General features: G+C 41.6%; 3 protein-coding genes across 16 annotated transcripts in view; all 3 read left to right on the forward strand.

The window, feature by feature from the left end:
* The window catches only part of PHLDB2 (pleckstrin homology like domain family B member 2), a 99,375-nt gene extending 80,789 nt beyond the window's left edge, over positions 1–18,586 (forward strand). For 11 of the 12 annotated variants that reach the window (XM_023758665.1, XM_023758664.1, XM_023758666.1 and 8 more), the window contains 6 exons: positions 1,052–1,259; positions 9,172–9,262; positions 10,192–10,338; positions 12,365–12,584; positions 16,094–16,179; positions 16,786–18,586. In XM_023758665.1, the coding sequence (XP_023614433.1) occupies positions 1,052–1,259; positions 9,172–9,262; positions 10,192–10,338; positions 12,365–12,584; positions 16,094–16,179; positions 16,786–16,926 (893 nt within the window). In that variant the 3' untranslated portion in view covers positions 16,927–18,586. The remainder of the gene's footprint in view (positions 1–1,051; positions 1,260–9,171; positions 9,263–10,191; positions 10,339–12,364; positions 12,585–16,093; positions 16,180–16,785) is intronic. The other variant, XM_006094439.3, reaches the window with a different exon arrangement.
* A 3,753-nt stretch (positions 18,587–22,339) lies between these two features.
* Positions 22,340–37,509, forward strand: ABHD10 (abhydrolase domain containing 10). Of its 3 annotated transcripts, XM_014460661.2 has the most exons (6): positions 22,421–22,508; positions 23,851–23,969; positions 24,197–24,380; positions 31,337–31,448; positions 31,833–31,970; positions 36,515–37,509. In XM_014460661.2, the coding sequence occupies exons 2-6, from the start codon at positions 23,930–23,932 to the stop codon at positions 36,857–36,859; spliced, it is 819 nt and encodes a 272-aa protein (XP_014316147.1). In that variant the 5' UTR covers positions 22,421–22,508; positions 23,851–23,929; the 3' UTR covers positions 36,860–37,509. The 3 variants fall into 3 exon arrangements, with proteins under 3 accessions (XP_006094503.1, XP_023614464.1, XP_014316147.1); XM_006094441.3 differs by lacking the exon at positions 23,851–23,969 and having other exon boundaries at positions 22,340–22,508; XM_023758696.1 differs by lacking the exons at positions 23,851–23,969; positions 36,515–37,509 and adding an exon at positions 35,501–35,937 and having other exon boundaries at positions 22,340–22,508.
* A 2,975-nt stretch (positions 37,510–40,484) lies between these two features.
* Positions 40,485–60,386, forward strand: TAGLN3 (transgelin 3). The gene is made up of 6 exons (XM_014460662.2): positions 40,485–40,561; positions 46,320–46,391; positions 46,675–46,856; positions 47,989–48,163; positions 58,332–58,434; positions 59,920–60,386. The coding sequence occupies exons 1-6, from the start codon at positions 40,537–40,539 to the stop codon at positions 60,059–60,061; spliced, it is 699 nt and encodes a 232-aa protein (XP_014316148.2). The 5' UTR covers positions 40,485–40,536; the 3' UTR covers positions 60,062–60,386.
* The last annotated feature ends 11,055 nt before the right edge of the window (positions 60,387–71,441 follow it).

Below are 71,441 nucleotides of genomic sequence, written 5' to 3' on the forward strand. Positions count from 1 at the left end.
AAAGAAAAACTCGATTTATGATGCCCCAAATCAGCTACTACAGAACAAGCTGTAGCAATAATGCAAAGTAAAGCCAATGACCCCATGCACAGCTGACCAGGCACCAGGGTAAGGAGAACACCTCTTAGTAATGGTACCTTTGCTGCTATTGATGTAGCTCCTACATTGTCATGTGGTCAATATCACCAACTGACAGAGGGCTGGCGGTTCATATGGAAAAAGAAGACAGCTATATCTACAGGTCCTCGAATAATGATGTTTTGTTATAGCATTGATGAGATGCCATAGGAACTTAACTCTTGCTTATATCAATTAGCCTGTGAGAAAACTGGTTTCCGTATGATCGTTTCACCACAGTTTCAAGAATCTATCGATGATGTTAGGACTTACTGTATGTACAGTAATTAGGCGGAGTACAACCATTGGAAGGATTGCTGACTCTAAATATTTTAAATAAGTAATAGCAAATAAGGAAATTTTTAAAAAAGAATGAGAAAAATGTACAGTTTGTCTCTTAACCAGATTGAAAGTGTTAGTGATGATGAGTAAATGATAAGTGTCTCAAATCCTACACCTCAATGATTCACCTGCTCTTTTATGACCAGATCGAGTATCCCTTAAATAGGAATATCATTGAAAAGGTGACTGCCCTAAGACCCTACTGTTGCCTATCACTAGGAGTCATTTTGCCCAGACGTGAACCCAGCTATTTTGAAAGGATTCAGGGCCTTTCACTGTGTTTCTGTTTTGGTTTTCTTGTGTTTCTGTGTGTGCTGATAATATTAGTCTCACTTGTACAGAGATGTGGGAATGGCATAAGAAAGTGTCAAGTGACCCACTGACAAAAAAAAAGATCACTCACAAGACCACTTCTTTGAATTTGGTGCTTGCACTGAGCGTGATGCTTATTTCTTTGATCTTCTTGGCTTCAAAACAAAGTAGACCAAGGGCCAAGTTTCATAGGCAGATGTTTTGGGTTGCTAGTTTGAGTCTTATAAGATCTAAGACTGAAAAATGAGGCACAGTAACATATTTATGGCTCTTTCCTCAGGGTATAATCACCAACAGATGAGTGAAGGACAAAGGCAGAAATCTTCGGAGTTTTACAACCGCACCGCATCTGAATCAAATGTCTACTTGAACAGTTTCCACTACCCAGATCACGGCTACAAGGACCAGGCCTTTGACACTTTGAGCCTAGACAGCTCTGATAGCATGGAGACCAGCATCTCTGCTTGCTCACCTGACAATATTTCTAGGTAAGATTTCTTTGTAGGTAAGGTGTCTGGTTGGGAGAAGGACCTGCTGGTTTCAAAAAGTAAAGACATCCATTTGGGGCAATGCATGTATATGTACAAACCCAAATTTCTGAGACATAGAGTCTGTCATGCAGAAAGAGTTTGGGTGTCATGGTGGCCTTCAGAGTAATTTCCTTGTATCCTGTGTGACTCAGCCCGTCAGGCATCTTATAGTTCATCTTTCTTCATTATTTACATTTGCGTTCACATGTACACTGCGCTTCAAAGTCATTTTGCTTCTGTTGGTTGACTCTCAGCTGCATTAGGACTGCTTCTGATTAAATAAAGAAACAATTTCCAACAATGGAGTAAGAACTTTGAAGGATTTCTTACCCTTGTGTTTCATTAAAAGGGAGGCTTTAGCTGTTCTGCATATTGAAATTTTTGTCAGGATTTAACCATTCACATTTGTGTTTATACTTTGAGGCAAACAACGTTGTTTTCATGGAATTATGGCTAAAGGCACATCTAAGACATAGATCTAGTCATGGTACCCTTTCTCTTCAAAAGCTTTGATGATGCCCTGCTACCTTTTGAATAAAGTCAGACCCCAGAACATGGCATTCTATATTCAGCCCAACTCCCCATTCATTCTCTTCTCCTGATGCACCTCACAGAGCTTGGTATTAATTGACATGGTGATGAGTTTTCAGATCTCTGTGCCTTTAACCATCTTGGTCCTTGCCCTGGAATTGTGTAGTTTGTTCATTCATTCATTTATAGGCTCCTTCATTCCACAGACACATATGGATTGCTGTACAGTCAGCAGTGGGCTAGAGTCGGCTCATACTGGCTGGCAAGTGCCAGATGTGCACATCTCCTCCTAACTCTGCGATCAGTGATGTCATGTTGGGAGTTTGAGATTGGCCATGGTGGGAATATACATTCCACATAAATCAGCAATTGCTACACATCAGGGTTTTTGTTTTCCTCCAGAGAGCTGGAACACCAGCACACCACTGCCTGTAGTCAGCTCACGCTTTCATTTGTTTTATTCACTCAGCCTGTACCTACTGAGCACTGATCTTGTCTGGCCTTACAAAATATCTATTCCATCATCATTGCCCCACTCCCATCTGACCAGGAGAAATTCTCCTCATCCTTCAAGTTCAAACTTAAGTTGGAAACTCTTGAAAAATTTTCCTTCAGAGCTTTTTCTTCTGTATTTCCATTGCACTAGCTATTTTTCTTCTACTATATCACTGATCCCATTGCAGTATAAATTTTTTCTTCAATAATTAATGGGTGAGATCCTCAATGTCAAGGAAGATGTCTAATCATCTTTCAATTTCCACACCTGGTAGATATATTGCTGTATAGTAGGTATTCTATAAGTGTTAGCTAAATAAGTACCTCGGGATGTAATAAAATGGACATATTTTCGAGTTGACATTTTTCTGTGTTTGATCTAGTTAATTGGCTGAGAAGCATTATGATTTAAACCAAAAGAAATCCCATATTCAATAAACAGTAATTGAGCATTTTTGTGTCTCAAAAGAAAATGTCTAGTTGGATAGCTGCCAACAAACAGTTTTCCTATATTGGAATGAAGCCTCAGGCTGGGAACAGGAGTACTTGTGTCACTTAAAGCAGACCTCAGACTTCTCTCAGCCCTGATTTGCTAGTCTGTGAAATGGAGGGATTGTTTCTTGAATACAAGGGGAGGACAGCTTTTTAAATATTTTGATGGAAAATTTCCATCATCGGAATATAATTTCATTCTTTACAAAGGTTTCAATAATTTACTCTCCCCCCCCAAAAAAATAGTATAAAAATAAAAAAGAGTGACAAAGGCAGAAGGGAAGACTATTAGCAAGTTATACTTAGTTGTTTGGGTTAGTTAGTGTTTCATAAATGAAAAGAATATGAGAGACCCAAATGTAACCAGACATTGTAGCCAGGAAATTTGGGGGGAGAGGGGAAAGAAGGGAAGGACAGATACTATAGTCTTAATAAATAGAGTATAGTGTATTTTAATCCTGGCATTAATGGGCAAAATATTAATATTATTGGATATATCCTATCAGAAAAAAAGGCATTCCTGGGAAAAACATAAAAGCAACCATAATTGTATTACTGCTTGTCACATGGAAATGACCCAAATTTAAGGAGGGAATTATGTAATAATAATAATGAATAAAGATGTTATTTTTGCTGCCATTATTATTTAATGTTAGAAGGTTTAGTATTTCACTTTATTCAATACTAGAGGCCCAGTGCACAGATTCATGCATTGGTGGGGTTCCTCGGCCTGGCCTGTGGGGATTGGGCCAAAACCAGCTCTCCGACATCCCCTGAGGATGGGAGAGGGAACAGGCCAGGCCGAGGGACCCCACCAGTGCATGAATCTGTGCTCCAGGCCTCTAGTATGCATATAAGATCTTTGGTTAATCTCTTCTCATCCTCCCCCTACCCCCTTCCTCCCTTCCCTCTGAGATTCATCAGTCTGTTCCATGTTTCCATGCTTGTGGTTTCCACTCCTGCATTGAGTGTCTGCCCTCTGGTGGTCAGTGTGTGCCATAGCTACCAGTTGGCCGGTCAGCCAGTCGGCCAGGTGCTTAGGCTTTTATATATAGACTAGTGGTCGGGTGCACAAAATTCATGCACGGGGGTGAGGGGGTGTGTCCCTCAGCCTGGCCTGCACCCTCTCCAATCTGGGACACCTTGGGGGATGTCCGACTGCCAGTGTAGGCCTGATTGGGCCAAAGCCGGCAGTCAGACATCCCTCTTGCAATCCGGGACCACTGGCTCCTAACCGCTCACCTGCCTGTCTGCCTGATCGCCCCTAACCACTCTGCCTGCCAGCCTGCTCACCTCCAACTGCCCCCCCTGCCAGCCTGCTCGCCCCCAACTGCACCCCTGCCAGCCTGATCACACCCAACTGCCCTCCCCTCCTGGCCTGATTGCCCCTAATCGCCTCTGCCTCGGCCCCACCACCATGGCTTTGTCTGGAAGGATGTCCGGAAGGTCTCCCGATCTAATTAGCATATTACCCTTTTATTAGTACAGATTAGAAGATGCAGTATTTCCCTTAAAGACATATATAACATGACTATTTTGAGGAAGACACGTGAGTGTGTGGAATGTTGGGCATCAAACCATCTCTCACCTGAAGGTGCTTGGTAGTCCCTGTGGTCCTGGTGAGGGTGTTAGAGACATGTTAGCAGGAGCTGACATTCTCAGGACAGAAATCCTAGAGCTTTGAGTAGTTATTCATAAATGACTGTTGTCCAATGTAAACTGACCAATTCGATGTGGTATTTTTGAATAACAGGGCCCAAACAAAAGTCAGTAACTCAGCAACTATTATATAATGATGATAGGGGAATAAAAGTTGGACGTTAAAACAGAGAATACAAAATGCAGCACTTTAGTTTCCCAATGTAGTAATCATCGAGGGACTGCCCACGTTGTATTTAATTGTTATTTTGAAAACATCAGACTACTCTCCCCTCTTCCCTAATAATTGTGAACATGTTATAACAATATTCATATGATGAATTCTTGAAAGCTTGACCTTTTTTTTCTTTTTGAGCCATCTTTTTAAAATATATATATATATTTTTTTATTGATTTCAGAGAGGAAGGGAGAGGGAGAGAGAGATAGAAACATCAATGATGAGAATCATTGATCGGCTGCCTCCTGCACACCCTCTACTGGGGATCGAGCCCACAACCCAGGCATGTGCCCTTGACCTTAATCGAACTCAGGACCCTTCAGTCTGCAGGCCAACGCTCTATCCACTGAGCCAAACCAGCTAGGGCTGAGCCATCTTTAATAAATAAATACACTCTAAGGGTTTTCCTATCTTGATGTTTTATTCTTCTTCTGTTTTCTACTCCCCTGCTTCTTTCCCTTCAAAATTAGAAGTAAATATGCATCCTTCCAGATCATCACTCCCCACCCCATCTCCCATATTTAACGGAGGTCAACAACTGCGGCGCAGCAGTGAGTGCAGGAGATGACCTGAAAAGGGACCACTTCAGTTATATTTACCAAGCATTACAAGTTCAGATCTGAACACTTAAGTACCAGCAAAACCTTAATTTATGTTTATTTGCTCATTTGGTTGCTTTTTCTGAGAATGGTTTCCTAGGGTTGAAAACAAGAATGTTCCCACTGAACATGCCACATTAAGAAAATAGCATCATTGCAGAGTGACCATTCCTGGCAGGTAGTTACCTGTGGCCACCGTCATTTTCCATAGTTCCTGCACACAGAACTGACCTGGTAGTGCTAGCAGTTGTGGGTAACCAGACACTACAGTCAGTAATTAGTACCAGCGTTTATTTAATTTTTCTGTCAGATCCTCTGAAGGTCAAAAAATTGAAGCCAAAGTAGAAAATGCCTATAAAAGGTCAAGCAGACAAGGGAGAGGAAAACAAGCATGTCTCTTCTGCGCCACCATCTACCTTTAAAAAAATCCATGCTACCCTAGGATAAGCTCACACCCTTTGTTATGGTGGAAAATAAAGGGTAAACATTAGGAAAATGGGTAATAGGAACTAATGTTTGGAATGTGTGTTTCAACAGGACTTCCTTAATGGGAACTCTGTGAAGATAGGTAGAAAGAAGAATAAAGGACTAAAATTTTTCTTTTTTTAAAAAATTTTAAAAATTATGTATTAAAATATCCTGAAATATACATATTTTAAAAAGGTAATTGCATGCTGAAATTCTAGTGACATAAACTTAGTCTTGTGGTTTATTATGTCACAAAAAGCCATTTGTAGAATTACAGAATTCCTCAGACTTGTGGGTACATTTGCCCTTCAGTTTTTGTTGAGACATCATTTTTGCATCTACCAGAAAGTTACTTGAGTCAGACAATGTTTTTGCTTTTTCATCATTCTTACTACACTGTAAACAAACATGGAGCTAAGAAAGCAAGTCTTGGTCTTAGAAAACAGTAACTGAGAATTGATTCTGCATAAAATCTCTATTCTGCTAGAATTACTGATTGTCTTATAGAATGTGGTGTTCTAAATACCACCTATAGTAATACTTTATTATTACTATTGCCATTGTTAACTTTCTAAGTTCTGACCCTGTGCTCATATTTTTTAGACAATGTTGGGGAAGCTGATTGCTCATGATAGCTTAAATACCAGCAGTGTTATGTGAGAGAAAGAAAGAAGATTGGGAACCGGATTGAGAGCAATCCATGGTTGAACTTGGTTTTAAAAGATGCTTTAACCAGAATTTGAGGTGCCTCTAATCTCTTCATTTTAGGCTAAGGTTTATAGTCTGCTTTCTATCTTGGATAGTGTTAACCAAAGAAGAGGTTCAGGCCCCATAAAGAACAAAAAGTATTTATTTGATCAAAAAGGTTTGCAACCCAGGAGGCCCAGATTCAGGCAGCAACCTCAATTGTGCTCAGAAGAGAAAAGAGAAAGGCAGGGTTTTATAGGGATGAAACTTACAAGTTGGTTCCCATTCTGGTCCTCCATGAAAATGAAGGAATCTGGCTAACTTAACAGGGATTGGGCAGTTCCAATATGCAAATGAGGGAGTCAGGAATTAGGAGGAGGAAGTAATGTCCATACATGTGCGTGCAGCAGTTGTCCCAGGATGTTTAAGGCTCAGCTTTGAGCTGAGTGTAGCAACTTCATAGCAGCTCTGAGAACTGAGGCAGGAGATGTGCACGGACCTCACTTTCTCAGTGGCCTCCTGTCTCTTTCTTTAAAGTGAATCTCATCAAAGGGTGGCAACATGATATCATAAAGCAGCAAAAGTTTTGCTGAATAAAAGTGGCTTAATGTCAAGGAAATATTCAAGTGAACAGTAACAAAAATGTGGCTGTGGAGAAAAATTAAGTGTCTATGGATAAAAATTAATTTATATTTTTAATAAAATAACTAAGTATCTTTTTAAAGTGTATCCAGCATAGTTAAAAAAGTTAACTTTAGTTGCCTAAAATAATGAAGACATGGTCAGTGTTAACATGTACTTTCTTCTATCAAGTGTTTTCATAAAATTCAGCTCATTTGGCACAAAAATTAAGACATTTATGAGAACATTGCCAAATAAATAGATTGGATATAATTGGCATAAAATTAACTAGAACTATTATCAAATAAATAGAAAACACTCCGAAAATTTCTTTTAAAAAAATGAACAGAAATATTGAAAGTTGGATAAATGTTTGAAAACTTATCCCCAAGATAAACCCAAATTGCAAATATATGAAAAACCATGGACTGAAAATATTTGTGTCTGACCAAGTTACTTGCAACCAATTCATCTGGGTAGGTTTCAAGTGGCTTCAGGGTCCTGCTTAGGTCAGTGAATGGAAGCTGTAGGAATATTCAACATGAGAATCATCATTCTAACAATGCTGTCCAAACAAAGAAAGAGTGGATACAGTGACTTTTCTGTAACAATGTTCAGGGCACAAGCTAGGTGATAAGTAGGAATGTTGGATGAACCACGGTCTATTTATTCTTTACCTACTGAAGGACGTCTTGGTTGCTTCCAAATTTTGGCAAATATGAATAAAACTGCTAAAAACATCTGTGTTCACAGTGCTGTTTTTAAGATAAACCACATGTCCTGTATTACTGCGGTCATTTATATCTTCAGAACAACCTATGTTTGAGATGATCCAAAACCTGATTTTGGAAGACCTCAGTAATAATTATCTTACATATCTTATATGAATTCACTTTTATATGAATGTCTTACAAACACAAATTCCTACTGTGTGCCGGGTGCTATGCTATGGGGGATAGAGGCACAAAAGCCTTTCTGTCCCCAAGAGAGTCTGGAAAAGAAGACAGATAAGTAAGTGATTATACATGCGTACATGCATAAGAAACAACTTTGGTTCTCCGCAGCTGCAACATTAGAGTAAATACATTTTGACCTCAGCTACGATTTCCCTTTTCCAAACTAGTGAAATAAAATGTAAGCAAGTGAAAAATAGAAATTTTTGTTTAGTGTTAAACATTTCCAAGTTCTTCTCTTTCTCATTTAGTTACCCTTAACTTTTCTTGTCCTCTGTTGTTTTTTTCCTTTACTCGTTTGTGTGATGTCTTTCCCAGGTTGCATTTCTTTTGAAGCTCTTGGATCCCTTTATGCAGTTTGTTCACTTCCAAGTTCTTCTCTTTTTCATTTGGTTACCCCTAACTCTTCTGCAGTGTTCATTACCTCTGTTTTTTGGTTTTTTCCTTTACTTGTTTGTGTGATGTCTTTTCCAAGATGCATTTCTTTCAAAACTCTTGGATCCCTTTATGCAGTTTGTTCATTGGTATGGCGGGTGGGTGTTGTTGACAAAACTGGCCACCACCCGCCCATTGCACCTATAAGAAGTCATTTTTTAATTGGCATTATCATGTAAGAAATAAAATGCCCACAGATGTGAAGGCACAACAAAAAGCTAATGACACATATTCCGAAACCAAATAAAGGTGCTTCAAACCATAGGTGTCATTTACCTAGAACTTTAGTGTTAGTCCTGTTAGTCTGTCGACTCTGAATAATTCAGCTAATGGGAAAGCCTCCCACAGTCCAAACTTTTTAGACTTTGCAAGAAGCATTTTGAAAACATTCTTTGTAAAATTTGTTTTTGGTTTGTTTATGAGTAAAGCACATTGGCGTTATTTTGCTTGCCCGTATTTTGTCTCCTACACTGAGGTAAGTCAGTATCACCTACAATTTTCAGAGTTAAATTGACTTGCCCCTTCAGACCTTTAAATTTCATTGGATTTGGCCCTACACCTCTTTGAACCCGTGTGTGTGTGTGTGTGTGTGTGTGTGTGTGTGTGTGTGTGTGTAGAGGTCTCATTCCAAAACAATATTCTTGTGGAAAATCAATAAAATATATTTTTTTAAAAAAACAATATTCTTGAAAGGCTTTTGTGTTTTATTTAGCGCCAGCACTTCAAATATTGCCAGAATAGAAGAGATGGAGAGACTTCTGAAGCAGGCTCATGCAGAGAAGACACGGCTGCTAGAATCCAGGGTAGGTCTCAGGTCATGATGCTGGAGGGCAGAGATGTGGGGGTTCAAGGTGCTCTGCGCTTGACACCAGGAAGCTGTCCTAGGGCCTCACTCAGTGGTGTGGTCGTGGAGTAGTCACTCAACCTTTCTCGGCTTCATCTTCTTATCTGAAAACTAAGGGTGTTAGATGATTTCGAAGGCTCTTTACTGCACTACAATCTTTCATAATTGAAAATAGACATAGTGTTGACGTAGACTGAAATGAATGCTTTGTATTATGTTTTCCTTTCGATGGGAGCTTTGTTTGCCTGCCAAAGAATGAGGAGGGATGTCATGTCTTTATGTAGTCTCCATTCCTTGTCAGCTTGCATTAACTACTCTATTGTAACATTAAAAATCCCTCGTTATTGTGACTGTATTTCAAGCAGAATCTGAACTTCCTTAGGAATCCCCCAGAATGCCTTCGCATCCTGCCCAGGGGCACCTCCTTTCCTCTTCTAACTTCCCCACGTGCTTCCTCTGCAACCTTTGGCCAGGAAGCTGCAGAGCAACAACAGGAATTGGAAGGACCCATGCATGACCTTCAGTTAGAAGAAGGCAACTGAAAGAAAGGCTAAATCTCATGACCAGCGTTGGCTGACAATTTGAGAGGCTTTTTATTAGCAATGGGGGAGTCGTGGTCATCAGTATGAAATGACTAAATGTACGGATCACCGGCTGGATTTTCACTTAAATTCAGTTGTTAGTTCAAGTTACTGGTTGCCTTTTTGCATAGGATGATTTTGTAAGCCATGTGAGAGGTGATAACGAGTGTTTTAGTCGAGGTTACATATTATAAGGGACTAGGTTATAAACCAGAATTTCTAGTGAGAATTTTCTTTTTGATATTAATTGGACTCATTCAAATATAACCAGTATGTCTTAAAATGTGTTCTGCCTAATGCTATTTAGGAACGGGAAATGGAAGCCAAAAAACGAGCTCTGGAAGAAGAGAAACGACGCCGAGAACTCCTGGAAAAACGATTGCAGGAAGAAACTAGCCAGAGGCAGAAGTTGATTGAAAAGGAAGTGAAAATAAGGGAGAAACAGAGGGCACAGGTTGGTGCATCAATGTGGATACATAAGAGTATGTTGCCCCCTAGTGGCTGTTCTGTAGCGGAAAGTAATGCTGTGTCAGGATGCCTTCCAGGAATTAGCTCTTGACATGTAATGGCTAAGGGGAAAACGCAAGTTAGTGGGCAAAAAATACCAAACATGTTGATTTCTAAACTTATCAGAGCCTACCAATAAAATGATGCTTTTCCCTGCTCGTGCATGGAACATTTGATGGGAAAGACATTTTTTTCTTCTACCCATTTTTGGGACTACATTTAAAAGGAGAATTTTTTTGAGGAGCTTTGAAAAATGCAGCTGGATTTACTACTGAAAGCAAATACAACACCCAAACTAAAACCTTTGGCTGAGGAAGAGAAGATAGCCTATTAAGGCATCTTTTGGAAGCAAATACTCCAGAAGAGGGTAATCTTACCAGACCTGTTTCTTGGTGGTAGTGTTAGTGTTCTGGTTTGTTGTTGTTGTTTCCTAACCACTGAATTGTCACACGTGTCCCCATTACTACACCAGTCCACACACATGTTCATGAAATTACTGAACTTGAACAAAACTTGGGGAAACCACCCATTCTATTTAACTTCCTATCTTGGTCATCTTAGAGTTTGAATTTCTGGTATTGTCACTAGAGCTGCTTACATAATGTATGTTTTCTGAGAAACTCAAATAAAATTTTGTTAAGTCCATGTAATTTGAAGTTCAAATCAGTTTTACCAAAGTTTACTAGACTTAAAGGTAAAAGGTCCCATTTCCCTGATTCTTTGTAGTTGCTGGCAGTTGATAGTACAGCAGTGAGAGACACACTTTACGGCTGCGATGCACCGTAAGTCTGTAACAGCTGTTTACAAAATATCACAGACTCAAAGGCAAAGTATCGAAGGAGAACTGCAAAGTGAAACATGTTCATTTTATTTTATTAAGCCAAACCTCTGCCAAATTTTGATTCACCGTTAAGGTATCTGAAAGCCAAACCAAAAAGCACAATTCTATTTTAATCCTAATTATAAGGTTTAACCAAGTATATGATGAGGTCATTTTCCCCAGGGTAAAGGAGTGGGTTAATTTAACAGGATAAAATAAAGCATTGTTTTAGAAGCAATGCCCATGGTGATCTGTGCTTCCTAGGTTAGACGAACCTCTATTCCAGCCACAGTAAAATAAAGGACATCTACGTCTATCTCTTCGGTGTCTGGTCCTGAACAGCATTTTGACTCCACTTCTTACCTTAATGTAGGTTCACTTTGCAAAACATACATCTCTGCCTTAGGTTTCTGTGGAAGCCGATGTGTATAGATGAGGGGAATCTTGTGGGGTTTGTACTTACTAAAGAATGTTCCATCAGTCATGTCTGAAATTATTTAAGAGCTACTGTGAGGTGGTGGTGGGGAGAACTGGAAACTTTACAGTGGAGGAGTCCTCATCTGTAGGAAGCTGCCCAGGTAACTTCATGCTTCATTTCCCTGTGTTTTTAAGTGCTAAGTACCTTTTTGAACGCTAAGATAAATGACATTTTTCCATTTTCTCATCTGTCCATTTCTAAACATAGAATCTATTGGCCTGGGTTTACCCCCTAGTTCCCACTCCACCCCCCACAATATTGTAGCATCCTTCTTAAAGTACTACCCACTTTTTAGACCCCATGTGATGAATTTTAAGTGCTGCCCTAACCAGTTTGGCTCAGTGGATAGAGCGTCGGCCTGTGGACTGAAGGGTCCCAGGTTCAATTCCGGTCAAGGGCATGTACCTTGGTTGTGGGCACATCCCCAGTAGGAGGTGTGCAGGAGGCAGCTGATCGATGTTTCTCTCTCATCGATGTTTCTAACTCTCTGTCCCTCTCCCTTCCTTTCTGTAAAAAATCAATAAAATATATATTTTTTAAAAAAAGAATTTTAAGTGCTCATAATCACATGGGCATTTTAATGCTTAGGCTTTTCAGTTGTTTTCTGCTTCTACCCCTCGGGTCTAAATGAAGCAAATAACTAGTTTCAGATGCAATGGGTTTGCCCTTTTCCAGGCTCGACCTTTGACACGCTATCTGCCTGTCCGGAAGGAAGACTTCGATTTGCGGAGCCACGTGGAGACTGCTGGCCACAATATCGACACCTGTTATCATGTATCCATCACAGAGAAGACCTGCCGAGGATTCCTCATCAAAATGGGTGGAAAAATTAAAACTTGGAAAAAACGTTGGTTTGTTTTTGATCGGAACAAGCGCACATTCTCTTATTATGCAGGTGGGTGATGGAAAAAATCTAAACAATGTATTCAAATTAGGAACCCTCTGTTAAAGAGTAAAAACAATAAAATTCAGTATAAATAGTGAATTGGTAAATAATAGAAATAATGACAATATTAACTTTGTAAATGTATAATTATTTTATGTTCAGATTATATGGTCCACATGATAAGAATTTCCTCTTAGAAATAATAAAAATCATGTTTTCTAAAAGTGTGAAATAATCTATTCTAGTTCTTAAATAAGCTCAAGTCCAAATATATATTAAATGGAATATATTTTCGAGACCAAATTTTCTCTTTTTAAACCATGAAGCCAGAAAACAAAAAGGTTTCTATTTATTTATTTATTTATCTATCTATTTATTGTCATATGCCCTATTTAAGTCATAGGCAACCGTAGCTGACATTCAGCTATAGTTTATAAACTGGAATGGTCTTTTTATCTCAGAGAGTAAAGCTTATCAGTGAACTAGTGAATAAGTATTTATTAAGTGACTGAAATCTTTTGAATGCTCTAAATGATGGATTATGAGAAACACACCCTATGTCATCTTCCATAAATACAGGAATATTAGTGTGACTGGCATACTTATCAACACGCCTCTTATTTACTCTTGATCCATATGAAACATGTCCATTTCCACCACAGTAAACTCTGGCCTCCTTTCAGCTCTGAAGAAGCGGGGAGCATCCTAGAGGTTATGAAAAGACTCTTTTTGTGACGACTATATCAGCATTTATAAGCCTTGTCAGGAATTGTTTTTAAAAAGTATGCATGTGATAAGTAAAAAATAACAGTTCAGCCATTTAATCTTTAGTGTGAGGTCAGGATATGTTTATGAAGAGAGGTATCAAAACCAAGAAGCATGTGAAACAAATGAAATACTGGCTGTGGAGCCCCAGAATTGGGGTGAGGAGAGGGTGGGGGTACGTGCCTTTCATAGGAGCTCTTTGAGTGGGGTTCCAGTTACTACAGTGGCTAGTGGCCTGACCCGAATGGCCTAACCTTACAGGTCCCCCGTTTTGCCTCTCTAGGGCTTTATGACCTTGAATTTTATAGAAATCCAAAGACATTCTCTCTAGTTAGTACGATAGAAAAGATGCCTATTTAATAAGAAATGCTAATTTAGTGTCTGCAAAATACATTTTTAAAAAAACAAAAAACTTTGCTGTGTGCTAGTCTCCACAGGCAACCTCACCCAGAATTTTTCAAAAGTAAAATTTTGAAATAATTTCAGACAAACAGTTTCATTCTTCTTTTCTCTGGGATCCTTACTTCATTTTATCTGTCAGGTGGGTGGTTCAGTGGCCCTTCCTTCTGACCCATGGAAGTGAGTTTTTCCAAATTTAAACTTCTTAGTGACTGGTTTTCAATTTTTTACAAACCTCTTTGGCATATGGAAAATTACTCAGAATCCTAGTGCATAAAACAGACATCATATTTAATTCAGCTTTTTAATATTTATATATTCTATAACTGACCGGTGGGACCTAGTTTGGCGAACGCTGCCCAGTTGGCTCTGTTTGCAGCCATCATCAGCTTTGACTGCTCCTGCCACCTCCACCCACACTCGTTCCCAAACAGCACCAAGTTCAGGAACAGATCAGTCCACAGGAAGTCAAACAGATTGCAGTTCAGGCTGGACTTGATCCCACGTTAGCCATGCCCCGTTAGCTTATCAGTGAGGTCGATGACCATGGTATGCATGAAGGAGCTGTAAAGGTGAGTGCTGAAAGCTAGAGTCTTTGATCTCTTGTTGGCCTTGAATCCGGGCTCTGTCCTTGGCCTCCACATATTAACTGGGTAACTTTGGAAGAATCTCTAAAAAACTGAGGCACAGAAAAAAATGTCTGTAAGTTGATAGGATAATGCTACTGAAACAAAATGAGTAGCATTACCTCATCAGCTTACCAAAAGCATTGTTGATTCTCTTAGTTCATAGTGTCCTTGTGAGGCCTATGTTTTTCAGAGTTCTGTCTCATATATGAAGTGCCTAACAGAAGTTTCATTCCACAGTTTTCTGCCTGCTTGAAACACTAACAAGATTTGCTTTTATCTTCAGATTTTATTTTGCATCTGTTTTCAGAGAACAAAGTATTATTGTATTCCCATGAATATTGCAGACTCTTTCCAGCAAATGTTTGAGAAATACACTAGGTTAAATACAATTAAACAGCTTTATTTTTTACTGAACTTCCTAGGGGATACTGTTTTTCATACTAGGATTTTATTGTTGTTGGGGGAAGAAAGGAATATTCATTAGTAAAACAATAAAAATAAAATTCAACAAAAATGTCTATAAAGAAATTGCCTCTTTCCCATCACAAAGTCCTAATCTTTTCCCACTATTACATCTGAAATATCCTTTTAGATTTTCTCTATTCATTTATATCTCAATTTCAGTATGTTACATGTGTTCTTTCTTCTTTAATACAGTTGGGACCAAATTACACTCTGTTCATAACTTTTTTCACATAACAGTATTTCAAGATTTTTCTCTACTGGGCACATACAAGTCTACCTCCATCATTTCAGTGGCTGTTAGATTCCATTTTATGGCTGGTCTGTTATTGAATCAGTTCCCTGCTAAAGCTCAAGCAGACTTTGGCAGCCTTCTGCTATAACAAACACAAATCTGTGTGCATGCGCATCAGGAGCTTTTATACAAAAAGTTTTAGAATAGAATTGCTAAGAGGATGGTTTTGCATTTTTAATTGTGTTTATTTTACAAATTGCCTTCCAAAAAAGGCTTTTTTTATTTGCACTTCCACCAACAAAGTATGATAGAGTCTCTTTCTCTGCATCTTCATCATGCTGTAAAAACTTTTAATATGCTCATGTGTTATGATTCTTGATGAATTTAAGTTATATTTCAGGAACTTACTAGATTACAGAGTGATGTTTATTTGGTTGGTGGTTTGGGTGTTTGTTTTTTAAATGTTTTGTTTGCCTTTTATGGAAAATCTGATGAAATCTTAGAAACAGTTTGGAAAATGCTGCATTGAAGGGACATTAAATTATTGATGTTAAGCTCTATTGGGAACAGGCAAATAAATCAAGCATGCTGGACAAGAAATTGATAGAAAAGATATATAAGTAGCATATTATTTTAAAATATAAGTCGAAAAACACAATTGTTATAAATTTCATTACAACAACTCTGCATATTCATAGTTCCAGTCTAATGTCTTAGAGAATGTGGGGAAATGATTTATATCCATGTCAATGGTGTTTATTCTTTGTGTGTTAATCTGACAGAAGTTCTGGGTTATCTTTTGACTGCTAGTTTGCTGGAAAACCTTGGGCAGTCACTTAGTCGCTTCAGTTTGGGCTGATAATTTCATCTTTTTTCAATATAGAACCAGGCTAATGCACTAACCTGAAATACCTGAAACTTAGATAATTTTAATATTAGATAAATATTTTAATGATGACTATAATGAATTATAATTTTTCCTGTCCATTGGTGGTGATAACATATTTAACACTCATCTATTGTTGCAGACAAGCATGAAACGAAATTAAAAGGAGTAATATACTTTCAAGCCATTGAAGAAGTGTACTATGATCACCTCAAGAATGCTAATAAGGTAAACATTGATTTTCTGGTTCCTACCATTTTAATGCATACCTAAATTGGCAAAATGAGTGTGTTTTTTATTTGAATCAATTTAGATTTATTGTTCTGACATAGATAGATATGATCAGAATGGGGTAGGAAAATAACCATAGAAGTAATTAGTATAGCTGATCTTTTTGTGGGGGAAAAACATCATGGCACAGTGAGGAAATGTTCTGGACATATCGGTTTGGAGAGACCCTGCCAAGTGACTCTTTGCTAGGGTTCTAGAACATACTACCTGCTTATGAGGAAGGATCTGAGTAGGGCTGAGACTAACAGCCATTATTTGTTGAGCACCCACCATCAGCTAGGTACACTCTTAGAGCTTTACAGAAGGGACTGCTAAGAGGGTTGGTGAGCTCTCTGTGAAAACTCTTGTGCAGAAAGGCCAGAAAGATAGTCAGTCTTGAGAACAGTGTTGGGACTGGGGTATAGGTTATACTAGAGCAAAAGTAAGGCCTATGCAGATTTGCATAAATTGGAACTTTTAAAGAGGAAGCGGCCCTGGTGTTATTTCATGTTAAAATTTCAAGATACATGTGTTACATTTTTGTTTCCTTTTTTTTATTTTTAGAGTCCTAACCCATTACTCACCTTTAGCGTCAAGACACATGACAGAATCTACTACATGGTGGCCCCCTCACCGGAAGCCATGCGGATCTGGATGGATGTCATAGTTACTGGGGCAGAAGGCTACACTCACTTCATGTTGTAGTGAACTGGAGCGACAGTCCACTTCAGGGCAGACGGCAATAATCTCTTACAAGAATGAAGCCATATTGTATCCCAGATGGAAAGACCCTACAGACCCATCCCTTTAACTGTGCATACTCATAACTCTTTTCATATTAAGAGGAAGCCATTTTTAAATGAGAAAGAAGGGATTTTAATTCAAAGCTTGATCATAAATAGCAAAAGAATCAAGCACCTGTGAGAAAGAAAATACTATTTTGGTAAATAGCATCACTTAGAGGAGCATTTCTAATAAACTATTTTTTATCAATTGTTGATCTTGGTGAACTAAACAGTTTACAAAATGTACATACTTGGAAATATGTAAATTACTCTAGTACCCAAATCATTGGTATTGACATTATTGGTATTACCTGGCTTTTTAAAAACAAGAGCATTTTGCTGAAGGTTATTATAAATATGAGCACACAGGGCCTTGGGGAAGAATATATTACAGGAGGAACTTTTGCCCTAATTTTTAAGTATTGCACCAAACCAAAGACTTGACATGACCTCTGTTTAATAGTAGTAGTTTCAAGTGATGAACTGCATTTCGTGTTATTCAACACTTTAAAATGATGCTTTGATGCCATCAAGTGCCCAGGCAGTAGACTTTGAAGAGTTGCCACCAGCATAAGCTACTGTATATGTATAGCAAACCATTTTTTGTAAAAGAAGAACAGAAAGCTGTGTATTTTAGAAAAAAACAGTCTTAGACAGGTATTTTGTCACATTGGGAAATTAAAGAGACTATTTAATATTAGGAGCTTGTTTTCCTGAAGATTTCTCCATTCCTAGCGCTGAAAATACAGGTAACAGTAGCCAATTCCTTAGATTGTTGGCTTTTTCTTTGTTACAGAGCACACCTGTTAATTGCAGCCTCACATGACATAACTATGAAATCAGAGTTGTGGTTTTTTTTAACCAAAGAACAGACCAATTAAAATACTTATTTACAGAATGCTGTAGTTTTATAAAATATCAAATGAAGTTCAATCATGTTCTCTGAAATGTACGATTTTATTATGTATCTCTTTACAATAAGCCTTTGTTTCTTAGAGTTAAATTAATTTTTGGTTGAATTAAATGACTTCAGGCAAGTCTCTTTCATAACAGTTTTTTAAATGCCATTTATCATGGTTTGTTATGTTGTGTGTTTGTAAGTATGAATGTACTTTCCTAAAACGTGGCAAATGAATAGAAGTAGAAAATAATGACATTACTCACTAGTGAAGGTGAAATGATTAGAAGTGTCTATGAAATGTTTGTCAGGCCTGACTGGGTACAATTTTTTACATTTGCAGTGTGCTTTGTGTATATGTATACATACTGCCAATAAGATTTTGCAACTGGATGACACATGATTTTACTTGAACAAAAGAGGACAAAATCACGATTGCAGGAGACATTTTTATTATCTGGGTTTGTTTTTTCAGAGATCACCCTTAAATCTTGTAATGATCTAAAAAAGTGAATATAATCACTTAAATTTTCTTAGTTTAATGTAAAGATACAACTTTTTTTGTACTGTACTCTCTGCATAGGATTGTAAAGATATTCTAATCAACTTTATATCTTGCATGATGTAGTAAACCTTTTAAAAATGTGTGTTAAAATGTGTTTGGATTAAAATGTTGACCAGATTTCAGTCTGAAGATAAACTCATCTCTCATTAGGAAGTTGCCTATTGGTAACATGACAGGTGTGGCTGGGTGGATTAATCAGCCAAAGTCCATTGTAGACTCTACATAAAGGATGTTGTGTGCTAACAATATGATTTGTGGTTTAAAAACAAGTAACTTTTTAAAAATTACCAGAAGTGTCTCTGGTCACATTCCTGTTGTTAACAAAATGAAGTACCCCTGAAAACCCTGACATCTTTTTTCACGGATGCATTTAGTACTGGGGATTACAAGGACTGTGTTTACTGATACTTCTATATGACAAGGAATCAATCACACAGGTGTGAAGTAAAGCTCTAGGGCTCTATTCCATGGGGACCTCATCTGTCCCCCTGAACAAAGGTAGCAGGTTTCAGAGAGAGAAACTGCCCTCACCAATACGCCCTTTCATCCCGGTTAATGAAGGCAACATTTACAGTAGGTCAATGGAAACAAATTTGCCTACTTCAAACACATCACTGTCAGTAAAATTACCTTTACTTGACAGTAGCCCCAATTTTTTTCTGATTTGTTAGACTGATAAGGGTGTACAGAGGAAATGATCAATGGATTGTGTGCAGTGTGTTTTCCCACTATACGGACAAATCAGGTTTTTTTTGTTTGTTTTTTCCATTTTGCTGCACATGAAATGCAAGACCTGCAAAAATATAGGAAGAGAATAGGGACAGGAATGATTGACAATCTGTGCAATTATCCAAAAACTTTGAGGATAAGTATGTATTGTTAGGATATGAGGGATGGTGAAGTGGCGTGCATTGGGCATCACCATATACAGTCCCTCTGTAGTCTACAACAGGCCTAATGGAGAACTAGCAAAATAACTTAGCAACTTTCAAAGTTTGTCCTGAAGTCAAGAGGCTGTCCTTGCTCTCTGTTTCTGGCCTTACATTTCTCAAGTTTCTATTTAGCTAACTTTTCCAGCTAAGTTTTCTTTGGTTCTCAAGACTCCAAAGATAGGCTGATTCACTTTTTCTAACCTTTGCCTTTAATTCTAACTCCGAATCATTGCTCCAATATTTATGACCAAGACATTAAAGTAGCTTTACTCAAAGTATATCAACAACAGTGACTTTTTAAGTAGTGGAAAACAAGATAAGGCCTTACTTGTTGATGCTTGAGACCCTCCAGAATTACATTAGAGTGTCAGAGCTGGAATCCAGAAATCTTTGTACCACAATTTATTTAACCACTAGAGGCCTGGTGCATGAAATCTGTGCACTTGGGAGGGGGGAGGGTCCCTCAGCCTGGCCTGCGCCCTCTCACAGTCCAGGAACCCTCAGGGGATGTCCGACTGATGGCTTAGGCATGGCAGTCGGACATCCTTTGCGCAATTGGGGCTGGAGAGGGATAGGGGAGGTTGGCCAGCCAGGGAGGGACCGTGGGAGGGGTTGAGGGCATGTCCGGCCCATCTTGCTCAGTCCTGATCGGTCGGACCCCAGCAGCAAGCTAACCTACCAGTCAGAGCGTCTGCCTTCTGGTGGTCAGTGCACATCATAGCGAGCGGTTGAGTGGCCTTAGCATATCATTAGCATATTATGCTTTGATTGGTTGAATGGGTGACTGAACCACTGGACACTTAGCATATTAGGCTTTTATTATATAGGATTTTTCTATTATTGGCATTTCATTTTTTTCTTCTGTTTGCTTCTAAAACTGATGCTGTAGTTGCCCTAGCCAGTTTGGCTCAGTGGATAGAATGTCAGCCTGCAGACTGAAGGGTCCCGGGTTTGATTCTGGTCAAGGGCACGTACCTCAGCTGCAGGCTCTTCCCCGGCCAGGCCCTGGTCAGTGCTCCTGCAGGAGGCAACTAATCAATGTTTCTCTCACATCAATATTTCTCTCTGTTTTTCCCTCTCTCTTCTACTCTCTCTAAAAAAATCAATGGAAAAATATCCTTGGGTGAGGATTAAAAAAAAAACAAACAAAAAACTAGTGCTGTAGTAATAATATGAATCCTTATGTGTTAATATTGTTTTCTTTAGGATAGTCACAAAATGGGACCACTGGATCAGGGGTGTTGAAAATGATACGTATTTTAAATTATAAATATGTGATCATATTAGTTGACAAGAGTTTAGTAATTCACATTCCCACCAGCCATATATTTGTACCAGTTTCCCAGGATTCTTGACAATAACTGCTGTTTTTAATTTTTGCCAATCTGATGGGTGGGGAAAGATGGCATGTTATTTTTTTTAATTCACATTTTCCAATAGTGAGGTTGGACATCATGTTTACACATATGAACTGCCTATTCATAGCCACTGACCAATTTTATTGGAATTACATTTTTTATCATTTCTAGAAGCAGATTAAATAGAAGTATTAATGTTCTCTTGTGCTGTAAAATAAATTTTTCTAGACTCTCATTTGACTAGAGGCACCTTTTACCATTCAAAATGTTTAGGCCTGGCTGACATGGCTCAATGGTTGAGCCTTGACCTATGAACCAGGAGGTCCTGGATTCGATTCTGATCAAGGGCACATGCCCGGGGTTGTGGGTTCCATCCCCAGTGGTGGGGGGAGGGGGGCAGGAGGCAGCTGATCAATGATTCTCTCTGTCATTGATATTTCAATGACTTTCTCCTCCTTCCCTCTCTGAAATCAATAAAAATACATTAAAAATGTTTAAATCTGTATATAGTCAAACGTTTTTATTCTTTATGATTTGGGAATTTCAAGTTTTAAGATTAAGTTCTTTCTACCCTAACCAGTTTGGCTCAGTGGATAGAGCGTCGGCCTGCGGCCTGAAAGGTCCCAGTTCGATTCCGGCCAAGGGCATGTACCTTGGTTGTGGGCACATCCCCAGTAGGAGATGTGCAGGAGGCAGCTGATCGATGTTTCTCTCATTGATGCTTCTCTCTCATTGATGTTTCTGGCTCTCTATCCCTCTCCCTTCCTTTCTGTGAAAAATCAATTAAAAATATATTTTAAAAATATTCTCCTAAATGTACTTATTTCTTCTATTGAGATTTTTAAAAATCCTCACCTAAAAATATGTTTTTATTGATTTTAGAGAGGAAGACGAGAGAGAGAGAGAGAGAGAGAGAGAGAGAATGAGTTTGGTTTTTTTAATCTACTGGGACTTATTTTTGCATATAACGTGAGGCAAGGGTCAGACTGACTCAGTAGTCAGGCAGAGGAAGAGCAAGAGCAAGAACAAAATCGAATTTAGAAAGGGGAGGAGGATGAATGTTCTGTTCCACTCTTTAAACAAGTATGTTTAAGGTCAGATTGTGGAAGCCTCTCCAGTACAGGTTAGAACTGTCAGGGGGTTGGAGGTGGAGGAGATATAGGGAGGATAAATGATGATGGAGAAAAAAAAATCAAGTTTAAAAATAAAAATGAAAAAAACAAAAAAAACTCAAGAGGGTGAGAGCGACTTGTACTGCATCAAGCTTAGCTTTTATGCTTCCACTCCCTAGAGTCCTCAGGTCGATGAGACAGCGGGTTTCCAAGCTAAGAACCTTGGAAAGGTTCCTCGCTGCTTCCTGCCCTGCAATACCTACCTGCCCGCTGACTCAGTAGCTACGGACAGGCCCCAGAGGGAACCAACTGCCCCAAAGCGAAAGCGGGCCAGAGCGACGCCGCTTTGCGCATGCGCGCTTCCGAGCGCCGCGAGTCTTCCGGGCGCTCTTTAGCCAATCCCGTCTTCCAGCCGGGGCGCATGCGCAGCCTCGCTTCCTCTGCGCCCTGCGGCGTTTCCGTAGGTCAGCGCGGGGCGCGGGGGCCGCTGGGAAGATGGCTGGAGTGGGCATGGCGGCTGCGGCGGCCAGGGGTGCTTGTCGGAGGTGGGGCTGCACGGCCGTCTCCTTCGGCTTCCACCGTGGCCTCTGCACGTTACTCGTTCGGAAGCCCGAGAAGGCGCCAGGGTGGTTCCCAGGTTAGTGCCCGAAAGACGGGAACAGAAAGCGTTCTTTCGGACATCCCGGTTTCACCCGTTCCTGTCGGTACGTTTTTGGCGCCCCGTTCAAAAATGTCCTTGTCCCGTTCAGTACCCCAGTCGTAGGCGGTTTCGGCAGTTCTGGCGAAGGCTGTGCGAGAGCCGCGCGGCGCCCCGGGGTGTCCTGGACCCGGGGCCCGGCCTCTGCGAGCGGGTGACGCTCCGCCAGGGTCCCGCTCTCCGCCCGCCTCCCCTGCGCTCAGCGCCGAAGAGGGAAAGTTAACGTGCGTTTACCGCGTTTGTTTATTAGTTGATTTTTCTTTTTTTTTTTCTCTGCGGGTGCCCTCCTTGGACTTGAGGGGATTTACAATTGGAACAGTCTCGTTGTAAAAGTGTATAAAGATCGAGCCTTCTTTCTCATTTTGTCTTCTCGATGCTCCCGCTCGGTGAAAACCATCATCATTCCTTGATAAAGACACTGTAATTTAAACCAGAAATCAGAGCCCTTTACTATTTTCTTTATCTTGTGCTTGGTTCCTCCCTCTTCGTATTCCAGCCCCACCCTCCCATGTATAGGGTGTCCCCCCCACCCCAAAAGTATATACACTTAACAGCTGAGCTCCATTGTTGTTTCTTTTCAGATTTAACCCATTGAAATTAATAATTATTCAAAGTGTATATACAGTTTTGGGGGACACCTATATATAGTCTGTCTTTCTAAAGTTTGCCTTTTTAGCTTTTGGTTTGGTTTTGTCCACACCTTGGGCACTCAGATGCATGATTGCTTGGAATGGGAATTGTCATTGCAGATACTCATTGTTTTGAGTTAAAATTTTTAAATGTTTATAATCAGTTTAACTTGCATTTAATTGTACACAATCAAAAGACGTGTTATATGTTTCTCTAGCGTAGTGTGTCATTTCATTAACCGTTACATTTCATTAAAGAAGTTCCAGTTCATCTATTGAGCACTGAAGCACCAGGCTTTGAACTAATTCTTATTGTACAAAGATCCTTTATGGATATAATGTTAACCTGTCCACTTAAAACTTACCGAGGTTAAATCAGTGATTGTCTCACGGAGACATTCTTGTGTTGGGAAGTAACCTTAAGAGGATAGGGAGGATTTTTGAGTGCTGAACGAGGGAAGCGGAAAATGAACATTTCTGCTTATACAATCTGCCAACCAACGTAACTGGCTCCTTCTAGCCCTGCTTTTCACTGAAAGTTTTAAATTTGGAATACTTCACTATACATGGAAACTTTGAAACAAGCTTACATGTAAAAGTAATAGTTTTAAGGTCTCCAATTTAATTTTTTAAAATCAACTTCTTAAATCCAGAATGAGGTAAACTTTATCAGCTCACATGGAAGAGACTGACAAGTTTTTGTAGCCACAGTAAAAGAGAGGAAGGTTTCATATGTTTTTGAAGAAGCAAGATTGGACCTTACTCAAAGAAGGTACTGATTTTGAAATGAAGATATGCACAAACTTGTCATAGAATATGCACAGACGAATAGAATACATCAATGTTTTGTGTTTTCTATTAAGTGGAAATAGTATTTGACATCAGTTTGACAAGTTAAAGTTAAGATTGAAAAAAAAAATACATATATATATATATATATATGGTTTTCCAAAAACTGTATTTGCAAACTATGGTTTATGTTTTGTGTACTTTGTTTAGCTTGCAGACAAAAGGCATCAGTCTCTTTCCTTAGTCGACCAGACCTTCCAAAACTGGCTTATAAGAGACTAAAAGGCAAAAGTCCAGGAATTGTCTTCCTCCCTGGCTATATTTCTAATATGACTGGTACAAAAGCATTGGCGATTGAGGAGTTTTGCAAATCTCTAGGTCACGCCTATATAAGGTAGGAACAACACATTTCAGAGAAAATATTACTACCATTTAGCATGGCAGTGGAGAATTACTTCTGCTCTAACCAATTGAAGCAAGTGCCAGCATTTTTATAGATTAATTTATTTTAATGGTTGTAAACTTTCTTGTGACTTAGGGTGCTTGTAAATGCAACCTTTAAAACACCTTTTTAAAAAGTCTTTGTGCCACATTGAATGCTGGCAGGAAAGGAAACTAATGATAACTAAGCTCTTTAGCTACAATAACCTAATAAGACAACAAACCAATATACTATAGTTGGCTTTCTTGTGATTATATTGTGGTTTTCCATTTGGGGCTTAAGGACTTTTACTTACCACTGTTTATTACCTTACTTTTTAAAATATGTATTTAAAAATAATATATATGCATTTAAAAGTACAGTAAGTCATCAGTTAATGTCATTGATAAGTTCTGCAACTTTAAGTGAAATGACATATAAACAAGCCAGTTTTACCATAGACTAATTGATATAAACAAGAGTTAAATGCCTGTGACATCTCATCAACATTATAACGGAACAGCCTTGAACAAAACATTGGAGGGCCTCCTGTATTGTAAAATTAGTATTATATAATTCACATTTCCTGCGTTTTCTTTCTCCTCACTGCTGTAATTTGAATATATGTAAGTATAAATAGGGATATATGATGTTTAACTAAAACTTGATTTCACAATTTGTAATATTTTATGCTGATAATTATTTTAGTAAAGTAACATGTTTATGTTGCTGTTACTAGGTTTGTTTACCTATAACAATTATTTATTTAGTGCCTAATTTGCCAGAAGAGATAGTATGGTTTAATAGAAAGAGCATTGGCCTGGAATTCAAGAAACATGGGTTGTAGAATCAATTCTAGCAATAACTGTGACAGATAAGTCAGTTAATAAACCCTGGACCTATTTTCATCATAAAAAAATGAGATTTGATTAAGGTAATTCCTGAATTATTTTCAGAACAGCCTAGAAAAAGGTAGTTCCACTAACATTTGCTCAGTAGATCTAGAAAATACAGCTTTTAGGAATAAAATAATAAAAACTTTTAGACTTTACTAGTATTTGTTTAACATAATAGTAAAAATTATATCAATTATATAGCATTTAGTCTTAGTTCTTTTATCAGATTAACTAATTGTTTCATTTTCATTCTCAGAACTCTTAAAAAATCTATTAACTTGTTCTGAAGACTGGTGTATCTTTTGCAAGTAGACTTTCTAGCACTGTATTGGGTGCTGTGACATATAAAACACTAAGCCAGTGATGGCGAACCTATGAACTGATTTTTTTGGTTGATTTTTCTTTGTTAAATGGCATTTAAATATTTAAATATATAAAATAAATATCAAAAATATAAGTCTTTGTTTTACTATGGTTTGCAAATATCAAAAAATTTCTATATGTGACACGGCACCAGAGTTAAGTTAGGGTTTTTCAAAATGCTGACACGCCGAGCTCAAAAGGTTCGCCATCACTGCACTAGTCAGTGGTTCTCAACCTTCCTAATACCACGATCCTTTAATACAGTTCCTCATGTTGTGGTGACCCCAACCATAAAATTATTTTCATTGCTACTTCATAACTGTAATTTTGCTACTGTTAGGAATCGTAATGTAAATATCTGATATGCTATATGTGTTTTCCGATGGTCGCAACTCACAGGTTGAGAACCGCCGAGGCCCGGAGCACGAATTCGTGCACCATTAGGGTCCCTCGGCCTGGCCTATGGGATCGAGCCGAAACTGACTCACCAACATCCCCAGAGGGGTCCCGGATTGTGAGAGGGTGCAGGCCAGGCCAAGAGACCCCAACAGTACACTATCGGGGCTGAGGAGGGACACGGGAGGTTGGCCAGTCGGGTAGGGCATGTCTGGCCCTTCTTGCTCAGTCCCGATCGGCCAGACCCCAGCAACAAGTTAACCAACTGGTTGGAGCGTCTGCCCCCTGGTGGTTAGTGCACGTTATAGCGACTGGTCAGCCCGTCAACTGTCTGCCTCCTGGTGGTCAGTGCACGTCATAGCAACTGGTCGACCGTTCGACTGTCTGCTCCCTGGTGGTCAGTGCACGTCATAGCAAACGGTTGAGTGGTCTTAGTATATCATTAGCATATTACACTTTGATTGGTTGAACGGATGACCAACTGGACACTTAGTATATTAGGCTTTTATTATATAGGATGGTCATTACCCTTAAAGAACCTTTTATAAGGCTGGGAAACAGGAGAAAATGCATATGAGTAATTTGGGAAAAATACTCATCAGAAAGTGATAGTGTCAAAAGAGCAGTACTCTTATTGTATCAGGTGAGAGAAAGAAAACTGGGGATTTAACTGGATAGAAAAGTCTTTATAAAGGAACATTGAAGAATAGTTAGGTTTGGGATAAGAAGGAAGAGCTATTTAGGAAGGGGACTAGCCTCAGCAAAGTATCATGATAACAGAAATATTGTCATCATTTTCCCTCTTTGTCCCTAAAATATATTGAATCAAGAAATCACCTTTTTGCCAGTTCTTAAATTTAAATTGAGGCTGGGAGAGCTATCCATTTCTATCTCCCTATAAGACATATGTAGGTTTTCTGCATTTTGGATATATGTAAAATACATTTTAAAGGTATATTAAGTAATCATAATAAAATTATAATGTTTGTAGACTATTAAGTGGTATGGTGTTCAAATGCAGTCTATGTATCCTATGTAATAAAAGCCCAATATGCTAAGTATCCTGTTGTCCATTCAACCAATCAAAGCATAATATGCTAATGATATGCTAAGGCCGCTCAGTCGCTCATTATGAAGTGCACTGACCACCGGGAGCAGTCGACCAGTTGCTATGATGTGCACTGACCACCAGGAGGCAGATGCTCCGACTGGTAGGTTAGCTTGCTGCTGGGGTCCGGCCAATTGGGACTGAGCAAGACGGGCCAGACATGCCCTGGAGCCCTCCCGCGGTCCCTCCCTGGCTGGCCAACCTCCTGTGTCCCTTCCTGGCCCTGATCATGCACCCTTGGAGTCCCTAGGCCTGGCCTGTGTCCTCTCACAATCTGGGACCCCTCGGGGGATGTCGGAGAGCCAGTTTTAGCCCGATCCCGTAGGCCAGGCCAAGGGACCCCACTGGTGTAAGAATTCATGCACCAGGCCTCTAGTATCTTTATACTAGTAAACCTTTAAAAAGGATAGTCTTTCACTACAAATTTTTAATTTGATCAAGTCTGTTATTTGCTTTTATCAAAACTCCATTACAGTCTAATCACCATTACCTATTGCATTTAGCTTGTTATAAGAGATTTTATCTTCTATTTATACTTCAGTTTCTCAGTTTACTTTTGTTGTGATTGTTGGCTGTAAAATTTAGATCTTGAGGAAATGGTTAGTTTTATGTATTATACAACAAGTAGTACATCTGTCTATATGAAAATGTATTCTGAATATCCTGTCACCATGCCTAAAATAAAATTGAGTCAGAGCTAAGGACTATAACATCTTGTTTTAGGGCTGGTATTCTAGCATAATTATTCCTAATAGAATATTTAATTCTAGATTTGGGAATATGTCCTAGAGTATTGAGGCTACTAGGACAGACTCTTTTTTTTAAATATGTTTTTATTGAGTTCAGAGAGAAGAAATGAGAGGGGGAGAGAGGGAAGAGGGAGGAGGAGAGACAGAGAAGGGGTGGGGAGAGAGAGAGAGAGAGAGAGAAGAGAGAAATATCGATGAGAAAGAAATATTAATTGGCTGCTTCCTGCACTATTCTTCAGTGTTCTTTTATAAAGACTTTTCTATCCACTTAAATCCCCAATTTTCTTTCTCACCTGATACTGGGGATTGAAACCAGGACATGTGCCCTGAATGGGAATAGAACCAACAACCTCTTGGTGCATGGGGACATTGCTTAACCAACTAAGCCTTACTGGCCGGGCTAGGACAGATTTTGTTCCTGTGTTTAAAAGTCCTAAAACTGCTGAATATATTTGAATTATCTTTAACTTTTGGTTAGGGTTCTTACTTGCAACCTATTAGTCTCACTAAATGGTTATAATTTCCTTTATGAAGTGCCTTTATATGTATTTTGCATCTTTACCATATATTTGGAAGGAAAATAAAAAAAAAATGCAGCAAGAAGAAATATCCAATTGCCTATCAAGAAGAAAAGGAGGACTATTTGGTGCCTTTCCTCTTTTCCCTGGTCTCCTATGTATCCTGGACTGAGAGGAAATAATTACTGTGATTTAGACTTCAGCAGCTGCCTTGTTGCCCAATTTCCCAAGGGTCATTTCACTAGACACCTAAAGAAAATTTTAATTTCTTTCTTCTCCATCATCACTTACAAATCCCTTATCTGTAAGGAAATAAATATATATTATATATTACATATATACTCTTACATGTATACTAAACATTGGGATTTATTAGTTTTTACAAGATTTTAAGAATCAGAAAAAAATGAAAGCTTAAATTTGAATTCTTTTTTCTTTTACCTTTCATTTCTATTCATTTAGAATGTATTATGATATTCATGATATTCACTGTGAGGTTTACATACCTAGTCACTATGGAGAATGCAAAGACACTCTCAGGGGGATAAGACATACATTATAAAGCAGGTATTGATTGTGATTGATAAAAATGAATTCTGTAGAAATTTCATTAGCTAGAGATTTTTTTTTCTTCAATTTTTCTGCAAAGTCTTTCCAGCAAAAAAAAGGTTCTCCTCTGAGAGAGGAGATCAGTAATGAAGGTGATGGGAAAAGGTACAGAGCTTACTTTAGGAGCAGCAAGTTGATCAATTTGGCCAAAGCAGTAGTTTCCTTTAATGAAATAATAAAGGTCATTTTGGGATGACCAGAATATAATGGCCTAAAAATACAGGCTAAAGTACTAATTTTTTATGTTGTATGTCACAGGGAGCCATTGAAATAAATGCCATATCAATATAATCTTAGGAAAAACCTGTCAGTTATAAAGTGGATCCATCCAAAGAGAGAATAGAGTCATAGAGCACAGTTAGCAGGTTACTGTGATATGGTGGTTTTGAGATGACAAAGAGCTGCACCAAGATATTAGTGTTACCAAATTGCAGAGAATGGAAAGAATGTAAGGGGGAAAAATGCAAGTGAGTGAGGATGGATGGTACAGGGCAGGCAGTTTTGAATAAGACAGTACAACCTTGAAGACCTGACATTCTAGTCAGAGAGAGACAAATATTCAAAACCTGATTACAACACACAGTATGAAAAGTGTTAATTGAGTACATACATAAGACAGTGACTGGTTCTAAACAGGGCATATGTTGCAAAGAAAGTTCCTCAAAGGAGGTGACACAATTAGGACTTTGGGTAGGAAAGGAGGGTCTTGTAGGCAGTAGAAAACCATACAAAGACTCAAAGTTATGAATGGGCTTAGAATTGTGGGTAGTTCAATATAACTAGGGTTTATGGTAATCTACAGGAGTGGTAGATTTATTGAATTGAGACCTTGAGGAGAGGTGAAATTCACAGATCAGGCAGACTTTGAGCCAGGAGAACTAAGAAGTTGGAAGGAGAAGAAACTAAGTGGATGGGCTGGTGATTAATTTGATTCTGATCTCTTTCCTTTCCACTAATAATTCAGTAAGTATATACTAAGCACTTACCATGTGCAAGGCACTGACCGAGGCACTGGGAAAGCAGTGGTGAACAAAACAAAGCCTGTGCTCATATGGAGCTTCCATTCTAGTGTGGGAGACGGAGCACACACAAAATAATCAAATGTCACGTATAATGTCAAATAGCAATGTTTGCTATCCTATATAATAAAAGGCTAATATGCAGATTGTCCCCTCGGGAGTTCGACCCAGAGACCAGGAGTTCGATTGCTCGCTATAACATGCACAGACCACCATGGGGCAGCGGGGAACACGGCTGGTGACCAGCAGCGGGGTGCTGAGGGAGTGAAGGAAGGAGTAGGTAGGGAGGCCAGGAGGCGGGGAACCTGATTGGCCCTGATCGATGGCCAGGCCTGGGGACCCTACCCATGAACAAATTCCGTGCACCTGGCCTCTAGTGAAGAAAATAAAGTCGGGTAAGGGAGTAGAGAATGATGGAAGAAGTGCCATTTTAGATAAATGGTCAGAGGAGACCTCTGAGGATGTAACATTTGAGCTAAAGGCCTGAGTCAAGTGAGGGAGCCATCTAAGTGGATATCTGGAGGTACAGTATTCCATGTGGAAAGAAAAGCAGATGTAAAACTTCTGGGGCAGGAACATGGGTGATGTTTTCCATTAACTTCAAGAAAGAGGGACAATGTGGTTGTGAGGGAGAGAGAGCAGCAAGGAATGAGATCAGAGAGGCAGTCGGGGGCCAGAGTGTAGTAAGGACCTTGGATTTTATTTAAAGACTAGAAGCCCAGTGCATGAAATTCAAGCATGGATAGGGTTCCTAGGCCTGGCCAGCAATCAGGGCCAATCGGGGCCTTCCTTCCCCCTGCTGCCAGCTGCCAGCCAGGGTCTTCCTTCGTTCCATGCTGCCCTCTGGTGGTCAGTGCACGTCATAGCAAGAGGTTGAACTCCCAGTCAGTTGAACTCCCGAGGGGACAATTTGCATATTAGCCTTTTATTATATAGGATTATAGAAAGCCTTTGGCAGGTTTGTACAAGACATGATTTTTGTTTTAAAAAGATCACTGACTACAGTGTAGGGAATAGACTATGAGGGTGAAAATTGGAAAGGGAGACTCTTAGATCAGCCAAGAGAGGATAGTGATGTGGACCTGGCTGCCAGCAGTGGAGGAGATCAGAAAGTGAATGGCTCTTGGGGCTATTTGATGGTTAAGCCAATAGGACTTAATACATTTTAGACATTGTATAATGATGAATGTGCTATATTCCTTAAAAATCGGAGAAACAAATATGTAGTTAGATAGATATTTGGATATAGATATGTATTTTCCCTTTTTCAGGTTTGATTACTCAGGAATTGGACAATCAGAAGGTAACTTAGAAGAGTCTACAGTAGGAAAATGGAGAAAAGATGTTCTTTCTATAATTGATGACTTAGCTGAAGGACCACAGGTGACTATTTTTGTTAAATATGATATCATTGTTGATGATACCCTCATGATATTTGAGCTGTTTCTTTGATATGAAAATTTATTTAAATTTTAGCAACCAATTTTGATATTTGACTTAAAATTGTTCTGTCATTTTAAATTCCTCATAAAATGTAAGTACCATTTTACTTATTTTACCTATTTTATTGTCATAATTCTCCATTGTAGACCAAATACTTTAACAAAAAGTAATCATAATTTTAATTCTACTTTGTATCAACTATTAAAAGTCCGGGAGCCAAAGGATATAAACAAAAAAAAGTATATAAATTCTATTAAATTACTCACTACCTTTATAGAAAAGAAAAAAATTGCTCTTTAAAACTACACATATTTTCAATTTTAGATACTAGTTGGATGTGGCCTCGGCGGATGGCTTATGCTTCATGCTGCAATTGCACGGCCACAAAAGGTTGTGGCCCTTATTGGTGTAGCTGCAGCTGTAGATGGCCTAGTGACAGAGTTTAATCAGCTTCCTGTTGAGGTAAGTCATAGGCATACCTCCTGTCATCCTTCTGCTTCCTCTTTCTTTGAATATTTGTTCATGTGTCATCCTGTGATTTACTATATTGGTCCATCTTTTGTCTTAGCTGCTTTTTTAAATACCATCTCTTTGCTTTTTTTACTATTTAGTCTCTTGTTTAAGGTTTCCTTTTCTTCAGTCTCTTCAACTCATTCTGGCAAATATTGGAGCCAAATTAATGAAATAACACTTTAAATGTATTTTTTTAGCAACATTTTTCTTTATTAATTGCATTTACTTATTTTGATCATGCATCATGATCCCTTCTTTTCCTCTTTGTGGCATGTGAGAAATAGTACCTATTCTTATGACCACATTAAACTTGACTAATCAATTATGACTTCTTTTTTTTTTTTTTTTTTAGCCTGTAAACAGCCTCAGATCCTCTCAGCAGAGCTCTCCAAGAATTAGCTCACAGGAGATGAGATAGCCAGTTCTGTCTTAGATATTTAGTTGACATTCTTTTTTTACTCCTACTTCTCATCTTCAAAGAGAATACTTTTTCATTATTAGTATATTCCTCAGCAAAATATGGTAGAATGAGGTTTCTGAAATAACTGGGAAGGTAATTAGTTTATTATACTTTATTATTGGACATATATTTAAGCACTTCACTTGTCTGCAAGGGTAAAGAAATAGTGGGTAATAGTTGTTTATTTTTGTGTATGTTATTTATTTATTACAATCTATTGAGTTTTCCTTGGGCATCTTTTCTTGGGCATCTAAGTTTTACCTTTGGTACTAAGAGCCTGGCAAGCTTGTGGCCCAGAAAATTAGAGAAAGGAAAATAGTCTGGAGCAGGGGCTCAAAAAGTATAGTCCCTAGGCCAGCAGCCTCAGCACCTGAGAACTTCTTAGAAAAGCATATTCTTATGGTTCTTGTCCTTTTTCATTTGACTTACTTCGTTTAACATGACACTCTCAAAATTCAAATGTTGTTGCAAATGGCATTGTTTTTATGGCTGAGTAGAATTCCATTGCAAATATGTACCACCTCTTCTTGATCTAGTCATCCATTGAAAGACACTTTGTTTCCTTATCTTGGTTACTGTGAATAGTGCTGCAGTGAACAGTGGACATAGGAGTGCCATGTAATTTCACTCATATCTAATCTAATAAAAGACAAACATGCAAATTGACCGGACCTTCACTATGCCTTAAGCCACGCCCACCAACCAATCAGAGGGACTATATGCAAATTAACCCAACCAAGATGGCGGCCGGCAGCCATGGAGCTGGAGTGAGCAGGAGGCTTGGTTGCTCCAGTGATGGAGGAAGCCAAGCTTCCCGCCTGCCACGGCCAGCTCTGAGCTCCACTGAAGGCAACAAAATTTCAATTATAGAAGATAAATAAACCCCAGATACCTGCTTTCAGCTGGCCGTTGCCATGGAGCTGGAGCAAGCAGGAGGCTTGGTTGCTCCAGTGGTGGAGGAAGCCAAGCTTCACACCTGCCGCGGCCGGCTCTGAGCTCCACTGAAGGCAACAAAGTTTCAATTATAGAAGGTAAATAAATCCCAGAATAAAAATAAAAAAAAAAAGGGGAGAGGCTGGGAGCTTCTGTCACCGGGGAGCTTGGCCAACCTGAAAATGGCCCTCAGCCCCTCACCCAGACTGGCCAGGCACCCCAGTGGAGACCCCCCCACCCTAAAGGGGGTGTGGCCAGCCTGCAAACAGCCATCAGCCCCTCACCAGACTGGCCAGGCACCCCAGTGGGGACCTCCACCCTGAAGGGGGTGTGATCAGCCTGCAAACACCTATCAGCCCCTCACCCAGGCTGGCCAGGCACCCCAGCAGGACCCCCACCCTGATCCGGGACACCCTTCAGGGCAAACCAGCCGGCCCCCATTCGTGCACCAGGCCTCTGTCCTATATAATAAAAGGGTAATATGCAAACTGACCCTAACAGCAGAAAGACTGAGAATGACTGGTCACTATGACACACACTGACCACCAGGGGGCAGACGCTCAATGCAGGAGCTCCCCCTTGGTGGTCAGTGCGCTCCCACAGGGGGAGCTCTGCTCAGCCACAAGCCAGGCTGATGGCTGCCAGTACAGCGGTGGTGGTGGGAGCCTCTCCCACCTCCTCAGCAGCACTGGGAATGTCAGACTGCAGTTTAGGTTTGCTCCCTGCTAGCAAGTGGACATCCCCCGAGGCTCCCGGACTGCCAGAGGGATGTCTGATTGCCAGCTTAGGCCCAATCCCCCAGGGAGCAGGCCTAAGCCAGCAGGTGGTCATCCCCCAAACTGCAAGAGGACACAGGCTGGGCTGAGGGACCCACCCCCCCAAGTGCACAAATTTTTGTGCACCGGGCCTCCAGTGTGGGATATAAAACAGACAGCAACAAAGTAAACAAACTCATACAGACAACAGTATGGTGGTTACCAGAGGAAAGGGCGAGGGGGCAAAAAGGGTAAAGGGGAAAATATGGTGACTGAAGGAGACTAGATTTTGGGGGATGAGCATACAGGTAATGTATCACATAATTGTACACTTGAAACTTAGGGATCTATATAATGTATTAACCAATGTCACTGCATTAAATTTAATTCAGTAAAAAAAATCAAAAAGCATATTCTTGAGCTTCACCTGAGACCTCCTAAATCAGAAACTGGGAGTGTGGCCTAATAAGCTGTTTTAACAAGTCTTTCAGGTAAAGTTTGAGAACCCTGCTCTAGAGAGTGAAGGAGCAGAAGGAAAAAGATAAATAAAAATAAGAAAAAATAGCATATGTAGTGTTAAATGTCTCAAGTTCTTCATTGAACCCAGTGCCATATTTTATGTTTTAAGTTTATTCTTAGCTTACTTGTTCTTCCCGTCTCCTTAAGAAATGGTATTGTCTGCAGTCAGGTTCTTTATGGTTTCCTATCAGGTCTAAAATTGTGAGGCCAGTTTTCCTTGCATTTATCTCCTGTTTCTGAGTTTTTTTCACTTTCTTGGTTATTTGTCATACATAGTTGCTCAGTATCCTCATGCTGCTCAATTTTCCTACCATTGTATCTTTCTGCATCTAAACGTTGGACCTCTTGACTGCATTCTCTAGCTCGCTAATATAATGCTGCTCATGGTAAGAAATTATTTTAAGAACGTGGCATAGTGGAATGGAGTTGATTTAATAGGGTAGTTTCTTTTGTTATTGAGAAATGACAAGATCTAAGGTACACTTCTATTTGTGTGTGTATGTTCACATCACTCAAAGGGAGGATTATGGTATATGGTAGATACCCCCTGAGTGACTGAGAAGATCTATATTCTGCCAATCAGCACATTTTTGCTAGTCCTAAATCAGACCAGGAAACAGTTAACAGAAACATGTTGAGCCCTTGTTAACTTAAGAGCATGTGTAAGGAAAGAGCAGGGACACTAGGACCACTATTTTTTTTTATTTTCTATACAAACAGCTAGCCCAAAAATGTCCAGGGAGCAGAAGTGGGGAGTGTTACTATTTTTTCTAGCTTTGAGATGTTAAAACCCAGCATTTCTCACTGTGTAGGAACTTGATGTACCTCTCTACTGACGCTAATCATCGTCTCCTTCTTTGGACACTAGAGGGCGTCAGACAGGATGTACAGCTGTTTGGAAACCAAGCTTCTCAACCACATTGCCTTGATACCGTTTCTTGGTGTAGAACTCATGCATATTGCACATTTTCTTTGGTTAACACTATTTTTGCTATTTCTGAACTTTTTTTTTTTTTTTTTTGAGGATTCAGGACATAAAACATTCTGTGAAGTTTGTTCTTCAGATGAACAACATTCATTCAATTCAGTGGCAGATAACAGCTATTTGAGTAGGGATGTTTAAAATGCAGCCATTATTGTGTCTCAATAATTAGCATAGTTTTCACTTTATTTAATAACCAGTGAAACTAAGTTTTTTTTAAAATTTATTGATTTTTTACAGAGAGGAGGGGAGAGGGATAGAGAGTTAGAAACATTGATGAGAGAGAAACATCGATCAGTTGCCTCTTGTATGCCCCCTACTGGGGATGTGCCCCCAATCAAGGTACATGCCCTTGACCGGAATCAAACCTGGGACCCTTCAGTCCACAGGCCGATGCTCTATCCACTAAGCCAAACCGGTTAGGGCTGAAACTAAGTTTTAATTACTGAAATTACAAATTCAGGAGCAATCCGGAATAGCTTAAAGACAACTGAGTATCATTTTTGCTTTAAATATTTGGTTCACATGTTTTTTAATGCAGAAAACCCCATGATAATACTATAGTTTTATGCATTTTATATTTTTTGAATTTGTTGTTTTCAAATCATTTGAGACATATTTAGAAGTATAACTTTCAGATATACAGCTTTTCACTGAAATAAATGGATTTCAACCACTCAGTTTCACTGAATCAAATCTTTCTGGTATTAAAAAAGACATTAAAATGCCTAAATATATATATTATATTGTACATATTTTTCTATTTAAATTCTTATATTGTTTAATACTGTTGCATGTGTTAGTATTTCATAAATACTTCTATTTTCCTAATTTTTTTCAATAGGCACAAAAGGAAATAGAGATGAAAGGCGTGTGGAGTATGCCATCAAAATACAATGAAGAAGGAGTTTATCACATTCAGCATAGTTTCATTAAAGAAGCTGAACACCACTGCTTATTACATAGCCCTATTCCTGTGAACTGTCCTATAAGATTGCTCCATTGCATGAAGGATGATGCTGTATCTTGGCACACGGCCATACAGATTGCTGACCGAGTAGTCAGCACAGATGTAGATGTCATCCTTCGGAAACATGGTGATCACCGAATGAAAGAAAAAGCAGACATTCATCTTCTTGTTTGCACTATTGATGACTTAATTGATAGGCTTTCAACTGTAGTTACCTAGAATCACTTTTGTAATTGGTATATAAACTAGTGGATCCAGAAGATCCTGATATTAGGTTTTTTTCCTCTTACCATTATTTTGTAGATATCACATGAGGTTTTATTTAATGATGTCTTTGCACTTAAGTGATATAAATTGTCAAGAAAGTACAGTTGTTCCTCTATACCCTCTAGGGATTGGTTCCACGACACCCTCCACCTCTTGGATACCAGATTCTGAGGATGCTCAAGTCCATTATAGAAAAATGGCATAGTATTTACGTCTAACCTGCACACATCCTACTGTACACTTTAAATCAGCTCTAGGTTGTTTGTACTATCTACTCCAATGCAAATGCTTTGTAAATAGTTATCATACTGTATTGTTTTAGGAATCAACCTTCTGGAGTTTTTCTTTTTTTAAGTATTTTTGACCCGTGGTTGGTTAAATCCAGAGATATAGAACCTACAGAATCAGAGGGCGGAATATACCAGCTGCTAGAAAATTGGAAAATTTTCTTCTTCCTTCAGTCCCTGATTTTTTTTTCATTATTATATTTCCTATATTTTTATTCAAGAGATGTTTAACTTCTAATGCTTTTGTTAACTGTGTCAGCTTTTAATTGTGTTCTGGTCTCCTTAGAATTATTAATAAAGCTTAAAATTTTCATATTTTGTTTGGTATCATTGTATATGGAGACTTCTAAAATTCTGATTTTAAAATCAATTCACAAAATATAGGAAAATAAACTTGAAATGATTAGAGAAACATCTGAAGCATAATAAAGTTCAAAAAATAAAGACTTATGCATGTTATATTTAAACTTAAAATTAAGGCTATCTTTTTTAAAGGCTCAAAGCTACAGTGATATACAGGGGTTATATCATTTCTAAGTTTTGGCTTATATGTAATATATTTAAATGGGGAAATTTTAATATATTTCATATTCTAAAGAGGGAATTATCATTACATAGTATTGCCTACCTGCAGAAACATTTATTATTAATATGTGCCTTAGATTTCAATAGGCACGTACTTGCCATCTAAGTTAAAGGACTTTCAGAAGTGCAAATATAGTAAGGAAATATTAAATACAAATACAAGGTGGTGTGTTTGTTTTTTTTTAATAACTGCAGTAGTCAGTCTCTACTATTGAGTTGGTGTATTTTAGATTTAGGTTTGGTTGGATTTTATTTAGCTTGCTAGAGTTATGTCTGTCAAAATAAAACAAAGTTGACAACATGTAGAAAGAATGCTGGGATAAAATTCTTGTGCCAAAAAGGGTTAACATAGCAGCAGCCTGACAACTTATCCTCAGAGACCTGCATACCAGATTGGCCCTTGGCTGGCATCTGGGAACTTGAATTTTAGGAGGGTTCCCAGTACTGATAAAAGTGGCTCACTGTGCATAAACTGTCTGTGCAAACAATGTGGTTTGTGCTGAACACCTGCTTGCCTCTGGGAGTCTGGAATTTTGTCTGGCATAGGTGCCAGGCAGAGATTGCCTAAGTGGCCAGCTCCCAGTAAAAACTCTGGGCTGTCACAACACGACTGGGATTAAGTTCATCCAGTGTGACTCCACTGGGAGAGGATTCTTTGATGCTTCTTGCCCAGTTTTTCCAGATTTCACCTCAGGTTCTTTGCCCTTTGTGGATTTTGCTTTCTATCCTTTTGCTGTCTAAATTGTAGCGGTGAGTACAGTTATATGCCGAGTCCTAACAAATCAAACCTAGAAGTGGTCTTTAGGAAGCCTGACACAGATATGAAACAGGTTAATGTCCTACAAGGCAATAAAACTGCAGACTGAGTTATCTTTTATACCAAACAAAAATCACAGATAAATATGTGAATTGTGTGTGCCACAGTGCCTGGTGCTAGAAGGAGTTGATAGTGGATGGCAGAAGAGCTATTCCAGTCACTGCCAGGCACAAGGATTACAAAGATGAGGAAAGGGCCCGAGCCATGTTATATAACTACAATAAAATGTAATAAATCGATTACAGATTCATAGTACATCTGTGGAGGAAGAATAGTATGTATAATGGTTACTGACAGACTATAGAGTGGATTTCAACCCTGGCCCACCATTTACTAGCTCTGTGATACAATATACTTACCCTCCCTGAGGTTTCTTCATCTGTAAAATGACAGTATAAACCTAGATAATAAAGTGTAGGAATTAAGTACAGCACAAATAGAACGAAACATAGGAGTCACTACCTTTTTGCTTTTAGTATGCACAGAGCAGTCCTGTGAGGAACTGATGAATGCAATCCATGGGGATTTAGGAAGAAAAGTAGAGGCAAAGTAGTAGTTACCCTTTACTAACTTCCTGTGGTGATCTGGAGCATGTGTGGTGTGATATCCTTGCAAATGCTCAATGGTTAAAGAAAGGGGGAGGGGGAAATCAATACCTAAAGATAGAAACAATTTTAAAATTTAATCTAGCTTTGCAGAGGGTAGCATCAAAAATTCAATAGGAGTTTGAATCAGTGGGATTTAGTGTATTCTAGTAAATTATTAATTTCTTCAGTGTTCCTTTTTTATTTTTCCCCAAAGCTCTTTTTCCCCTGAGCTAAAACCACTCCATGCCATATATTCAGTGACATGGAAAATGCTCCAACAACCAGCAGCCCCTGAGTGCCTTATGCTGTTGATCTCCTGCGTTATTCAAAAAGCGACGTGACCCCTCTAAACAACCTCAGCATGTTAATGGAAAGGCAGCTCAGTGAGGCCACATGATACACTGTACTTGCTTCTGCTGCATCTGCTGAGCTCAGAGGCACTTCCAGCCAAATCTAAACAGTGTGCTGTCCTCTGAGGAACCAATAGAAAGGCCTGTGCAGAGGAGAGGAGGAAAAGGGCTTTGGGCAGGGCTGAGTTTTATAAAGGAGATAGAAAGCAAGGAGAACATTAGCCACCACAGCCATTTCCAGGGCAGCGCCCAAAAGGAATATGTCACATACTAAATTTGGGACGGTTTACAAAAGAAAACGAAAGAACTATTTTCCAGAGGAAGATGGTTAGAATTATATACATTTTAAGATCCCCTTTACATACAAATCTAAAGTAACTTTAGAACATACTCATATATGCATAACTTGGTTCAAGGGGAAAATGTGATGATTTGCTGCTTAGGGAATATACCTAGAAAAAGACAGGTTTTTTTTTAAAACCAAATGAATCTTCAGAGGAAATTAAACTTGCCCATTTGGGCTCTCTCTTGTCTTGGGCTTCCAGGGTTTTGCTGACAGATCAAAGGAGCTCCTCATCCCTCTCTCTTTAAAACTTGACCCGGTGGGTCAAGTTTGTCGCTGGGTCCTCTGTGCTCTCTCATGAAAAGCAAGCACCCTCCTCATGCCCTTTGATAGAACTTACTCCTTTGAGATTCTCAGTTTATATGCCAGCCTCCCTCTCTCAAAGGACCATTGAGGTCAGAGGCATTGCCATTGTTTATCCCCAGGTGTCTCTGACCATGCTACATCAACCCATTTTGCTGGCTCTCCTCCTTGCTCACCTTGTAATATTAATATGCCCTTTTCATTCTGACCTTGTTACTTACTTATGTATCTTGAGCAACCATACCCATGCTCCGTGTTTTAAGTGCTAACTGCATACAGATGATTCAAGTACATTCCTCCATTACAGGCTTTTCTCCTGAGCTCCAAGTACATAAAACCACTGCCTAATGATCTGGGATGAACCATGGACATCCCAAACCCAGTGAGTACAAACCTTATTATCCTCCCCCTTTAGATGCCTCCCTACCTATGGGTCCCCTTACAATAAATGGCACCACCATTACCCTTGTATACAGGTCAAACTTCTTAGTCATCTGACCCTCTCCCTTTCTTTCATCCAAATCAGAACTGCTGGTTCTCTTTCCCTATGAAAACACACACACACACACACACACACACACACACACACACACACCTCTTTTGCATGATATGTAAGTATAAATGTCCAGGGCATTCGAGGGGGGGCACCTTGATTCGTAGAGTTTACCAACATCTATGGCATAAATACTCTTGTCTTGGCTGCTTTCATGCTACCACTGTGATGTCACTGAATATGAGGAAGCTGGGAAGAAGTGGCCAGTAGCACACTGTTATGTAGAATATACACTATCTAGATCAGTGATGGAGAATCTTTTGAGCTCGGCGTGTCAACATTTTGAAAAACCCTAACTTAATTCTGGTGCCGTGTCACATATAGAAATTTTTGATATTTGCAACCATAGTAAAACAAAGACTTATATTTTTGATATTTATTTTATATATTTAAATGCCATTTAACAAAGAAAATCAACCAAAAAAATGAGTTCGAGTCTCACCTCTGACACGCGTGTCATAGGTTCGCCATCACTGATCTAGATGAAAAATGGGCCACATACTAAATGTGATAAGCTCAGGGGAGGCCCGCATGGTGGGTCTTACAAACTCAGAGACAGGGTGGTCTGAAGATATCAATTCCTAACTAAAAGTGGGTCATGAGGGCTACGTGGGCCTGTAGCTTCTTTGACAAAGGTCAATCTTTACCTTTGAAATTGTCTATTGTCTTTGTGCATCAAAGAAAATATACCTTTGAAATAGCAGAGGACTATTCTTTCCCAGAACCAGATTTGCTTTGCTTTCTCCCACCTTCCTCATCTACCTCCATGGATTTCATGTAACCCTCCCTGGTTCCTCCCTGGATGCTAATCTATATATATAAAAGGCTAAGTGACTGACATACATCTGTGTGACCATCCGACTGATGGCCAGTACATATGATGTGCACTGGAAATCTATATATATAAAAGGCTAATATGCTAAGTGTCTGTCCGGGTAATGACATCACGTAGCAACACCTGGCTTCCTCTCCCTAGCGACTAGCCTCCTTGCAGTTTCTTCAGCCCAGGAACACAACTTGCTTCATAGCCAGGTGGAAACATTTCACACTAACCAAATGTCTGTGAAACATTTTCCCATGCCTCATTTGATCCTCACAGAAGTCCTGGAGCAGGTAGATAGGAGACTCGGTGGAATCCTATTTTCTTTTCATTAGCCAGAAAACAGAAATATAGAAAGCTTAGAAACTTGACCCGACTGAAAAGAAGTAAGAAATAGTGGAACTTGAAAATGACTTCAGGTTTTCTCACTGTGCAGAATATAGTCAAACACTGCTGCAGTTAAATATTTTACCCTTTGTTCTCCCTGTGTGGCCTACAATAATAATCTGCTTTGTGTTGATATTTACTGCTGTGTTGCTGACGATTACCTGAAAGAGAAGTTGGGGTGCTTCACTTCATATCTACACTAATAAAAGACAAACATGCAAATTGACCATACATTCACTATGCCTTAAGCCATGCCCACCAGCCAATCAGAGCGACTATTTGCAAATTAACCCAACCAAGATGGCGACTGGCAGCCACGGAGCTGGAGCAAGCAGGAGGTTTGGTTGCCCCAATGATGGAGGAAGCCAAGCTTCCCAGCCTGCCGTGGCCGGCGCTGAGCTCCACTCAAAGCAACAAAGTTTCAATTATAGAAGGTAAATAAACCCCAGATACCTGCTTTCAGCCGGCCGTGGCCACAGAGCTGGAGCGAGCAGGAGGCTTTCCTCCCACCCAGCCTGGCTGGCTCTGAGCTCCTCTCAAGGATACAAAGTTTCAATTATAGAAGGTAAATAAATCCCAGAATAAAAAAAAAAGAAAAAAAAGAGAGGCTTGGAGCTTCCGTCGCCGGAGGTCTTGGCCAGCCTGAAAACAGCCCTCAGCCCCTCACCCAGACTGGCCAGGCACCCCAGTGGGGACCCCCACCCTGAAGGGGGTGTAACCAGCTGCAAACAGCCATCAGCCCCTCACCCAGGCTTGCCAGGCACCCTAGCGGGACCCCCACCCTGATCCGGGACACCCTTCAGGGCAAACCAGCCTTCCCCCACCCGTGCACCAGACCTCTATCCTATATAGTAAAAGGGTAATATGCAAACTGACCCTAACAGCAGAAAGACTGGGAATGACTGGTCACTATGACACACATGACCACCAGGGGGCAGATGCTCAATGCAGGAGCTGCCCCCTGGTGGTCAGTGTGCTCCCACATGGGGAGCTCTGCTCAGCCACAAGCCAGGCTGATGGCTGCCAGTACAGCGGTGGTGGTGGGAGCCTCTCCTGCCTCCTCAGCAGCACTAAGGATGTCCGACTACAGCTTAGGCTTGCTCCCTGCTGGGAAGTGGACATCCCCCGAGGGCTGCCTGGCTGCCAGAGGGATGTCTGACTGCCAACTTGGGCCCAATCCCCCAGGGAGCGGGCCTAAGCCAACAGGTGGACATCCTCCGAGGGGTCCCAGACTGCAAGAGGGCATAGGCCGGGCTGAAGGCCCCCCCCCCCCCCCGAGTGCACAAATTTTTGTGTACCGGGCCTCTAGTGTGTATATATATATATATATATATATATATATATATATATATATATATGGCTAAGTTGACTCGTGCATGCACGATACATATAAAGTTCTTGCTGGTGCAAATAGCACACGTGTGTTTCAATCTGTCATTGTCGATCATGAATTTGGTTGACACTTCTATTATAGAGAAAGGGCGAATAGCGATATTAAAATGTTCTAATTAATTTCCTTTCAATGTGCACGAATCCGTCCACTAATGTATAAAATAAGCTGTAAAACTGCCATTCTCCAGAGGGTTTTTCTCAGTCTGTTGACATTTTGCTTCCTGGTCATTGTCATCAGTTTGGCTCAACTAAACTCTTATAAGACTTTTTCTTAGGCTGAACATTCTTTCATGGACAACTATATAGAGACGATAAATATAAATATCCTAAAAAACAAAGGTAATATTAAAACATAGCAAAATAACTTTGTGATCTGTTTTGAGTATTTGACTTTGGTTTGTAATATAATTTATTTAAGTGTAAGTTTATATAATTTAATTGTTTATAATGGCTGAATTTAAACATTGGCCCTCAAAATTCCTAGAAATTTAACCATGGGCATTTGCAACCACACTATTGCATGATCTGGAGCCTGCCTGACATGCCAGACTAATTTTTCTTACTGTGTGTCTCTTCCCTTTAACCCTTTGCTTTGTGGATATTAGAACATTTTCACCTTAACTAAGCTGCTTTTGCCACTAACATTTCCCCCCTTGCCTTCACCCATCCCCCTAGCAAATACCTTGCCCCATTCATCGGGCAAACACATACTCATCTTTTAAGACTTAAAGTCATTTCACTTATAAACCTTTTCCATAATCCCCTACCCTCTTCCTCTAGGTATAATTGTACCTTTGTATCTTGTGTATAGTTTTAGCATGATACCTGGCTGGCACATATTGTTTACAAGTTTAGCTTGGCTACTAAACCATGTCGCCATGTCTCATTCATTTTTTTAAATCTCAATACATGGGCCCTAAAAACTATGTTGAAAAATTAACTATACTAGTAGGCACTCAGTAAATACAGGGTTGAACCAATTTCCATTGTCACTCCTCCAGGGAATCAAGCTTCTTTTCTGTAATAACTTCCTGTGAATTTCTGGACACATCTAACCTATACCTTGCTGGCGCCATATCCTCTCCAGAACCTTGAGCTCAAGTATTCACTTAAAGCACCCAGTTATTTTGTTACAATGGGAAGAAATCTTTGGGTATAAAAGAGCTGCAAAGCATAGCCTGAAAAAATATAAAATGGGGGCAAATGCACCTCCTTCAGAATGTTTCTATCTTTATTAACAAACCAACATCTTCCTTAAAGTAATTCCAGCTGCAGAGAAAGTGACATACCTTCTCCCTGGGCCTCCCTTTCCTTAGTCTGAGATTGCAATTGCCCTTATTGCTGCCACCCATGATGCAACTCAGTACTCTGCTGACAGTTTTCCCTCCCTTTCCCTAAGCTCGAAGTCTCTGGAGAGAGTTCTGTTGTCTGTAGAACTTCTCCAACTGAGGATTCCATGCAGCATCAAGACCTTCATTAGTCAGCCCTTCTCATGCTGTTTTTTAAACTGGCTGCTCTCCTCAAAACTCCTGAATCTCCCACAACCCTTAGTTTTTCAGAATTCTCTTCCCTAAGCCTTCAACTACTGACCACTAAGTCTTTTCTTAGGCACACCCACCACTTATGTACTAAGTAATTAAATTTTCACTAGTCCAGGCTCCAGCCAGCAGTAGATTTTTTTGCAATACATGTATTATTTGAGGAGTCATTTCCTGCACAGCTTCTAATCAATTTCCCACAGAAACAAAGATCACCACCCCATGTACTAGAATTGTTTTATCTAATGTGCCTGAGTCAAATGATCAATCATTCCTGAGGCAAGAATTATACTCTATTCCTCTCGAGCACAGTATTTGAAACAGTTAAGTGCTCAAAAACTGTTTGTTGAATGAACCACAGAACAATTTTTTAAAAAATATATTTTATTGACTTTTTACAGAGAGGAAGAGAGAGAGATAGAGAGTTAGAAACATCGATAAGAGAGAAACATCGATCAGCTGCCTCCTGCACATCTCCTACTAGGGATGTGCCCGCAACCCAGGTACATGCCCTTGACCGGAATCGAACCTGGGACCTTTCAGTCCGCAGGCCGACGCTCTATCCACTGAGCCAAACCGGTTTTGGCCAGAGAACCATTTTTGGCTGTTTCTCTCACGATAAGTACCCAGAGACTTAGACAAAACCAGTAAGACTCAATCTTTACTCCCAGACTAGGAAGATAAACTGCCAAACCCTTTAACAGTTATAAAAAAAGTTTCAGGTCAACATAAGTCTGATGATTTCTTCTGAAGTCTTGTTTGCAAACATAGTTACCACTGATAATACATTAGTTGTCCTCTACTGTTCCTTAATGAAAATAAAATCTTTACACCCTATCCAAATCTTTTATTCCAAGAGTTCTTAGCATATTGAGCTCTTTTTAATTTATAAAACATGCTCTCGGTGTTTTTCTAGTAAAAACAGTATTAAAAAGCTGCAGTCCTTGAATAAGTCAACCTAAGGCACAACAGTTTCCCACAGGATGGAAGTTTCTGGATGAAATCTGGCTGGCAGCAGAGCCAGTTAATGGCTGCAGCTCTCAGCCCCTCCTGTCCCATCCTGCCAGACAACTGTTCCCTCAGGCAGGGGGAAGTGGCTTGGCAACCTCCGACAGATGGACAGCTGACTGCATGGACCCTCTTCCAGGCCCCATCCCCAGTGCAGCTGTGCGCTGGCCTGGGATCCGAGGGGCCCGTCCCCCAGAGGAGGGGCAAGAATCCTGCAGCTGAGAAAGAAGCTCTCAGCGGGAGGGAGGCGGCGGGCTTGACTGACAACAGGAGAGGGCTGGCTTTTGGGAGGGCTCTTAGCAACGGCCCTGGGGTGACCTCCCTCAGCCTGGAGAAAATCGAATCAGTGCACCATTCTAGCAAAAGCCATGCAGCACAGGCAGCTGACCCTCAAAGCGGCCGTCCTCTCTGCCTGTTAATCACCTGCTCCGTCCCATCTCAGGGTCCCTGCCACTGCAAAGTGCTACTGGAAGGAGTGAGAAACGACCCCCCAGCTCCCTTGCTGCCTGTGAATGTGAGTCCCCGCGCATCATCTCCTCGGGCTGATAGGCGGGACCGAGAGGCGGGTTCCAGCGCCCCCCTCCCCCCGGACCCGCAGGGGCTTTATTCTAGAGTCGCTGGCGCGTGGCTGCGCTTTTCTTTCTTGTTTGTAGGTGAAATCCCCGTGGCTTCATTGGCTCCTTGATTTAAACCACGCCCGGTTTTCTGCCCGCTGTGCTGCCGCGGGGCCAGGCGGCCCGGCCACCTCCAGCCCCGCGCTATTGTGTGGATGCCGCGCGTGTCCTCTCTTCTTTGAGCGATGGCTAACCGGGGCCCGAGCTACGGCTTAAGCCGAGAGGTGCAGGAGAAGATCGAGCAGAAGTACGACGCGGACCTGGAGAACAAGCTGGTTGACTGGATCATCCTGCAGTGCGCCGAGGACATCGAGCACCCGCCCCCCGGCAGGGCCCATTTTCAGCAGTGGCTGATGGACGGGACGGTAAGGACGGCGGGATCGGTGGGCAGGGCAGCCTCCGGGGCCTTCCTTCTCTTTTCAGGTGAGGCTGCGGGGGGAGCAGCTGCTGCCCGCTGGGGGTCCCCTGGGAGGGCATGGAAATGCCTTGACTTTTACTCGGGGTTGGAAGATCTGCCCCCCCCCACCCCCTTCGGAGCTAGCTCAGGGGATTCTCCACCCATCCAACACAGCAGCTGCCTTCTGAGCTGTTGGCAAATCCGAAGCCCTTTTGCTCTTCTAGTGAGAATAGAGGTAAATATTTCCTTGAGATCGCTTCAGCCTTTTTGGTGCATCAACTCATCTGGGGCCATCCCTTCCCCAGGGGAATGGTTGGTTACATAGTAAAACAAAGGAGCGGGGAGACTCACCACCTTCCTTCCAGAGCCATGCCCCCCAGGGGTGCTCCATGTCTGTCTGGTGAATGGAGGGGCTTTCAGGGAACTGAAGGGAATGCTTATTTGATAACTGCTTTTCTGACCAGATGTTCCTGTGTTTGGGGAATCGGGGACCGCAGGCTCTGCTGATTCAAACAAGCCCATCTTTTCCCGTCAGGGTGTGACTGACTGTTGTTACATAACTGTTATCCCAGGCTTCTGTTGGGCTGCCCAGCACTTGGGTGATAGGTACCTGGGAGGAGGGTACCCTGTTCCGTTTGTGTATACATCATTAGCATATATGGGATGAGTTACTGAAGGCTGATTCGGATCTGCCTTTCGATAGCAGAAATAATCTTAGACGCTATCATCTGACCACCCTGGGCGCCACCACTAGCTCATCCCTGCATTGAAATCATGGCCTCGTCCCTGCACATCATTTCCTATCTGTAAACATTCTTGCCCTCACCCGGAAAAAGGAAGGGAGGAGCAAGGATGGAAGGATTCCTGGGCTACTGGACTCGCTGAGGTCAGCAGCAGCCCTGGGATGGGGTTGCCTGGGTCTTTGGGGTTTGGTATGGGAGCTTGGCCACCCAGCCTAGACCTCATGCCTGCCTGGGGCCCAAGGCTTGGCTGTGTCAAACCTCTCAGCTGTGTCCGGTGGGGGCCAGGGTTCACTTTGCATTAGTGGTGGGTAAATATTGAAGGGAAAATTGATAGTGTCCCTGCCTTTTCCCCTTCAGGTCCTGTGCAAGCTGATAAACAGTTTATACCCACCTGGACAAGAGCCCATTGCCAAGATCTCAGAGTCCAAGATGGCTTTTAAGCAGATGGAGCAGATCTCCCAGTTCCTAAAAGCTGCAGAGACCTACGGCGTCAGGACCACTGACATTTTTCAAACAGTGGATTTATGGGAAGGTAAACAGCCCTATGCCTTTGGGGATTGTTCTCCCCTCCCCCTCCCCTTGCCCATCTCTTTGTGAAATCTGCTCACAGTGTTCTTCCCTGTGCGTGTGTGTGTGTGTGTGTGTGTGTGTGTGTGAATGTGTTTGTGTGTGTGAAGAGGGGGTGTGTTACCAGCTGTCACCCAGGGGTGTTGTTAGCCTCCCCTTTATGATGTTCCATTGAAAGGGGTACCCTCCTTGAAGGAAATGCACACCCCATTTCACAGCAGGGACCTCAAAACACTAAGGAATAAACAGAGAGGAAGCTAAAATCATTATATGGGTGCCATTCATTCCTGCTATCCCTCCCACATCATACCCTTTCTGAACAAAAAGCTACTGGGAGAAAGTGGGGTGTGTGTGAGAGTGTGTGTGTGTGTGTGTGTGTGTGTGTGTGTGTGGTGTGTTCTGACTCACCAGTAGTGGGACTCAGATAAAGCCACCTGGTGCAATTTTGTCATTCAGTCTCAGAAATAAATAGCACCTCAACCGTTTATTAAACTAGGAGCTTGGTGACTATACCTTCCAGATATGTATTCTCTCAGAGAGTCTGATAAATGGTTTCTTCTTTCACATTTGCAAATTGACTTAAGGAACCTTAAGAGGCATAAAAATCATATCACATTTCGGGACATATAACAATCCACCATTATTGGGGGCAATGTGGGGAGTGGAGACACTGCCAGAGAATTTGGGACCTATGGTCATAGTGCTGTGTCCCCCTGAGACCAAATGTAGACGCCCACCCATGCAACTGTTCACACTAGACCTGCCTGGACACAGGGAGACGCAGACCAATCCCAGCAGGGTTTCTAGGTTGACTCTGCTCTGTCCTGCTCATTGTCACTGGCTGTCATCAGTGACCCAACCAATAGGATGCTCATGGCATCGACCAAATGGTTCTGCTGGCAGTGAGAATGGGGTAACTTTCCTGTGATCAATAGACAATGAGATTTTAAGGGACAGTCAGATGATGGTTGAAATATATTTCTAGCAGAACATTATTCTTCTAAACAAATTATAAAGAAACTGTTGCCTCCTTAATCCTCTCACCCTCCTCTATGTTAGACAGAGAGCTGGCATTTCCTGTTTCACTCACAGACAAGTATTTAAAATCCTAAGATGCCTGCCAGTTTTCCTTGTGTTTGCCATTACTTGGAAAATTGGGTATCTAGACATTCAGGCCAGGCCACTGACTTCATGGGCACGTGCCTCCAGATCCCTGTGGAATGCCACAGTTGATACTTTCTTTTTAGATCAAAACTATGATGAGTTTCCCCAGCTAATGAAGATAGCTACTGCTTATTGATATTTTTCCCATGCACTAGGCAAGGTTCAAGTGCTTTACTATATACTGCCAATCAATTCTCCTACAGTTCTATGAAGTAAAAGTTATTAATTTGCCCATTTCATAAATGACAAAACTGGAGCTTGCCCATGATTGCATGTGTTCATCATTTGGCTGGCTAGTAATTAGCAGAGCTCAGGACTCAAACTCAATCTTTCTGATGCCAAACAATAAGGCCTTAACTAGTCTGCCATGCCACGCTTCGGCCAGTAGGCTGTTGCCTTCACCTAATCTATGAGTGAGCTGTTGAATCATAATGATGATGGAAGAGGCTGAAAAGGAGGAGGATGAGTCAGAGCTGTGTGGGAAAAAAGGCTAGAGCCCCTGCACTAACTAGGGGGTTTGTGTAAATGGAAGGGGCCCCATGAGCTCCCCCGACCCAGTACAGGAAATGTAGGAGGATGAAGAATCTGGAAGGTGTGTGAGAGGTGTGTCTCCCTAGGGTGCTTTTCTGACTTGCCATTACTGAGGATGCTTTGCTTACCTTTCCCCCTTTTCCAAAGACTCTACAGATGAACCTTTGCACCCAGGAGGTGCTGACAGTGATGGGGGAGTGAGAGCAGGTATTGATCTACACCACCTCCCCAGCCCTGTGTGTTAGATACCTCTTAGGGAAAGGGAGGTTGAGAGGCATGAGATAGGGTAGTGGACAGGTGGACTCCTGGACAGGTTAATGCTCCTAGAAAAAGCAAACAAGGCAGACACTGAGGGGTCTCAACCCCAGGCAGAAGAAGGATGGAGCTTTCAAAGAATTAAGGGAGGAAACCCACTCCCGAGGTGCTGTGGCTGGCCTGCTACAGGTAAGGTCATGCAGGAGGTAGGGAGAGCTGGCCACAGGAAAGCAGTGTGTAGGAGTGTCCAGATGGCCTCTAGAGTCCCCAGGGTGTGGTGGCCCTCTCCATGGAGGGGTAACTGAGAACTGAATTTCAGGGAGACTCATTCTAAACCTTAGAGGAGATACTTGACATCCCACAAGATCACTGTCTGAAGCTCAGGCCAGAGCTGGTTTCTATGCAATGGAGCAAGAGGTGGGAAGATGGGTTGCTCTTTGAGCAGAGAAAGGGGGAGGGGCAGTGGCCCTAGAAAACCTAGCAGTGAGCCCACAGATTGCACATGGACTGAGCAACTGAGGCTGGGTCCTTTCTGTAAGAGCTGGTTGTCATTCTTGAGTTTGGGGATGAGTATGCAGACCTTAGAGAGATGCCGTGAGGCACGGTTAGTGTGTCTATGTGTGTATGAGTGTGTACGTGACTATATACAGAGCTATTGGACCAGCCATTTGCTTAGCTTAGTGCCATATTCCCCCTGGTATTCTACACCCTGACTGTGGTTTTCAGTTTACTCACATTCACTCCCGATTTTGCCCACATGGCCCTGGCTCTTGCAGGTCTAGCTTTCCTTGCCTGAGTCCTTCTCTCCCTCCTCTGCATGCATGTTATGCTCCACACCTCTCAGCTCCCCTTCCCCTCTGCCCGGCATCTCTCCAAGGAGGGCTCATGCTGCCCATAGCTGCCCAGTGACTCTGTGCTGCTTTTATGTTGCAGACATATAGAGCCTGGAGCCCAGGCTTGCCAAATGCCTTCTACTTAGGCTTTAGTTATCTAGACAGGCAGAGGCTCCAGATGTACCCACTATCCTGAAAACCCTTTTAGATACAACGTGAAATGTTTGGATTGGAATGGGGACACCAGAATGAAAGGTTCTGGATTTCAAAAAGGAACCCAGGGCTGAATGGTCCAGAAAACAACCCATTCACAGGGATGTTATAGACAAAACTAGTAAAGTTCCCTGGGAGGGAGCTGGTGATGCCGAAGGAGGAAGGGCACTTAGAGCATGGGAGGGGACTGGGCAAGTCTCTCTTCAATGAGAGAAGCTGAGTGCCTTGTTGGTGACTTTCAGGTAGGGCCACTGGAAAGGGTAGGGGTAGAGCAGGGGTGGGGCTGACTCAGCTGTCTGTGCTCAGAGGAGAGTGAACTGGAGGTTAGATTTCAGCATCTTCAGAGGGAAAGGGGGAAGGAGAGAAAGGGATGAGCAAGAAAAGTGTGTGTGTGTGTGTGTGTGTGTGTGTGTGTGTAAAAGAGAGAGAACATGTGAGAGTTAGTGAGTATGCTGGTCAGACAGACCCAAAGAACACTTATCCTGGAAGGTAGTCCAGTGAGTCAGAAATTAGACTGTGGTTCAAAGCTCTGCTCCATCTCGTATCAATTAACTTTTCTAAGCTTCTATTTCCTCAGCTGTAAATGGGAATAATCATATCTATTTCACAGGGTTGACATGGGGAGTAAGTGAGATAATGCGTGAGCAGTGCTTAGCATAGTGCCTGGCAATAACAGAGCATAATAAATGTAAAAATTACTGTTGTGATTGGCCTGGCCTTTTTTTTTTTTTTTTTAAGACTAATACAAAATGAGAGCACAGGAGCAAGGCTAGACAGGCACAAATTTTGTCTTGTAACAAATGGATTCCATTAATGGCTTCACACAGAAGCTGGTAGGGTTACCTGGATGACCTTTGCCCTCATTTGTCTGCCATTCCTCAGTAGGGAGGGGCGGGCTTTACACCTTTTCCCACCTCCTGGCCATTACCCTCCTTTTTAAAAAAAATATTTTTATTGATTTTAAAGAGAAAGGGAGAGGGAGAGAGAGATCGAAACATCAATGATGAGAGAGAATCATTGAGTGGCTGCCTCCTGCATGCCCCCTAATGGAGATCGAGCCGGCAACCCTGGGATGTGCCCTTGACCGGAATCGAACACAGGACCCTTCAGTCCACAGGCCAATGTTCTATCCACTGAGCCAAACCAGCCAGGGCCTGGTCATTATCCTCTTAATGTCTTTCCCCAATTTCAGACCCAGAAGATGTCAGCACAGTGGAAAGAGCATGACTCTGGGAGCCAGGTAGATGGGCTGAAACCCTTTAACTACATCCTAGTTGTGAGACCTTGTTTGAACTGCTTAGCTTCTCAGAGCCTCAGTTCTCTTCTCTATAAACAGGTCTAGCGCCTTCCTCAGAGGGTTCCTGTAAGGATTAAATGTGTAAAATGCCTAGCACAATGCTGGCTTCTTTCCCTTACTCGGAGCCCCTTGACGACTAACCTTTGCATAACTATATGGTGAACATTACACATGTAGAATTCTGGAATGTCAGAGCAGGCAAGACTCAAAGATCAGTCAAATCTGATTACTCTTCTCAGTGATTTTACTGATGATGAACCAGACACATGGGTTTGTCATGCCTCCCTGTTCCCCCTCCTGGATGGCCGGCAGTTAGGGGGGAGGTGGGTTTTACATCCGGGGATGGAGTGCCTGGAAAGTCCAAATATATTCTCTGAGGAGGTGTCACTGCATGTGTCATTCCTCAACAGCAGAGCCAAGAGACATTTCACCCAATTTGAGAGATATTTTGGGATACTGTGAGGTGCCTGTAGTGACTTGAGACATCACAGATGCCTCCTGCTTGAAGCCTCCTTTTCTATCCGAGCAGCCTTCACAGCATTTCTTACAAGTGCTGCTCCCAATTGTGTTTGGCTGTTGTTTTCTCTAGCAGGGGTTCTCAAACTCCAGCGTGCATCAGAATCATCTTGTTAAGACAGATTGCTGGGCCCAGCCCCAGCGTTTCTGAACTATTCTGTGTGGGGCAGGGCCTAGGAATTTGCATCTCTTACCAATTCACAGGTGGCTGCTTCTGCTGGTCTGGGAACCATTGCCTTAGAGAGTTTCTCCAGGGAGACAAGCAACAAAAATTAATTAAATTCACAGTGCAAGCCCTGCCTCCCCTCTGACGTTTCTCCATTGACCATAGCGAGCTTCCCTCCACCTTGAAAGGAGAATTGGGGCCTATGCCTAAGTTACTACTCAGGGAAATAAGAAATGACTCCTTCCACCGATTGCTTTCTCTCTAAGTCCCAGAAAGATGAAAAAAGGCAGTAATCCAGGAGTAGCAAAGGATGAGTCAAAACTGATGTAACATGGAAGAAGCTTTGGAGCAGAATTTTGACCATAACACCGAGTTTTAGTATTGAAAGTAGAATGTCCAACTCAACTTTCTCCACCAACATGACGTTTCTCTGGCCATTTCTTTTTCTTTTTGCTGTTCTCTTTATATTTTTCTTTTCAGAGACATGCATAAGCTATCATGAAAGTAATAAAAAAAAATCTTTGTTCTAGTATCTTTAGGGTAATGGACCTCGAACTTTTTGGGCATTAAGAATCCCTGAGGTTGGGCCAGGGGGGCCTTAGAATGCAGAACCTTGGCCCCGCTCCCCAGAGATTACCATTTGGTAGTTTGGAGTAGAAGAAAGACCACACTTAGAGAAACACTGTTTTGTGATAATGCAGTAAACAGGGAGCACTCTCGTGTCAAGTGGAAGTGGCAGTCCCTATCTGAGACTCTCAGAAAAGTTTTGTTGGTGAGACAGGGAAGCTACTGGGCCACCATCTTTTGTCACAACTTCAAGTTCTAATTAGCTTCCCCTGTGATAGGGGGCTAGAGGTAGCCTGATTAAAACTCCGAGCTGTTAATATATACTTGGCCGCCCCACTTTCATATGTCTCTACCCTTCTTTGTCCAGCGGTCTCATTCTTCTTTTTATTTTTGTTAATTCTCACCCGAGAATATTTTTTCTCAATGATTTTTTTTTAAGAGAGAGTGAGAGGGAGGGGAGCAGAGAGAGAGGAAGAAAGAGAAACATCGATGTGAGAGACCAAGGCTGTGAAATGAACCTGGGACCCTTTGGTGCTCAGGCCAGTGCTCTATCCATTGAACTACACTGGCCAGGGCAGAGGTCTCATTTTTAGATCAACATTAGGATTCAGTCTCATTTCTGCTCTCCAGCATGTAGAAAATTCCCAGCACTTAGTTGGTACTATTATTCCTCCCCACCCCCCCACCCCCTTGAGAGAAGAGCCTTGAGCAGTGATTTTCAAACGATCTTGCCACAGTATCTAGGGCAGTGGTTCTCAACCTTCTGGCCCCTTAAATACAGTTCCTCATGTTGTGACCCAACCATAAAATTATTTTTGTTGCTACTTCATAACTGTAATGTTGCTACTGTTATGAATCGTAATGTAAATATCTGATATGCAGGATGGTCTTAGGCGACCCCTGTGAAAGGGTCGTTCGACCCCCAAAAAGGTCTCGACCCACAGGTTGAGAACCGCTGATCTAGGGGTAGCTTTCAGGGAGCAAAGAGATTCCAAGCTCCCAGGCCTCTGAGCTGGCTCACAGCTTGGAGCAGAGCCCTTCTAATTATTGATTTTACTATTTGACTTTGAAGAAGGTATCTCTGAAGGAAGGAGTTATTGCTTAACAAATATTACTTAGTATTTACCACATGCCAGACATTTTGATTTTTTAAGAAATTAAAAACCAAAAAACTGGAGCTTGCCTATCCCATCTGGCTGCATTGGAATCGTCTCAGGAGATTGTCCCAGAATCTGCATTTTTATGATTCGCAGGTAATTCTGATGATCAATCTCATTTGGGAGCCACCAGATGAAACCCGAGTTCCTCAAACTTGCCTCACGGATTTTATTAAAAATACAAACTGCTAAGCCCCACTCTAGGCCTGTCGAATCAGTCTCCCCAGGGAATGACCTCAAAATTCGTATTTTTAAAGAGACCCCTGCACCATCCCATAAATCATCCAAGAAGCTCTTGCCCTGAAGCAGGCTGTGTTCTCGGCAGATGTTGCACTTGGCGGTGACACAGCAGTTTAGCTTTCCTTGCCTTCTACCTGGCACACTTCACAGATACAGCTTCATCTCGCCGCTCCTTTAGACATTTAAACGTTTGACCCCAGTGACAGGGATCAGCCTCCACAAGGCCCCTTTCCACCCACAGCCCCTGATCTGGGCTTCGGAGCTGGTCAGGGAAGTGCGGCCTGAGTGCTGGAAATCTTCCCAGGAGCATCTACCAGAAACGGAACCACATGTGACAAGAAACAGGCTAGACACCAACTAGTTACAGACACAGATTTCTGTTCATGGCGTTATTTAGAATCTGAACAATAATAGACTTGAACTGCCTTTTCTTGCTTCAATCTTATTTGAGTTGAGACCTGGAGAAATGATTTCAGACAAAAACACTCCAGGACTTACCGCCATTCGCGGCTGGTGCCTTTGGTCTTGTGGGGTCCAGGAACTGTGGCCAGTTTTCTCCTCCCAGTGCGTTCTCTCTGCCTCGGCACTGAAGCAGCCATGGCCAGACCTTCGGCTCATCCCTGGTCACCGAGGCAGCTGCCTCAGCTGCCTGCGATGGGGACCCATGTCAGGTGGCTTAGTGGACGGTTTGAGTGCTTTATTTTCAGAAACCAGAGCTAAAGCCAGGCCCTGGTTTACTTGCTGGGTGAATCAAGTTAGTATCTCCAGATTCGTTTTTCTATCAATACATTGGGAGGAATAACACCAATTCTATGGGGTCAATGTCGCGTATGGTAAAGTGTTTGGCCTATAATTTACATCAAATCTTTTGTCTTGGAAACTCTCTCTTTTTTTTTTAATATATTTTATTGGTTTTTTACAGAGAGGAAAGGAGAGAGATAGAGAGTCAGAAACATCGATGAGAGAGAAACATCGATCAGCTGCCTCCTGCACATCTCCCACTGGGGATGTGCCCGCAACCCAGGTACGATGCCCTTGGCCGGAATCGAACCTGGGACCCTTCAGTCCGCAGGCTGACGCTCTATCCACTGAGCCAAACCGGTTTCGGCCTTGGAAACTCTCTTAAGGGAAACCTTTCTATGTTGTTCCTATCTAATGCCCCCTTCCCTAGCTTCTTTTGCCCCAATTGTGTAGTTGCTTCCTTTTCCATTTTCTAGGTGGGGTGGTCTTTATAGTTCTAGATATCTTCCTTTTACCCCCAACTTAGTTCCCTCCATCCTTTCTGGGTTCATGTAGTATATACTTTAGCCAGCTCCACAAAGGAGGCTTGGGTCTACGGTTAACAGAACTTGCTCCTGCACCCATGGCTCCAGGAGAGTGTCTGTGGCTGAGTTGCTGGCTGTCAAGCTCCACAAATTCCCAGAACCTGGACATACCAACCACCGGAAACATCCCCAGCGCACTCATTGTACAGAGTGGAGATGTGTGATTCACCCTAACCTTTGTAAGCCTCCCTGTGCTTAATCATTTCTCTAGGTCCTCTTTAATGACTCACTACTTAACAACAGACCCTCTGCCTCTCTCTTCCCAGAGTGGTCCTTCAGAACAGCATCACTGCGATTCTATTTTTTTTTAAAATATCCAAGTATCCTGCTATTCAGTGACAATTACAGAAACGTTTTTCATCTGCAGAAGAGAAAAATCATGCTAATAACCACATCTCTGTTTCCTCTTTCTTAATTCTCAGTGTTCCTTGTGCTCTCTTCCTTCCCTCTGCTGCCCAGATTCTCCATTCTCCACCACCCCAGCTGTCCCTTGCATCTTGGGGACTCTACATTAAGAGCATTTTATCCCTGTATCCATTAACCAGTCCCACAAGGCCTCAGGATCCAGGAAACCGCCCCTGGTTAATGGGACGGAGGAGAGAGGCGAGGAGAGAAGGATCTGCTGTCTCTCTCATCTTTGAATAAATGGACATCCTGAACTGGACTTCCTCTGTAGGCCTTAATTGCTTATTTTATTAGAGTTGTACTCCATTCTCACTTCCCGTCTGCCTTTCCCCCAGAACTCTGTATTTCCCGTGACTGCGCGGCAGCAGCTGGGCTGGAGAGCCCACAGATGGCTCACTCAGCCTGAAGGGAGCCTTTTAATCTTTGTCCTTTAACTTCCCCCACTCCCCAGCAGGCTGAATGCTGCCTTCCTTTCTAACCCTGTGCCTTTAGCTTTTGCATTCCAAACTGGTTCGTACGGACCTTGGATCTGGTTCTAAATTTCAGGGCTAATCACACAGCAGCATCTTTCTCAGTCCAGGACATGTTAGTCAACTGGAAGGGAGGAAGGGAGAAAAGATGGGAGGAGCAGGCTGACCTGGAGGCTCTAACTGCCTTCTCCGTGGGTTAGGGGTCCCTGGCCATCTCAGCTAACAGTGCTTCCCCTCCCACCTCTCTCTCTCTCTCTCTCTCTCTCTCTCTCTCTCTCTCTCTCATGCACGCCTGCCTACCACTTATTTATTGTCTCCATTAACTCCTTCAAGCAGCACAAAATAAAGGGTCTGTCATCTGTGTCACTTGAGTGCTTCTGTGTTGATTTGTTTTTCTTCATTTGCCAGGCCTCCAGCCCAAACAGCCATGTGAATACTCAATTTGATGCACATGGGTGATTTTAGATCCTTTTAACCCAGATAAAGTGAAAGAGAGAAGCCACCTGGGGTTTGGTGCAGTTAATCCATCCAACCAGTTTCTTTCCAGTCTCCTTTTCTCTTTCCCGTCCTGAGGAAAATCCTCTTCCGTAATCCACCACCAGCCTGCCCACAGGACTTCTCCGCACCACAGCCAGCAGGACCCACCCAGGCCACGGCCTCTGCTCAGAGTGGGGACATACCTAGATCTGAGCTGCTAAGTCTTTGGAGTGTCTGATTCATACAGCAACTCTGAACGGGTTAGAAACTGGCATCTCTGGTATGCATCAGATAGAAAAAAATGAGCCCGGTGATTTTTGTGTTTGTTTCTTTCTTTCTGAGAGGTTGGGCTCTGCTTGTCTGCAGGCCACTTTGAGAAGTATTTGCTATCCCTGTCCCCTGAATGTGATTGCCTGCAGCCCCTTATCAGAACTCCCTTCCTGAAGTCCCAGCCCTCTCTTTCCAGATTCCTTGGCCCTGACACATGCTTGGCTTGAATCTCTTCATTGGTTTCCAGGGAAGGACATGGCAGCTGTGCAGAGGACCCTGATGGCTTTAGGCAGCGTTGCAGTCACCAAGGATGACGGCTGCTACCGGGGAGAGCCATCCTGGTTTCACAGGTAAAAGCCTTTCTCGGCCCTGCGGGAGCAGAGGTTGACTGGAATGAAAGGGAGCATCTGAAGCCTTGTAGTTCCCGGAGGCTATTTCAACACAAAGTCCCTAGGGACAAGCACTCCTGGCCCCACAACTGAGTCCCCCAGAGCAAGGGAAGATGCTGATGTTCAGGCCATCATCCCCCCGGGCAGAAATGGTCAGGCCTTTGTTACCATTTCTTCCAGGTTCTGTTCCTTCTGAGATTGAGCAGGACTAAATTGCTTTTCTCAGAGGTGGCTTGATGTCTGAACTTGGTTTTATTATGACCTAAGTAGCCATGAATCAAACTAATATCTTTCTTTCTCTCTCTCTCTCTCTCTCTCTCTCTCTCTCTCTCTCTCTCTCTCTCCTATCTCTCCATACCTATCTATCTATCTATCTATCTATCTATCTATCTATCTATCTATCATCTACCTACCTACCTACCTATCTACATAATGAAGGGCAAATATGTCCTATTTGCCTGAGACAGTGGTTAATACTTGTTGTCCTGGTGTATTAATTAATAGCACTCTCAGAAGTGGCCTGGTCTGAATTGAGTAATAAATTATACAGTCACGTCAGTAAAGGGCCTTTTCCTATGGAGTTTTGTTGTTTTCTTCAGGAGTTGGGGGTAGTAAGGGAGCTGAAACTCAACCCAATAATTCAGTGGGAGATGAAGAAAAAAGAACATGTTGTACCAGTTAACTGACTCTTCATTTCCCTAACCCCCTTTTCTTCTTTTTGACAGTTATAAAATGGTACAAGTCTGTGTTATTTTAAAATAACTTGGTCTGAAAATCACCTAAATATTGGCCAGTTGAAATCCTGGTTTCAGTCCTAGTTTTATTAATGACCTGCCATGGTCTCTATGGCCCCCACAGCCAAAATTAGTTACTATCTGGCCCTTTACTGAAGTTTGCTGACTTCTTGTCTAGAGTAAGAAATTTCCCCTTTATAACTTCTAGGTCCTTCAGCTCTAAAATGGAACTTTAACCCTTGGCCTTTACAGGGAAGGGTGGACTGGGATTAATGACATGCTTTGTAAGAAGAGCTGGTTTTAATTTTCATAAGGGTTTGAAGTAACTGTGAGAAAGAGGGTGACAGAAAAGTTATCCAAGAGTGAAGTCCCCAGAGAGGCAGCTACTGATCTTGGCTGGAAATTCTAGAAAAACATCTGGGCTTCCAAGGAGTGAGAGCTCATGCATTACAGCAGGGCTTGCGTGTGGTAGAACCATCGCTCAGGGTAGGGCCATAGCTCAGGGTAAAACTATAGCTTAGGATAGAACCATAGCTCAGGGTAGGGTCATAGTCCAGGGTAGGGCCATAGTTCATGGCCAGACTGTAGCCTAGGATAGGGCCTGCTCTTCTATCTGGTGACCGCCCCCACCAAAGCCTGTCTAACTACCTATCTTGGGAAGGGTTTGAAAACCGTCAGAATGACATTATTCCATCTCCCTCCCTCTGCCCAGGAAAGCCCAGCAGAATCGGAGAGGATTTTCAGAGGAGCAGCTTCGCCAAGGACAGAATGTGATAGGCCTGCAGATGGGCAGCAACAAGGGCGCCTCCCAGGCGGGCATGACGGGGTACGGGATGCCCAGGCAGATCCTGTGAGAGGCTGCATCCGTCCCCAGTAGAGAGGACGGATGTTCCACACCACGGGTCTCTATGACAAAGAAATAGTTAGTCACCTTCTGACCTTTCTCAAAGCCTCCTGTCCCTGGTTTTTGCAAGTGCTGCATTTCTGCTGAGAACCCGCGTTGCCTACTGCTGCCACCTCCTGTTCGTTTAGAACTATGCAAAGACTCCGCTTCCTCCCCCTCAGCTCCTTTGCCCTCAAGTCTCCGTTTGTCTGATTATTTATTTATTTATTTCCCCAAATTTTCCCTTCTCCACTTACAGAACACACCAAATAAACAAATTAGTCTTATGTCTTAAAGTGTAAAGTTCATTTTTTTTGCCTTAGGGACTTTGCAGGTAGGACTGATTCCTATTTCACTCAAGTGGACACTAGGATAGGATTAAGCTGTAGCTGTAACTGTGGAAATAGAGCTTAGCTTTGAGGAAGCTCTTATAAGGTTGTAATGTTTATCTCTGAAATTGCAGTAGACAATTGAGTTTTGCCCACTCTGAGAGCCCAATGTCATGAGTTCAAGAATAAGGTCTTTGACCCCCACATATTTTTTGAGTACCTACCTTATTCTTATTATTCTAGACTCTGTGGGGAATGAGCAAGCCAAAACCCCAGTTCTCATGGTACTCTCTATAGATGCCCAGGGAGTGTCTGACGGGTGGGTGGTTTTATCAAACGAATGGGTGATGAGCAGCTGAAGGAGTGAGCAGTTTTCACTTCTCTAGCAATAATCTTTTCCCTGCAGGCCAGGCCCTGGGTCTGATGATGACATCTATACAGTTTTTTCATCAGCCAGGAGTGATAGGCAATGCAAATTGCTTGTTTCTAGTTATAGAGTCTAAGCCCCTAAACTACTGCCTAAGACTGAGACCTAGCATGGATGGGATAGGATTTAAAGATTCTCTCCTCCACAGAAAAATTAAGAAGGCAAATTAGTCTGGGACCACCAATTCATCTCATTTTTGCTACCAGTAGAAATGAGGGGTCGGGGGGTCAGGGGGGGGTGGAGGAAGTAAAGCAATGCATTTAAGTAAGAAAATAAGTAAGGTCTTTTATCCACATACTGAATTGTTAATAAATAAAAAAAGGTAAAAATAGAAAATAAATGAAATTATAAACATTACCAAACTCTGTTTAGGTGGTGGTTTTTCAGACTGAGTTCTTTGCAGTTCTAAGCTTCCATAGAGATTTCTATGGGATCCACATGGCAGGGGAGGGCAGAGCCACTGAGGAGGCAGGATCCTGGGTCCTCAGTCCTTCTTCAATCAGGCACCACTGATCTTACCTATTTTATACACTAAGACTCAGCAGAAGATTTTTAACAGATTTTCTGCTAATTCTCTCTTAGTGACTTGTCCTAAGACATTATTAACTAATGTCTTAATGTAGCATTCTTTTTTCATTTATTTATTCAAAACTGTCCTATCCTGGTAATCAGCAAAAGCCATCTATGTGCTGAAGATATGAAAATGAATAGAAAACCATCCCTATCAATCAGTCAGCCAGCAGAGTTTATTGAGTCCTTAATATAGGGTGTCCCCAAAGAATGTATACACACAAACAGCTGGTAACTCAATTGATGTTTCTTTCTTTTCAGATTTAACCCATTGAAATTAATAATTATTCAAAATGTGTATACATTTTTGGGGGGGACACCCTGTATATTTAAGGAATTGTGTTAGGTACTAGGACAGTGATGGCGAACCTATGACACGCGTGTCAGAGGTGACATGCGAACTCATTTTTTTTGGTTGATTTTTCTTTGTTAAATGGCTTTTAAATATATAAAATAAATATCAAAATATAAATCTTTGTTTTACTATGGTTGCAAATATAAAAAAATTTCTATATGTGACACGGCACCAGAGTTAAGTTAGGGTTTTTCAAAATGCTGACACGCCGAGCTCAAAAGGTTTGCCATCACTGCACTAGGAGATACAAAGAAATACGGACATGGCTCTTAATTGAAAGAATTTGTAGTTTATTTGAGCGAACAGAATGTAACCTACCATTCCTTGTATCTTTAGCTGCTTATTTAAGTGTAGGGGCCAAAAGAGAGCAGAGTTCACCTGGATCCTCTGAAGGAAGTCCTCTGGCTTCCTTTGACATAATGACAGGAATGCTTGCTAGACGAGACCATTGCTAGACGAATGCTTGCTTAGGAACTTCTGCTTTGTGCCATCCTGGAAATGCATTGTGGGCTTCTACCACTTGTCCCAATAGACTGAAAACAATGAAGAAGAGGCTTGGATTTTAAGACAGCTGCTTCCTGGGTGGACTTGAGCAAGGGCCGTAGTGATTGGAACAATAAATACCTATGCTTTCATGCTGGGGAGTCTTGTCCCATCTTGGACCTCTAAGGAGCAGGGTTGAAAGTCAGGACCTTAAGGTCATGAAATTTGTTTGTTTTCAAGTTACATTTTAAAAGGCCAAATTCCATCAGCTTAGTTAGAGCTCGCCTTGATGTGAAAGGTACAAGTTATTCCATGGGATGGTTGCAGGTCTCAGCTTCACACATCTGTCACCTCAACCCAAGAGCCAAGGTCAAGGCTCCTGCTGATCACAGGGACAAAAGGGTTTGCTAATGGCCAGTGCCATCTGCAGGGCTGAACCAGGCTGCAGTGTGAATGCATGTTCCGTTCTTTGGTTCTCGAATATGTCAAAGACAGAAGATGATTTAAGAAAATGTGACTCCAGTCAGAGCAGGCCAGAGTTCTCTACTTTCCATATCACCCTTCCCCCAAACACTGGGACTAAAGCTGGGTCTTATGTCAATGGAAACACAAAGCTCACTGTTTTAAAAGGTCTTATTTTTTATTTCCAGGCATGCTGCCATTTCAGGCATTTACAGAAAGCCCTAATGACATCATGCATAGATGGCAGCACTGCTGTTGATAGTAAATGTAATTGCCAAAACTGCTCCTTTTACCAGTCATTGAAATTGAAATAATCCTGTTGACTATGAATCTTTCACAGTGATGATAACCGTCAAGCACAAAGGTAAAATTTTAAATTACGATAGCATTATTGGCAGAAAAGAGCACGTCATTCTTGCAAGTTGTTTTGTGTGCTTAGTTCCCTTGGACATTTTGAAGGCTAAATTTCCTCACTTAAATAGGCCACGGTCAGCTTCTTGAATGATGTGGATTCAAGGCCATCTTTCACATGGCCTTGGCCTTGGTAATGTCCTCAGTTGTGCAGATAATGAATAAGCTTAAGGCCACTATATCCCCTGAGTCAGATAAGATTCTCTGCCCCCAAGCATTGTTTAAGAACCACTTCATCATTGACATGGACAACAAACAGTGTGGTGATTGCTCTGGTGAGGGAGAGGGGGTGGTGGAGGAGGAAGAGGGTATGGGGGGATAGAAGGAAAAAAAAGAACTACATCACATGGTAGGTGCCAGTCCTTGATAATTTATTTACCCATTTCAGCTTCATAAAATAATCTAATGGTTGAATACATCTAGAGCAAAGTCCTTAAAATAAACACACACACACACACACACACACACACCAACCTTTTTCTTCTCTTAAATTATAGATCTACTTAAGCATGCTATGTATTCTTTTTAATTACAAGCAGAAGTGATTGAGAGAGAATAAAGGCTGCATAGTCATTATTCAAACCCTGTGAGTCAGGGACACCACTGGGCCTTTAGAACTGGCTTGGGGGCCACTCAGCAGCATTCTTCTAGGCATCTGGCACTTAGCTTTTCTCTGTGTGATATTGACATGCTGTAAATTATAGAAATGGCAATTTTCTCATCAAAACAGTCCTTCTTTGCCGTCATGTGCACGCAGCAAACAATAGAAAGAGAACAGAATCTTTTTTAACATTTATACTTTCTGCAATCCATGATTAAGTCAAAATTGCTTTGAATTGCCAGTGACTGCTATGACATAATCCATACTAGATGAGCATCTGAAACCACGCTCCTTGGAAGCACGCAGTGACTCAAATGTTGGTTTGTAGCTATGTTATTATCTTGCTACTGCTTTGTTAATAACATGGGTTTTTGTGTTTATCGTGCTTAATTTATTAACTATCACTCTAGCTTCAAGGTAGTTGTGCATTGGGTGGGCTTGGTAGCTTTTTCTTTTATATTTCAAAACAGATCCCCCCCCCGGATAAAACATTGTAAAATATTCAGGCAATTCAGGGAACACAAAAGACCCTTTATGATCCTACTGCCCACAGTTTAGTGCCTATGATTGTAGAATCCTACAATGCACGTGTAGAAAGTCTACATCTCTATTATCCCTTGGCCGTAACCTAGGTTCTCTTTGCTACCACCTGTCCACCACTGAAGCTTCTTAGAAAGAGGAAGAGCAGCTATCTTATCCCAGGAGGATGTGACCCACAGGGATGCCTCAACAAAGTGAAAAGAGGAAGCTGGTCCTTTCTACCTAAAAAGCTCTTCTACATGAAAAAGACTGATTTTTCCCCCCTGAAAATTCATTGAATGGATGTATCACATTTCATTTGATTAATCCTTTATTGTTGAATTTTAGAGTTTTCCAAATTTCAACACTGAAATTAATGCTCTGAAACATTCTTGTACATATATCTTTAATTTTCTTAGGAAAATTTCCTAGAGGCCAAACATCCATTTTTGAATAATAGTCTCAAATTACCATCCACAGCACCAGTTTACAGTCTTACCTGCAAAGTTGAAGTGTGACCATTTCTCTACACTCACATCAATTTAAAACTATGTTTGTGAATATTTTGAAGGACATCCTCTGCATAGTAGGGTGTTGGTGGAACTTGGTGTTCTTCCTGGGCAGCTGCAAAGGAATTTTATGATTGCTGGGTTCTTGCCCAAAATCTTAGAATTTTTCATTTCTGCCAAAGAGCACACCAAATCCATGAACTGTTCATGCTTATTAGTGACTCTGCAAAGCACACAGGATTGGTGGACAAAAGGGTCAACTGGTAAAAATCATATCACAAAATATGGGACCAAAACATAAATTATTAGTTCCAGAATTTAACTTGAATGTCTTAGACAAGACAACTACAGCAAAATGTGGTTAATTGATTTGCCACTCAGCTAAATAAAAAATTGATGTGGCTATGAGCCTATTATATATTTTCAAAATAAATATGTCAACTTTTATGGACCTAAGCTAAGAATGTAAAGCTATTTTGAAGGGCAAGGATAAATCTCACTATGGTTCAAATGAATTTAGGGTAAATATTACCCTACTGACCTTTATTTTAATGAAACACACATAATGGCCTTCTATTAGCTAAAGTGAAAGATCCATTCTGGTTCCACATTCTTGGGTTAATAGTTCTTTGGGAGAGCATTGCATCAGTCTTAAGATGGGATGAGCTTGGCTCACATAGATTACAAAATGAGACACGCTGCCTGAGAAGAAATCTTGCTTCAGAACAATTGAAGGGAAAAAATAATGACCTAAGAGAATTTCACTTGCAAGATAAGCACCTACTAAGTATCAAGTGCTATATACATCTCCTCTAGTGCTTATAATAATCCTGTAAAGTATTTACAAAGATTTCCAGATGAGGAAAGTGAGGATTAAAGAATTGCCCAAGCTTGCACAGTTAGTAAGAGGGGGAACTGGAGTTTGAACTCTAAACATTATGATTCCAAAGTTTTATGAATTCCACTATGCAACACTGCCTTCTAGATCCTAAACTCAGTATTAGGCCCTTGGGGATGCCCAGGGGAAGAAGGGGTCCCTGCCCTCAAGGAGCACTTAATCTTTCCCCAGCAGGAGTTCACAGGGAAGAGCTGTCTAAAATTCAGGACAAGGACAGACAGGAATGATTTTCTGGATGCAGCTCAAATGATGTGTTTAATTCCTTTCTGAGTTCAGAGCACCCTGTGCACGTAAGTAGCAATACTTAAGGTAGCTTGTTTTACTTTTAATTCCTGACCTGAAATATTCCTGCAAAACCGTGTCAGTGTTGTGCCAATCTTTCTTTTTATTTGGAATCCTTTCATTGGGCCCAGGATCTGGATAAAATGAGCGAGGCACTCTCCTTGAGCATGAAATTTAATTTTGAGAAGCAAAGCAATCTGCAATACTCTCTTCTGTAAAAGTAATAAGGATGGGTAAGCTAGGTCTTTAGCAGTGCTGTATCCATTAATTCATATAAATTAGTAGATGCTATTAATTGGTACTTAATTAGTACATTAGCCAAGATTTACTGAGCATTGCTATATACCAGGTCCTATGCTGCTCTCAGGGGTTTGGTAAGGAACAAATTCCCTCAGCTGATGTGGACTTATCATAAGAGAAGTCAGGAACCAGAGCCCCTACCTGCGCAGTCCTGCCTCATGGCTCCAGATTACTGTGGAGAACAATGACCCTCGCAGTCTGATACCAGCCCAGTGGGCAGATTCTAGCCTTTGCTAGCTAGCTGAGACACTACAGCATTTTATCAGTGAGGCTGAAGGGCCTGAATCTTGAGAAAGGGGATTTGGCAGCTGTGGGTAAGTGTGAGTTGGTGCTATCAAGGACTTCTAGTGACATTCAACTTGTGAAAGAAGTGCAAAAGTACCATTTAAGATAAAACTCTTTCCAGCCCACTGGAGCAAATTGATGCACTGAATGATCACTTAGCAGAGACATCCGCTCATATATCCTTCATGCTTGACGAGAAAGTGAGACGATGGCAGCAAACACCCTCAGTAAGCCGGATGCACTTAGCTTGTTGGGGAAAGGCAATAAGATTCCACTGGAGGTCCCTGCATCCTGGCACTAGGCCCATGAGCATTCCTAACCATGGTTGAGAATTCTCCAGGAAACCTGGCAAATAAACACCCATCTCAGATACCCTAAGATTTTGGGGAAGCTTTGATCAAAGAGAGGTGCTGGTAGGAACGAATAATAAATAAATTAGTTGCTAATGCTACATAAATCACAAAACCTGAACCTACAGTTGGTTTGTAATTGAAAAAAAATCACACACACACAGGAAAATTAAAACCCTGCTTCATTACCATATAACTTCCCTCAAGTAGGGGAGGAAATGTTGGAGAGCCAAACAGCTCTTGAGAGAAAGGGTCTAATTTAATTCTGAGATAGTTTTTTTTTCTGGGGGCGGGGAGGGGTAGAGAAGGGCAGAATTTTTGCTTTTATTTGGATGTTAGCTGTGCTCCCAAATGTTTCACCTTTAACAGAAATGACCAATATTGAGGCATTTCTCTCTTTTTTAAAAAAATATGTTTTTATTAATTGTTTAGAAAGAGAAGAAGGGAAAGGGAGAGAGAGAGAGAAAAAAAAAAAACATCAATTATGAAAGAGAATCATTGATCAGCTGCCTCCTGCATGCTTGAAACCTGGGTATGTGACCTGACTGGGAATCAAACAGGTGACTTCTTGGTTCATGGGTCTGTTCAACCACTGAGTCACACCAGCCAGGCTACTGAGGCATTTCTCCTTTTCCAATCGTAAATTACATCAAGGCCACTGGGATCTCTAGGTTGGACTGAGTTGGGATAATGAGCAAATAGTTGAATGGGATTTATTTCAGTTTCCAGAATATGCACATAGCCTACTGGAAAGCTGGTATAACAAGGTGCTAAACTCCAAAGAAGCTTGGAGCATGGAGCAGCATGACAGAAATGACATGCGTAGAGAAGCTAACTCTGCAGAGCAGGGCAAGACTGGACTCTGCTAAGAAGTGAGGTGCTCTCCAGGACCATGTAAGCAATGGGTGCACATTTACAATGACTCAGTTGTTCCTGTCCCTTTGTTTTCTCCTCCTCTTGTTTTTATTTCTGCTTTTCCTTCATGCCTCCCTATACCAAGTTCATTTGATTTTTCTGTTTTATTTTATTCTATCATTATTATTCTCATTCTTCATTATTCAGTCATTTCCCCAATCCTACCCTTTCCATCTGATTAATCTGATGTTCAGCTGGTTTTAAAAAGCATCCCTTTGTTATGCAGTGACCTTCGCATAATTTCCAAAGTCAATGCTTTTTAGTACAGCAGATTCATGCCTTCATCAAACATCGAGCTGACTCATCTCCTACAGTGAGCCAGATGCTTTGCAAACTCAATATGTTGATAGTTTTCTGTGTGAGTGCTGGGCCTCTAGGGTTTCTTTGGTTAGGGATGTATTATAGAATGTCTTCTGATCTAGTTCACCCAAGTGCCCCTTAGCTCAACCATATATTTATATTGAATTGTGCAGTCTTTTCACCAGGCACCTAAATAGGGGAAAGAGGTCTTTTTAATGTGTTCACTGAACCAGAAAGAAAAGAGGCATAAGCAATTACCCTCTTGTTTCCGCATTTACTGGTCTAGGGCAGGACAATCTCTGACCATTCTCCCTTGGTATTGACATGGCTGACCACGGTGATGGACTAACGTCTCCTCCTGGACCATGACTCAGTCATACTGCGCCATCCTTCCCACTCCTCCCTATGAAGGGAAAAAGAGTCAGAAGAATTTAGTGGGGTTTAGGATAACAGCTAGCCAATATGGTTAGAATGCCACCTGCAGCTGCCCCAGACTGTGACCAGGCTATAGAATTTCTGCAGTGCTCTTAGAAGCAAGTCTACTCGGTTGAAAGAGACAATTCTCTAATAGTCTCTCCCACTCCTATAGACCTTGCAGGGTGCTATGGACTTAACTATGTCCTCCAAAATATATGTTGACTTCCTAACTCCCACTACCTCAGAATATGACCTTAATTGGAAATAGGGTCATTGCAAATATAATTGGTTAAAATGAGGTCATACCAGAGTAGGGTGGGCCTTTAATCCAATAGGGCTGGTGTCCTTATAAGGAGAGAAAAGACAGGGACACATGAGTAGAGGATCCTATGTACAACTGAAGAGAGGTAGAGACTGAAGTGTGATAGCTTAAAGCCGAGGAGCTCCAAGCAGCACCAGCTACCACCAGAAGCTAAGAAGAGCCAAGGCAGGATTCTTCCCTACCGATTTCACACATGGCCTTCTAGCCTCCAGAACTGTGAGACAATCAATTTCTGTCATTTTAAACGCCACACTTTGTGGTACTTTGTTATGGCAGCCTCAGGACACGGATGTGCTATGTATGCCGAGAATGTAATGTCCTGATGGCTATCTCAGCTATTTTTTCTGGGTATGTTTTTAGGGAGCAACTTGAAGGATGAGTGAATATTTCAGTCAATGGGAAGGCTTATTTATAGCTTGCTATAAAAATGGTAGATTCCCCAAGCTCAGCATTCCTCAGCCATGATATAAACTGCAACCATCCAAACCATATTGTGTCACCCCTGTGGAATGTAAGGGAAATAGGGAACCAATGCAAACATGCACACTTATGCTGTTTGCTGAGCCATCAGCCTTGTGTCTTCTACCACCATCCATGTACCAGGCTAACTTATTAGCTTAAAATAAGGTGGTGCCAGTCCCAGATGCAACCAATTCCTGAAGGGACTCTCACCCCCAGCTCCTCAAGGCTATTACATCAAAGAGGCTAGTACAGGAGGGACCTGGTCTTCAAGGCTTTTGGAGATAGGCTATACACATGACAAAACTAAATAACCAAGACAACATGAGGGATGTCACAAAGTGGTATTTGATTAACTATTATAACATTTAATTCTCATGCACTGGTATATACAATAAAACTTTTAAGTAAAGAAGAGAGCGCTGCTGGCCGGGGTGGAAAAGCTACAGGAGAGCTGCAGATACGGTGGTGACAGTGTTAGGGGCACATGATTCCGAGGAGAGGGCTGCTAATATTGGCCTCCAGGATTCTGTGGCATCTTGTCGACACCTCTTTGAGAGCACTTCTCACATAATATTGTCATCAGTAGTTTGCACGACTGCTTCCTAGATTGAGAGCTTTTTAAAAGGTAGTGATATATTTAACTCATTTTTAAAATATTTGGCACCTGTCACATAGTAGGCATGCAATAAATGTTGAGTAAATGGATGTATAACCATGGATGAATAAAGATCGAAAATGCATAATTTGAAAGAGCAAATTTAGTAGATATGACAGGAAGACACAGGAAGGTAGCCTGGTGTCACACCGAGGAAGATCTTGAATGTCAGGCGAGGGGGACTGAGCAAAAGGAGATTGGACTGTTATTTCAGGAAGATTTGGTCAGTGGTCATATGCACCTGTGAGAGATGAGCCTAGAGGAGGATATTACAATAGTCCTGATCTAAAGGTTCTCTAAGAAGCCCTCCTAACATTTCATTTTTTCAAAGAGACCCATGGGATGTGACCCAGAGGATTAGAAGGATGCTCCCTGTGAGTCAGCAGGGAAAGGGAAGTCATGATCACTGCCATGTTATTTCATTGCAGGACACTGAGGGTGAAAGTGTTAAATGGCTGGCTGGCTTTCCCTTGTGATTCCTGAGGACTCATTCCCCCTCTGCAGAGAGCTGGGTGGTGACTGGAGATCAGATGACACCTCCGGTGGCCATTTATCATAATAGAGAGAAGTGGGTCCTAAGTAGCAGAAACAAACTTTATCAGTTATGGGAGAGCTGGCCTCTCCTCTGGTTAGACAAGGATGGAGGTGTCACCCCCACTGCTAACAGCCTTCTATTCCAGGGGCTCAGAACCTTGCTCAAGTTGGATTGATGTCTTGGCCTTACTTCTGGGCCTTCAGATGCACTGGGCTTGCCTTTGGGACAGAAGGTTGAAATATTTAGAGTGTTTATGTGTTGAATTGATTTATTGGATAAGTGATGGACTCCCAATGACCACTGCTGAATGCAATGGTGAAGTATTTCTCCTCCAATGCAGGTCACTGCACACCATCTGCTTGGCTGGCCAGCACATAGACACCTTCTCTGCTTCCCTCGGCACAGGAGCCTTTGCTCCTGGAAAAGGAATAAAAACCTCTTCACTGTCTTTCAAACCGTTTATGAAGGGAAGCACCGACCCACATCTGACTATTGTGACTGTCTTTGTCATATGTTTTGGGATTGAAGGAGCCCTGTGTCAGGACATTCATGTGAGAGAAAGCAACACATAGATGGATGCATGCTCACTTACCAAGACTCTATCTTGTACCTCAGCTTTTATTGCTGCTCAAAACCAGTGACTTCTCTGGAATATTTGACTCCTGGAGGTGATAATCCCCCAACCCCCCAGCACTTTATAAGAAAAGTTTCGCCCTGGCCAGTGTGGCTCAGTCGATTGGAGCATCGACCGTACACTGAAAGGTTGTGGGTTTGATTTCTAACCATGGCATATACCCAGTTGGAATACATATAGGAGGCAACCAATTGATGTTTTTCTCTCACATCGATGTTTTTTCTCTCTCTTTCCCTTCCTCTCTTTCTCAAATCAATTTTAAAGAAAAACTTTAAAAAATAAAAGTTTCAAACATATAATTGAAAGAATTCCATAATGCAAATGCATATA

Source organism: Myotis lucifugus, unplaced genomic scaffold (genome assembly GCF_000147115.1).
Source record: "Myotis lucifugus unplaced genomic scaffold, Myoluc2.0 scaffold_137, whole genome shotgun sequence".
Classification (NCBI taxonomy): Eukaryota; Metazoa; Chordata; class Mammalia; order Chiroptera; family Vespertilionidae; genus Myotis; species Myotis lucifugus.

What these genes read in the sequence shown, in the direction of transcription:
- ABHD10 (XM_006094441.3), top strand. Translation starts at nt 22,367, where the DNA reads ATGGCTGGAGTGGGCATGGCGGCTGCGGCGGCCAGGGGTGCTTGTCGG. An exon ending in GGCGCCAGGGTGGTTCCCAG is followed by an intron (nt 22,509 to 24,196) that starts GTTAGTGCCCGA and finishes TACTTTGTTTAG; the next exon opens with CTTGCAGACAAAAGGCATCA. An exon ending in CTAGGTCACGCCTATATAAG is followed by an intron (nt 24,381 to 31,336) that starts GTAGGAACAACA and finishes TCCCTTTTTCAG; the next exon opens with GTTTGATTACTCAGGAATTG.
- TAGLN3 (XM_014460662.2), top strand. Translation starts at nt 40,537, where the DNA reads ATGAACCATGGACATCCCAAACCCA. An exon ending in CCATGGACATCCCAAACCCA is followed by an intron (nt 40,562 to 46,319) that starts GTGAGTACAAAC and finishes GTCCCATCTCAG; the next exon opens with GGTCCCTGCCACTGCAAAGT. An exon ending in AACAGTGGATTTATGGGAAG is followed by an intron (nt 48,164 to 58,331) that starts GTAAACAGCCCT and finishes ATTGGTTTCCAG; the next exon opens with GGAAGGACATGGCAGCTGTG.